Source organism: Zea mays, chromosome 5 (genome assembly GCF_902167145.1).
Source record: "Zea mays cultivar B73 chromosome 5, Zm-B73-REFERENCE-NAM-5.0, whole genome shotgun sequence".
NCBI classification, from domain to species: Eukaryota; Viridiplantae; Streptophyta; class Magnoliopsida; order Poales; family Poaceae; genus Zea; species Zea mays.
This window is the reverse complement of record NC_050100.1, coordinates 51532392-51604480: the sequence shown is the minus strand read 5'-3', so window position 1 is coordinate 51604480 and position 72089 is coordinate 51532392. Positions and strand designations below refer to the sequence as shown.

The 72089-nt window shown below is 44.2% G+C and overlaps 3 protein-coding genes across 3 annotated transcripts; 2 read left to right on the top strand and 1 right to left on the bottom strand.

Moving 5' to 3' along the window:
• Window positions 1-32052: 32052 nt before the first annotated feature.
• Window positions 32053-36459, top strand: LOC103628194 (uncharacterized). Its single transcript, XM_020538379.2, has 6 exons — window positions 32053-32542; window positions 32852-32984; window positions 33221-33324; window positions 33727-33871; window positions 33972-34112; window positions 34236-36459. Exons 1-6 carry the CDS (start codon window positions 32502-32504, stop codon window positions 36018-36020), a joined length of 2349 nt encoding a protein of 782 aa, XP_020393968.1. The 5' UTR covers window positions 32053-32501; the 3' UTR covers window positions 36021-36459.
• Window positions 36460-36554: 95 nt separating this feature from the next.
• LOC118472008 (uncharacterized) lies at window positions 36555-37270 on the bottom strand. The gene is made up of 2 exons (XM_035959033.1): window positions 36989-37270; window positions 36555-36896 (listed from the first exon to the last, which is right to left on the bottom strand). Exons 1-2 carry the CDS (start codon window positions 36989-36991, stop codon window positions 36681-36683), a joined length of 219 nt encoding a protein of 72 aa, XP_035814926.1. The 5' UTR covers window positions 36992-37270; the 3' UTR covers window positions 36555-36680.
• Window positions 37271-37968: 698 nt separating this feature from the next.
• On the top strand, window positions 37969-39991 carry LOC100303964 (uncharacterized). The gene is made up of 4 exons (NM_001364704.1): window positions 37969-38185; window positions 38309-38364; window positions 39565-39606; window positions 39703-39991. The coding sequence occupies exons 1-4, from the start codon at window positions 38173-38175 to the stop codon at window positions 39778-39780; spliced, it is 189 nt and encodes a 62-aa protein (NP_001351633.1). The 5' UTR covers window positions 37969-38172; the 3' UTR covers window positions 39781-39991.
• The last annotated feature ends 32098 nt before the right edge of the window (window positions 39992-72089 follow it).

The window sequence follows — 72089 nt, the reverse complement described above, 5'->3', positions numbered from 1 at the left end:
TATAATTCACCGGACTGTCCGGTGTACACCGGACAGTGTCCGGTGCGCCAAGGAGGAGCAGCCTCAGGAACTCGCCAGCTTCGGGGATCTCCGACGGCTAGTCCGCTATAATTCATCGGACATGTCCGGTGTGCACCGGACTGTCCGGTGCAACTCCGGAGCAACGGCTATTCGGCGCCAACGGCTACCTGCAACGCAATTAATGCGCGCGCAGCGCGCGCAGAAGTCAGGCGCGCCCATACTGGCGCACCGGACAAGGAACAGTAAGTGTCCGGTGTGCACCGGACACCCAGGCGGGCCCACAAGTCAGAAGCTCCAACGGTCAGAATCCAACGGCAGTGATGACGTGGCGGGGGCACCGGACATGTCCGGTGTGCACCGGACTGTCCGGTGCGCCATCGAACAGACAGCCTCCCAACGGCCACTTTTGGTGGTTGGGGCTATAAATACCCCAACCACCCCACCATTCATTGCATCCAAGTTTTCCACTTCCCAACTACTACAAGAGCTCTAGCATTCAATTCTTGACACACCAAAGAGATCAAATCCTCTCCAAATTCCACACAACGCCATAGTGACTAGAGAGAGTGATTTGCTTGTGTTCTTTCGAGCTCTTGTGCTTGGATTGCTTTCTTCCTTTTTGATTCTTTCATTGCGATCAAACTCACTTGTAATTGAGGCAAGAGACACCAAACTTGTGGTGGTCCTTGTGGGAACTTTGTGTTCCAAGTGATTGAAAAGAGAAAGCTCACTCGGTCTGTGGGATCGTTTGAGAGAGGGAAGGGTTGAAAGAGACCCGGCCTTTGTTGGCCTCCTCAATGGGGAGTAGGTTTGCAAGAACCGAACCTCGGTAAAACAAATCCGCGTGTCACACTCTTTATTTGCTTGCGATTTGTTTTGCACCCTTTCTCGCGGACTCGTTTATATTTCTAACGCTAACCCGGCTTGTAGTTGTGTTTATATTTGTAAATTTCAGTTTCGCCCTATTCACCCCCCCCCCCTCTAGGCGACTATCAATTGGTATCAGAGCCCGGTGCTTCATTAGAGCCTAACCGCTCGAAGTGATGTCGGGAGATCACGCCAAGAAGGAGATGGAGACCGGCGAAAAGCCCACTACAAGCCACGGGAGCACTTCATCGGAAGAGTCTCGCACCAAGAGGAGGGAGAAGAAGAAGAGCTCCTCCAACAAAGGGAAGGAGAAGAAATCTTCTTCTCACCACAAAGAGAAGAAAGAAAAATCTTCTTCCCACAAGCCGCATCGGAGTGGGGACAAGCAAAAGAGGATGAGGAAAGTGGTCTACTACGAGACCGACAGTTCATCGACCTCCAGCTCCGATGCGCCCTCCGTAACTTCTAAACGCCAAGAGCGTAAGAAGTTTAGTAAGATTCCCCTACACTATTCTCGCATTTCTAAACATGCACCTCTACTTTCCGTCCCATTAGGCAAACCACCAACTTTTGATGGTGAAGATTATGCTAGGTGGAGTGATTTAATGCGATTTCATCTAACCTCACTCCACAAAAGTATATGGGATGTTGTTGAGTTTGGTGCACAGGTACCGTCCGTAGGGGATAAAGACTATGATGAGGATGAGGTGGCCCAAATCGAGCACTTCAACTCTCAAGCAACAACGATACTCCTCGCCTCTTTAAGTAGAGAGGAGTATAACAAAGTGCAAGGGTTGAAGAGCGCCAAGGAGGTTTGGGATGTGCTCAAAACCGCGCACGAGGGAGATGAGCTTACAAAGATCACCAAGCGGGAAACGATCGAGGGGGAGCTCGGTCGCTTCCGGCTTCGCAAAGGAGAAGAGCCACAACACATGTACAACCGGCTCAAGACCTTGGTGAACCAAGTGCGCAACCTCGGGAGCAAGAAGTGGGACGACCACGAAATGGTTAAGGTTATTCTAAGATCTCTCATTTTCCTTAACCCCACTCAAGTTCAATTAATTCGCGGTAATCCTAGATATACTAAAATGACCCCCGAGGAAGTTATCGGGAATTTTGTGAGTTTTGAGTGCATGATCGAAGGCTCGAGGAAGATCAACGAGCTTGATGATCCCTCCACATCCGAAGCTCAACCCGTTGCATTCAAGGCAACGGAGGAAAAGAAGGAGGAGTCTACACCAAGTCGACAACCAATAGACGCCTCCAAGCTCGACAATGAGGAAATGGCGCTCGTCATCAAGAGCTTCCGCCAAATCCTCAAGCAAAGGAGAGGGAAAGACTACAAGTCCCGCTCCAAGAAGGTTTGCTACAAGTGTGGTAAGCCCGGTCATTTTATAGCTAAATGTCCATTATCAAGTGACAGTGACAGGGGCGACGACAAGAAGGGAAGAAGAAAGGAGAAGAAGAGGTACTACAAGAAGAAGGGCGGCGATGCCCATGTTTGTCGGGAGTGGGACTCCGACGAAAGCTCAAGCGACTCCTCCGACGACGAGGACGCCGCCAACATCGCCGTCGCCAAAGGGCTTCTCTTCCCCAACGTCGGCCACAAGTGCCTCATGGCAAAGGACGGCAAAAAGAAGGTTAAATCTAAATCCTCCACTAAATATGAATCCTTTAGTGATGATAATGCTAGTGATGAGGAAGATAATTTGCGTACTCTTTTTGCCAACCTCAACATGCAACAAAAAGAAAAACTTAATGAATTGATTAGTGCCATCCATGAAAAGGATGATCTCTTGGACACCCAAGAGGACTTCCTTATTAAAGAAAATAAGAAGCATGTTAAGGTTAAAAATGCTTATGCTCTAGAAGTAGAAAAATGTGAAAAATTGTCTAGTGAGCTAAGCACTTGCCATGAGACTATAGACAACCTTAGAAATGAAAATGCTAATTTACTAGCTAAGGTTGATTCTATTTCTTGTAATGTTTCAATTCCCAATCTTAGAAATGATAATGATGATTTACTTGCTAAGATTGAAGAATTAAATTTATCTCTTGCTAGCCTTAGAAATGAAAATGAAAAATTGCTTGCTAAGGCTAAAGATTTTGATGTTTGCAATGCTACTATTTCCGACCTTAGAAGTAAAAATGAAATATTGCATGCTAAGGTTGTAGAACTAAAATCTTGCAAACCCTCTACATCTACCGTTGAGCACACTTCTATTTGTACTAGATGTAGAGATGTTAACATTGATGCTATACATGATCACATGGCTTTAATTAAACAACAAAATGATCATATAGCTAAATTAGATGCTAAAATTGCCGAGCATAACTTAGAAAATGAAAAATTTAAATTTGCTAGAAGTATGCTCTATAATGGGAGACGCCCGGGCATCAAGGATGGCATTGGCTTCCAAAGGAGAGACAATGTCAAACTTAGTGCCCCTCCTAAAAGATTGTCTAATTTTGTAAAGGGCAAGGCTCCCATGCCTCAGGATAACGAGGGTTACATTTTATACCCTGCCGGTTATCCTGAGAGCAAAATTAGGAAAATTCATTCTAGGAAGTCTCACTCTGGTTCTAACCATGCTTTTATGTATAAGAGTGAGACATCTAGCTCTAGGCAACCAACCCGTGCTAAGTTGCCTAAGAAGAAAATTCCTAGTGCATCAAATGAGCATGACATTTCATTTAAGACCTTTGATGCATCTTATGTGTTGACTAACAAATCTGGCAAAGTAGTTGTCAAATATGTTGGGGGCAAGCACAAGGAGTCAAAGACTTGTGTTTGGGTACCCAAAGTTCTTGTGTCTAATGCCAAAGGACCCAAAACCATTTGGGTACCTAAAGTCAAGAACTAAACTTGTTTTGTAGGTTTATGCATCCGGGGGCTCAAGTTGGATACTCGACAGCGGGTGCACAAACCATATGACAGGGGAGAAAAGGATGTTCTCCTCCTATGAGAAAAACAAAGATCCCCAACGAGCTATCACATTTGGGGATGGAAATCAAGGTTTGGTCAAAGGTCTGGGTAAAATTGCTATATCACCTGACCATACTATTTCCAATGTTTTTCTTGTAGATTCATTAGATTACAATTTGCTTTCCGTATCTCAATTATGTCAAATGGGCTACAACTGTCTATTCACTGATGTAGGTGTCACTGTCTTTAGAAGAAGTGATGATTCAATAGCATTTAAGGGAGTGTTAGAGGGTCAGCTATACTTGGTAGATTTTGATAGAGCTGAACTCGACACTTGCTTAATTGCTAAGACTAACATGGGTTGGCTCTGGCATCGCCGACTAGCCCATGTTGGGATGAAGAATCTTCATAAGCTTCTAAAGGGAGAACACATTTTAGGATTAACAAATGTTCATTTTGAGAAAGACAGGATTTGTAGCGCATGCCAGGCAGGAAAGCAAGTTGGAGCCTATCATCCACACAAGAACATCATGACGACCGACAGGCCACTAGAGCTCCTACACATGGACCTATTCGGCCTGATTGCTTACATAAGCATCGGCGGGAGTAAGTACTGTCTAGTTATTGTGGATGATTATTCTCGCTTCACTTGGGTATTCTTTTTACAGGAAAAATCTCAAACCCAAGAGACCTTAAAGAGATTCTTGAGACAGGCTCAAAATGAGTTCAGCTTAAGGATCAAGAAAATAAGAAGCGACAATGGAACGGAGTTCAAGAACTCACAAATTGAAGGTTTTCTTGAGGAGGAGGGCATCAAGCATGAGTTCTCTTCTCCCTACACGCCACAACAAAATGGTGTAGTGGAGAGGAAGAATCGAACTCTATTGGACATGGCAAGAACCATGCTTGATGAGTACAAGACTTCGGATCGGTTTTGGGCCGAGGCAGTCAACACCGCCTGCTACGCCATCAACCGGTTATATCTACACCGAATCCTCAAGAAGACATCATACGAACTCCTAACCGGTAAAAAGCCCAACATTTCATATTTTAGAGTCTTTGGTAGCAAATGCTTTATTCTTGTTAAAAAGGTAGAAAATCTAAATTTGCTCCTAAGACTGTAGAAGGCTTTTTACTAGGATATGATTCAAACACAAGGGCATACAGAGTCTTTAACAAGTCCACTGGACAAGTTGAAGTTTCTTGTGACGTTGTGTTTGATGAGACTAACGGCTCTCAAGTAGAGCAAGTTGATCTTGATGAGATAGGTATTGAAGAGGCCCCATGCGTCGCGCTAAGGAACATGTCCATTGGGGATGTGTGTCCTAAGGAATCCAAAGAGCCTCCAAATGCACAAGATCAACCATCCTCCTCCATGCAAGTATCTCCACCGACTCAAAATGAGGATGAAGCTCAAATTGATGAAGTAGAAGATCAAGCAAATGAGCCACCTCAAGATGACGGCAATGATCAAGGGGGAGATGCAAATGATCAAGACAAGGAGGATGAAGAACCAAGGCCGCCACACCCAAGAGTCCACCAAGCAATCCAACGAGATCACCCCGTTGACACCATCCTCGGCGACATTCATAAGGGGGTAACTACTCGATCTCGTGTTGCACATTTTTGTGAACATTACTCTTTTGTTTCCTCTATTGAGCCACACAGGGTAGAGGAAGCACTCCAAGATTCGGATTGGGTGGTAGCGATGCAAGAGGAGCTCAACAACTTCACTAGGAATGAGGTATGGCATTTAGTTCCACGTCCTAACCAAAATGTTGTAGGAACCAAATGGGTCTTCCGTAACAAGCAAGATGAGCATGGTGTGGTGACAAGGAACAAAGCTCGACTTGTGGCCAAGGGATATTCCCAAGTCGAAGGTTTGGATTTCGGTGAAACCTATGCACCCGTAGCTAGGCTTGAGTCAATTCGTATATTATTAGCATATGCTACTTACCATGGCTTTAAGCTTTATCAAATGGACGTGAAAAGTGCCTTCCTCAATGGACCAATCAAGGAAGAGGTCTATGTTGAGCAACCTCCCGGCTTTGAAGACAGTGAGTACCCTAACCATGTCTATAAGCTCTCTAAGGCGCTTTATGGGCTCAAGTAAGCCCCAAGAGCATGGTATGAATGCCTTAGAGATTTCCTTGTTGCTAATGGCTTCAAAGTCGGAAAGGCCGATCCTACACTCTTTACTAAAACTCTTGAAAATGACTTGTTTGTATGCCAAATTTATGTTGATGATATTATATTTGGGTCTACTAACGAGTCTACATGTGAAGAGTTTAGTAGGATTATGACACAGAAATTCGAGATGTCTATGATGGGGGAGTTGAAGTATTTCTTAGGATTTCAAGTGAAGCAACTCCAAGAAGGCACCTTCATTAGCCAAACGAAGTACACTCAAGACATTCTAAACAAGTTTGGGATGAAGGATGCCAAGCCCATCAAGACACCCATGGGAACAAATGGGCATCTCGACCTCGACACGGGAGGTAAGTCCGTGGATCAAAAGGTATACCGGTCGATGATAGGTTCTTTACTCTATTTATGTGCATCTCGACCGGATATTATGCTTTCCGTATGCATGTGTGCAAGATTCCAAGCCGACCCTAAGGAAGCTCACCTTACGGCCGTGAAACGAATCTTGAGATATTTGGCTTATACTCCTAAGTTTGGGCTTTGGTATCCTAGGGGATCCACATTTGATTTGGTTGGTTATTCGGATGCCGATTGGGCGGGGTGCAAAATCAATAGGAAGAGCACATCGGGGACTTGCCAGTTCTTGGGAAGATCCTTGGTGTCTTGGGCTTCAAAGAAGCAAAATTTGGTCGCTCTTTCCACCGCCGAAGCCGAGTACATTGCCGCAGGCCATTGTTGCGCGCAATTGCTTTGGATGAGGCAAACCCTGCGGGACTACGGTTACAAATTGACCAAAGTTCCTTTGCTATGTGATAATGAGAGTGCAATCAAAATGGCCGACAATCCTGTCGAGCATAGCCGCACTAAACACATAGCCATCCGGTATCATTTCTTAGGGATCACCAACAAAAGGGAGATATCAAGATTTCTTACATTAATACTAAAGATCAATTAGCCGATATCTTTACCAAGCCTCTTGATGAACAATCTTTTAACAAACTTAGGCATGAGCTCAATATTCTTGATTCGCGCAATTTCTTTTGCTAGATTGCACATATAGCTCATTTATATACCTTTGATCATATCTCTTTTATATGCTATGACTAATGTGTTTTCAAGTCCATTTCAAACCAAGTCATAGGTGTATTGAAAGGGAATTGGAGTCTTCGGCGAAGACAAAGGCTTCCACTCCGTAACTAATCCTTCGCCGTCACTCCAAGCAACTCTCCATTCGTGGGGGAGAAAAGCATGAGCATCAAGGAAAAGGACTTCGTCTTTGGTATAATCTTTACTCATTTGTTTTGACCAAAGAAGGAGAATGTAACTTCGAGGGCTTTAATGATTCCGTTTTTGGCGATTCATGCCAAAGGGGGAGAGAGTATGAGCCCAAAGCAAAAGGACCGCACCACCAATTTCAAAAACTGTGTGTTTTCCAAAAATATTATTATCAAATTGGTATCCTATTGTGTTCAAAAGGGGGAGAAAATAGTATTTCAAAAGGTTATTTCAAAAACCCTCTTGAACACTAAGAGGTGGATCTCATTTAGGGGGAGTTTTGTTTAGTCAAAGGAAAAGCTTTTGAAACAAGGGGAGAAAATTTCAAATCTTGAAAATGCTTTGCAAATCTTATTCATTTACCTTTGACTATTTGCAAAAGAACTTTGAAAAGGATTTACAAAAGAGTTTGCAAAAACAAAACAGGTGGTGCAAGCGTGGTCCAAAATGTTAAATAAGAAAGAAACGATCCATGCATATCTTATAAGTATTTATATTGGCTAAATTCCAAGCAACCTTTACACTTATATTATGCAAACTAGTTCAATTATGCACTTCTATATTTGCTTTGGTTTGTGTTGGCATCAATCACCAAAAAGGGGGAGATTGAAAGGGAATTAGGCTTATGTCTAGTCCCTAATTAATTTTGGTGGTTGAATTGCCCAACACAAATTATTGGACTAACTAGTTTGCCCAAGTGTATAGATTATACAGGTGTAAAAGGTTCACACTCAGCCAATAAAAAGATCAAGTTTTGGGATTCAGCAAAGGAGCAAAGAGGCAACCGAAGGCACCTCTGGTCTGGAGGCACCGGACTGTCCGGTGTACACCAGACAGTGTCCGGTGCACCAGAGGACTCCAACTCGAACTCGCCACCTTCGGAAATTTCCAGAGGCACTCGCGCTATAATTCACCGGACTGTCCGGTGTACACCGGACAGTGTCCGGTGCGCCAAGGAGGAGCAGCCTCAGGAACTCGCCAGCTTCGGGGATCTCCGACGGCTAGTCCGCTATAATTCACCGGACATGTCCGGTGTGCACCGGACTGTCCGGTGCAACTCCGGAGCAACGGCTATTCGGCGCCAACGGCAACCTGCGACGCAATTAATGCGCGCGCAGCGCGCGCAGAAGTCAGGCGCGCCCATACTGGCGCACCGGACAAGGAACAGTAAGTGTCCGGTGTGCACCGGACACCCAGGCGGGCCCACAAGTCAGAAGCTCCAACGGTCAGAATCCAACGGCAGTGATGACGTGGCGGGGGCACCGGACATGTCTGGTGTGCACCGGTCTGTCCGGTGCGCCATCGAACAGACAGCCTCCCAACGGCCACTTTTGGTGGTTGGGGCTATAAATACCCCAACCACCCCACCATTCATTGCATCCAAGTTTTCCACTTCCCAACTACTACAAGAGCTCTAGCATTCAATTCTTGACACACCAAAGAGATCAAATCCTCTCCAAATTCCACACAACGCCATAGTGACTAGAGAGAGTGATTTGCTTGTGTTCTTTCGAGCTCTTGTGCTTGGATTGCTTTCTTCCTTTTTGATTCTTTCATTGCGATCAAACTCACTTGTAATTGAGGCAAGAGACACCAAACTTGTGGTGGTCCTTGTGGGAACTTTGTGTTCCAAGTGATTGAAAAGAGAAAGCTCACTCGGTCTGTGGGATCGTTTGAGAGAGGGAAGGGTTGAAAGAGACCCGGCCTTTGTTGGCCTCCTCAACGGGGAGTAGGTTTGCAAGAACCGAACCTCGGTAAAACAAATCCGCGTGTCACACTCTTTATTTGCTTGCGATTTGTTTTGCACCCTTTCTCGCGGACTCGTTTATATTTCTAACGCTAACCCGGCTTGTAGTTGTGTTTATATTTGTAAATTTCAGTTTCGCCCTATTCACCCCCCCTCTAGGCGACTATCACAAATTCCTGAGGCTGGCGAGTTCCAGAGCCGCTCTTCCTTGGAGCACCGGACACTGTCCGGTGTACACCGGACAGTCCGGTGAATTATAGCGGAGCGCCTCTGGATTTTCCCGAAGGTGATGAGTTTGACTTGGAGTCCTCTGGTGCACCGGACACTGTCTGGTGGTGCACCGGACACTGTCCGGTGGCACACCGGACAGTCCGGTGCGCCAGGCCAGAGGTGTCTTCGGTTATCCCTTGCTCCCTTGTTTGAACCCAATTCTTGGTCTTTTTATTGGCTAAGTGTGAACCTTTGGCACCTGTATAACTTATACACTAGAGCAAACTAGTTAGTCCAATTATTTGTGTTGGGCAATTCAACCACCAAAATCATTTAGGAACTAGGTGTAAGCCTAATTCCCTTTCAGGTGTGCCGGTGGAAGGGAGGGGGAAGGCCGGCGGCCACCAGCAGCCGCTGGGGGTCACGATGGGCTGCCTTTTTGGCGGTGGCACGGATCCTGAGCAGGGATGGGCTTTCCTGTCGATGACTAGGCCGGATCCGGCCGGATCCGCACATCTCATGGAGAGACAAGGAATAGCGGGGGGGGCTCGTGGCCGGAGGAGGGGCCACCGCGCGGGGTTGAGGAAGGGCCTCCAACCACCATGGGCGTTGGGCGCTAGACGCAGGGAGGGCAAAGGGGAGCGGTGGAGGTGTGCAAACTGGTGAATATGCAAAGTGTTAATTAAATTGTGCTGAATACCATTTGTTATGTGAATCCTTTGTAGTAGTCCCACTGAGTTTGTTAAATTAATTATTGGACCTTTACAGTTGGGAGTTCGCCTATTATCATTGTTTAAAAGTTTATATGTTGCACATTCATCAAGTGTTGAATCACTTTCAACTTATTTTCTTTACCTTGAGGTCGTTTTTTGGGAACATTGTGAAAACTGAAAAGGATGATTATATAGCACAATCAGTAATTGTTAGTGGTCGAGCGTTGCATGCTATGCTGAATGTTTCCATATCCCCACCCTTACTATGGAGAAAGTATTAACTATGATTGTCCAATTTCTTTGTAGGTTTGGGCTTCAAGATTGATGAAATTGTTCAAGCCTGGAATGAAATGTATGACATTAAACGGTGGCTACGTGGTGTTCCATCGTTTCGCCTTGAGCCATTATTTAGGCGAAGAGTTCCACAATTGCATACTGCACTTGAACATATATAGTACTCATGAAGTTGTTCTACGTCATATTGATTTCATTGTTTTTTTATCAGTGACACTTTTCTCTTTTTTGGTGAGTACAATAACTGTATTTTTTTTATCTTGTAATAGATTAGTTTTATTCATTCGACAAGCACTATGCGCTGTGATATTTGTTGATTTTTCCTTTACCTGCCCCCTTGCACTTTCTAATTAAATGTTTGTGACTATGGAATGGATCTTTTCCATTCCATGTGGTTTGGGGGACAATTGATGTGCTTTGCTTTGAAGACAGTTGTAGTGGTCATCTGATTGTGAATTTGTGGTGCACAAGTTGGCTGTGTGTTTTTTCCAAGAAATATATTTTCGTAACATAGTCCAGCACTAGGATTCTCGAGTCCCCGATCCCCAGCACAAACTTGCTCCTGTTTCCACTTTTATCGTCAATAGTTGTTAGTACTTACTGATTTAATACACATAACTAATTTAGAAAGCACTTAAATAAACTGCATGTTTCTCTTTGTTAGTTGGAACTCTTACTTTTGTATATTTTATTAAATCACATCTTTCTTCCAAGCTTCAGCACTTTCATTGAGATCACAACCCTAGAAGAATTTGTGTTAGACCAAGTAAAGGTTGAGTTGGTCTATAAGACAATATATTAATATAGGAATTTGAGATGAAATTATATTTCTAGAATTACCTCTCAATTTATTGTAAACTATATAGTTCTTCGTTTTTAGAAAGACTCCTATTAAGACAAAATTAAAGATTTTGCAATGCATTGTTTTCCCTTGCTATTCTACTATTATGATATTGATGAAGAAACCAAAATTAAAGTTTGCTTTCACTCAATAATTGCTTCTACACTTCTAATTCGACCCTGCTATGTTCTGTATTCTATTATTCTGTATGCTGCTTAGAAACCCTCTGGTCGGGGGTTAGGTAATAGGTGACACTCCGACTCTCACGAATAATTTTTTTCAATACTCGGTCTGTAATAGTATTTATTTTTGAATTCACAATTCTGGTTTGATCATTCTTTCAAGTAGCACATGCTCTGTTCAAGTTTGGGGTTTAAATCTGCTTTAATTCCAACAGTATAATTCCCTGTTAAAAAATTTCAAATAGATGAGTATAATTCCCTTTAGCTAGGTTTTCTGCTTTCTAACTATATTTCAGCATCCACCATAGCTGCATACTTATACACACAGTACCTTCTCCAACATGGGAATTGAATTTCCATGTCCCATCTTCTTCGTGTACTTGATCAGTAGTAGCCTCAGCATACTGAGAACGAAAGGTTTGTGGGTGGCATTTAGAGATAAGTTGCTTCACATGAACTTTTCTTTATGGGATTTTATTATGTCATTCTTGTTTTTTGTAATGACTACTTGAAATTGGTTTCTTTTAGGGTCGTATACTTATTTCTGTAATTTCCAAAACATCAGATGCTGATGAGATGTGAATGGCTGACCTCTGCTTCAGGAGGTGCAGAACTGGCGCTCCAATGTAGAGACGCAGGTCAAGACATGCCAGAATGTGAGTTCTCTGCTCTGCCCTTTTTCACTCACCTTGGAAATTCAAGGCTGTGCTTGTAGTAATGAACACCCCATACCACCGGTGAATTGAATTGTGTTGCTTACAGGAACTCCAGGGTCTCAAGAAAGGACTTGACTCTAAAGTGGAACAGCTGAAATCGGTGTGCCCTTCCATTCTGTCGACTTCTATTCCTTTTTACCTTTGATCTGGTCTCTAGCAGGAGCAGCACACCATCCTGTCATTTTGCTCGTAGGAAAATGAAGGCAATTAGGTCTACGGTACAGGAAGAGAAGGGCAATCTACCTGCACAAAATACGACTTTAGGGCTTGTTTGGGACAAAGGGTAAGGGAGGGGATTGAGGGGGCTATAATCCTTCACTATTCAAAATTAAGTAGTGAGGGATTCTAGCCCCCTCAATCTACTCCATTACCTTTAATCCCAAACAAGCCCTTAGAGACAGTTAGTTTTGTGTGAAAAAAAGATCTATGTGATTACGCTCTACTGAGCCATGCTGTCGTGCAAGAAGCTGTAACGATTTTCTTGTTTTGTAGAACAATAACAATACAGAACAAGCTTGACATACACCGGGCCAAGCACTGAAGGTTGCAAGTGCATAAGTCCCTATTTCACACACACTCTCTCACCGCTTCTTTTCATACTTCTCCTTTGGATGTACCACTGTATGCTTTTCGTATGATGCAAGTGCATAGGTCCCTATTTCACACACACTCTCTCTCACCGCTTCTTTTCATACTTCTCCTTTGGATGTACCATTGTAATATTTAGTGTTACAGTGATATTATGCTACACGGATTTTGCGTAACATAGTGATGTTTATCGTCCCGTATCTATGTTTTACACTAATATTTTACTTCCGTGGCAACGCACGGGCACACACCTATTAGCAATTAAAGCACAATTGAAACAAAACCAGAGATCCAGCATGATGCAAAGTATTGATTATTTTATTCATTTATTTGGGCAATTTGTGTTAAATATGTAATGCACAAACATTATTTATTTCAAAATACTATTTTGAATGTGGAGTCAACCTAACAATAAAATAAATGAATGTTCATTATTTCTTATTTTAGAAGTAACATATAACCTTTACCATGGGTTATTTAAATATTTTTAAAGAGTGTTTAAATTATATAGTTATAAAGGGAATGATAAATGGATTGAAATCCTTGCTTTTAATTATTGTTACAACTTTTTAGTTTTATGTTTTGGATCTAGGTTTTGAATACCAATTCTTAATATTATTTTAGAGATATATATACTTTATAAAGAAAGAAATCTAGTAAAATACATTTTATCACAAATATTTTGGAGCAACTTTTACAAACACCAAAATAGTATTTTGGGTGTTACACTGTAGTAAACAAAATAAATGGTTTGTCTCTATCATTCAAAATACTTAGTCATCTCCTCAAATGCAGATCAGTATGGCATCTTATCTTCTACTGCTGTCAATGATGATGTAACTGGTGACTTCAACTCAAGAACCAACTCAAAATCTCTCTTGTGTGCTAGTGATGGGCCTTTGTAATGACGAACCAGCAGCTGCAACACTTTCTTTCTAATTTAAAACTGTTTTTTTTTTGTTGATCTCCTTTGAGTATTTCCGTCTAAGCACTGTAATTTTATGAAGGTTGTATTTGAATTAGGATGGTAGTCATGTTTTTTTCATTTATGAAAATGTGAGAGATCTGTTCATTGAAACATGTATGCAAATAGCCTGTTTTTGTTGCATTTGGCCGTCGATTTGGGCTCACCAATTTCCATCCATCCTTAAATCTCTACTACTTATTAAGACGGTAAGGGGTAGGCTGTCATTCCGTGTTCTGCCATTCTCATCCCCCCTTCCCGCAAAGCTCATTCCCATTTCCGGTGTTGTGCCAGTGTTCTGTCATTCCTATTCCCCCTCCCCGCAAAGCTCATTCCCATTTCCGACTGTCACTGTCTTTCTCATTCTCCCCTCCCCGCAAATCCCATTCACATTCCCACATGCATCCCACGCCTAGCTAAAATTAAATTAAAAAAACACAAATGTGGCCTCAATGGGATTCGAACCTACGACCTCTCAAGCAAATGTGCTTGTAGCTACCACTACACCACATGTGTGTTTATGTCAATATCTGTTACAGTAAAAATATCTACTACATCTCTCCCAAAGCCTACCTGCTACTTTTGCACAATGTGTAGTAGTAGATAATTATCAACGAGATTCCTGAATTATATTTTTGGATGGAGGGAGTAGTATTTAAAGAAGAGCCTTGCAGGCAATTTCTTTTTGTTTGAATAATGTTTTCAACTTAAATTCTTTTTTATATGCGTGACATTTATTCTCTGTAATATTTTTCCATGAATTTGACTTGTGAGTCATTTTCATAAACGTAACATTTATTCTCCGTTGGGGCGCCAGCGCCGTCGACTTGCTCGACAGCCGACGAGGTGTCGCCTCCTGCTTGGCCTTGGTTGCCCCGCCTCCTCCTCCGTCGGCGGGGGAGGCGACGGGACAAACCCGAATGTTGTTCTTCTGCCACGTGGTGAAGACGTCATCGATTCCGCCGCCGGCGGGCGGGTTGTCGGCCGCCATTGTCGCCGTCGCACGGCGGGGGAAGGAGTATCATGTCGTAGCCGCCGTCGAGGGACATGAACTCAAGACTCCCAAAACGGAGCACCGTCCCGGGCTGGAAAGGTTGCTGAAGACTACCCATCTGGAGCTTGACGGGAAGTTGTTCGTCAACACGCAACAGGCCCCTACCTGGCGCGCCAACTGTCGGCGTTTCGACCCCGGGGGGTCCCTGGACCGACGAGTAAATTGTCGCCGCGTGCCCCAGCCCAGATGGGTCGGCGCGAGACGGAGCGCGAAAGGGGGAAGACCAGAGGGAGACAGGCGTAAAGGGGTGTAATACCTGATTTTGGTTATATGAGAGAGAAATGAAATTATGTGTAATGTCCTCTTATTCATAAGGAGCATTAGGAAACATGTTTTAAATAAGTTACACCTCAACAAATCGTGCATCATGCTGGACTTTATTGCGTGTGCATTTTTTTGACAGTATAAAAATAATATATTAAAGTCCAAAGTGGCATTTAAAAACTAAATGGAATTCTAGGATTTAAGAAAAGGAGAGCACTAGTTATCATGAAATAATTATTAAAAATAGATAAATTCATCCATACCATGTCTAAGATGAATAATTAATGAGAAAACAAACTTACCAGGAAGTTTGAATTGGAATGGAATTTAAACTTTATGAATGTGAAAATCTAAAAAAAAGAGAAAGGAAACTAAAAAGAAGAGGAAAAGAAAATAGAAAACATCACTCGGGCCCAAACCTCTTGGAGCGGCCCATTCCCTTTTCCACTCCCTTCCTCCACCTCGGCCCAGATCCACACTCGCGTGCTTGCTGGCTGGCAAGCCGGGCCCACCGACCAGTCACGCTACCAAGCGCTGCAATTAGTGTGGCGGGCGTTGTCACGCTAGCACGTGGGACCGCCGCGGTAGATCAACTCATCCCTATCCGCGCGCTCGGGCGAAACAGAAATCGCCGTCTTCCTCGCGGATGCGGGCTCCTGGTGCCAGCTTGCGTGACCACTTCCCCGTCAGCCTCCGCGTGGTGGCCGCCAGGTGGGACCCGTAGGTCGGATTCGTCCCAATCTAGCGCACAGACTCCGTCAGCTCTATCCTTCCTCCCCTCAACCACTTCTACGGCGCGCTCGGCTGGAAATCCGCCGGTGATTTTGGCATGGCGACCGCGCACGTTCCACGTGACCGCACCTCTCCGGTCGTATAAACCTTCTTCACAACTATTTCGCCCCCACCTCTTCCTTCCTGCGCTCGCGTCTTACTCCCGTGCTCGCATCCTCTTTCCTGTCGCATCACGCCTCCGCCGTGGATTGCCGCCAGTAGGGCAATTCGGGCCCTAATCTGGTCACCCGAGGCTTTGGGAATTCACGAAGAAGCTGTGTGTGGAGGCAATTGGAAATTGGTGGGCGGGAGTCTTGGGAATTCCTCGCCGGGATTCGTCGTCCGCCGCACCGTGTGGTCGATCGATTCTGGCGCCCGAATAATTGGTAAGTAACCTCGCGCTATGTTCGTTACCTGTTTCTAGCTCCATAGTATCTATTGCGGTGAGGAAACGTGCACCGGGGGCGCAAATCGAGTGTTCGCCGGCGATGGCGCGGCGCGGGATGGGGCGGCGCCGCCGTCGCCCGTGAGCTGAGAGAGATGATGTGCCGTGGGCCGTTGATCGCATGGTGAGCGACTGTGATCTGATCGCAGTGTACCGAGTCGACAGGATGATCTGAAGCGTTCGTTTTGGATCAAACGCGCACGCTTCGATCTAGGTTCATAAAACCAGGGCCGTTGATCTTTGATCTAGTGGTCTCAATGTCATACCGGTTCACGGGGGTTGTAGTTGAATCTGGGCGCTCGGCTTATAATCCAACGGCCTACATACGGAGATACCCCTTCGCTATTCCACTTTGCAGAAAACCCCTTATAAGTTTAGAGAATCAACCCGCGGTCCACCCTGTACAGCACACTGTGTCTAGGAAACGCTTGTAGAATGACCCCTGGATTTTCCTGTAATTGAGGCCCAGTCCAGATGATTAATAAAACTAGGAAAATAGTTTAGAAAATAGTTTTTAGTACATATTTAAATGCAGAAACTTGTTTAATTTGTAGAAAATGCATATGAACTCCAAATTGGACCATTTCAGTTCCTATAATTTTGTAATATTATTCTCTATCAAATAATACCACTGTTTTCACATGAAATACACATTAAAATTTATTTCTCACTTAGCCCTATATTAAATGCATAAAATCTTTGGAAATTCATAACTTAAAATATATAACTCCAAATTTAATAATTCCAGTTCCTGTGATCATATTTTAATGTCTAGTTTATTACTGTATATTCCATTTGCATGTTTGATGTGATGTTAATTTATGCTATGCTATGTATGTATTGTGTTGATACGAGTAGACGAGCAAGCCACTGTGGAATCTGGGGTTCAGCTGGTAGAGACTGCTGAGCAGGAGCTCGTGGAAGGCAAGTTGTGCCCTTGATCACTTCTTTTATCCATTCATGTTCTTATTAATCATAATGATCTGCATAGGTTAATTTTGCTGGGACCCAATAGGTTACCCTAGATTTGACTATCTTTATACCTTGTTTCACCACTAGTTTTACTACTAAATTTTTGGGTAGTACATGCTATTGCTTTATGTGGATTTGGGTATAAAGATATTTATGACTCATGATTACACTTTCTATTATCTGTTCATTATTTTATGTTCATGATAAGATCATTATGTTAATGGGAACATGGAGAACCACCCGGGAAAACAGTGCTACCACAAGGGTTTATGGACGCCCTTGGCTGATTAATTAGGAAAGCTAGTGGAGGACTACCTTACCCGAAAGGGGCAAGGGCAGTAGGGGAGTGGTCAGTGTAGGGAGGTCCTTGGTTGATTTTGCTGCGATGGCGGTCAGGCAAGAACCCTGCACTGGAGCTGCCTATAAACTGTAGCGGGTTTTCTGAAGCTAGTGGAACTTTGTAAAGGCCTCGTAGTGGTACCCTGCCTCGCTGAAAGTCGCCTAGAGGGGGGGGTGGATAGGCGAAACCTGAAAATTAAAACTTTATCCCCCAACTAGATCCTTTGATTAGTGGTTAGAACAAGATGAACAATTATCGGAGTATAAAAATTAAGTTCTTGCTTAGTAAAGAGTATAGCGTTCAAATAATGCGGAAGTGATAAATCAATACAACTAATAATTTATGATAACAAAGCAAGAAAGCTTAGATGAAAAAGAGCGCTAACTCAAGTTCTTTTCTTGCGGAGTGTTGCTTCACTTAAATGAGATTTTAACTTGAAGCAACACCAAATGATATGAGCAAAGAATAGTGCAAGAGAACTTAGAGTAAGGGAAAGCAAACAAATCACAAGCAAAAGCACAATGAACACGGGTGATTTGTTTTACCGAGGTTCGGCCCTCGAAGGCCTAGTCCCCGTTGAGGAGTCCACTCAAGGACGGGTCTTTTTCAACCCTTTCCCTCTCTCCCGATCACACAAGGATCGGCGAGCTCTTCTTCTTCTCAAGGATCACTCTCGATCCCACAAGGACCACCACAATCTTTGGTGTCTCTTGCTAGCTCTTACAAGCCTCCAACACTTTGGAGGAAGTTTGAATGGGAGTCAAAACTCCACGCGCAAATGAACACAAAGATGAAGCACACACTATCTCTTAATGAATCTCACAAGGCACTAGGGCTAAACTCAATTGAGTAGCTCTCAATTGCTCGCTCTCTCTTTTGTGGCACTTGTGTTGGTTGTAGTGGGCTAGATCTTGTGTATAGGATGTATCAATGAATATATGTGGTTGGGAGGGCTTGAGTATGTCAACTAGATGACTTGGAATGTTGCTTGGACTCCCACACCTTGAAGTGGCCGGTTGGGGTGGTATTTATAGCCACCATCCAAAAACTAGCCGTTGATGAAGTCTGCTGGCGATGGGCGCACCGGACAGTCCGGTGCACACCGGACATGTCCGGTGCCCCAGCCACGTCATCCTATCCGTTGTAGTTGGAGCTGGTCGACCGTTGGAGGCTTTTGTCCTCATGTGGCACCGGACAGTCCGGTGCACACCGGACAGTCCGGTGCCTCTCTGATCCTCTGCTCTGACTTCTGCCGCGTGTACTGTTCTGCACTGTATACCGTCAGAGTCGACCGTTGGCGCGAAGATGACCGTTGCTCCGCTGGCACACCGGACAGTCCGGTGCACACCGGACAGTCCGGTGAATTTTAGCGGAGCGGCTGCCGCGTGAACCCGAGGCTGGCGAGTTCTGGAGACCGCGCTTCCTTGGAGCACCGGACATGTCCGGTGCACACCGGACAGTCCGGTGAATTATAGCGCGCCGGCTTCCGAGAATTCCCGAGGGTGAAGAGTTTGAGTCTGAGTCCCCTGGTGCACCGGACAGGTACTGTTCACTGTCCGGTGGCATACCGGACAGTCCGGTGCGCCAGACCAGGGGTGCCCTCGGTTGCCCCTTTGCTCCTTTATTGAATCCAACACTTGATCTTTTTATTGGCTAGATGTGAACCTTTTGCACCTGTATAACTTATACACTAGAGCAAACTAGTCAGTCCAATATTTGTGTTGGGCAATTCAACCACCAAAATTATTTAGGAACTAGGTGTAAGCCTAATTCCCTTTCAATCTCCCCCTTTTTGGTGATTGATGCCAACACAAACCAAAGCAAATATAGAAGTGCATCATTGAACTAGTTTGCATAATGTAAGTGAAAAGGTTACTTGGAATTGAGCCAATATAACTACTTACAAGATATGCAAAGAATGTTTCTTTCTTATATAACATTTTGGACCACGTTTGCACCACATGTTTTGTTTTTGCAAATTCTTTTTGTAAATCCATTTCAAAGATCTTTTGCAAATAGTCAAAGGTACTTGAATAAGAGTTTGCAAAGCATTTTCAAGCCCCTATTTCAAATGCTTTTCCTTTGACTAAACAAAACTCCCCCTAAAAGAGATCCACCTCTTAGTGTTCAAGAGGGTTTTGATATGCCGTTTTTGAAATGCTACTTTCTCCCCCTTTTGAACATAATAGGATACCAAATGATAAAGACTTTTGGAAAGCACTAAGTTTTTGAATTTGGTGGAGGTGGTGCGGTCCTTTTGCTTTGGGCTCATTTCTCCCCCTTTTTGGCATGAATCGCCAAAAACGGAATCATTAGAGCCTTTGAAGTGCTATCTTCCCCTTTGGGCATAAATAAATGAGTTAAGATTATACCAAAGGCGAAGTCCGGTCTTTTAGCTTTGGGCTCTTACTTTCTCCAAAGACGAAGCCCTTTTCTTTGATGCTCATTTCTCCCCCAAAGAATAGAGAGTTGCTTGGAGTGATGGCGAAGTATGATATACGGAGTGGAAGCCTTTGTTTTCGCCGAAGACTCCATTTCCCTTTCAATCTACGACTTAGCATAGTAATATACTTGGAAACATATTAGTCGTAGTCATGGTACGGGAATAATAGGATATATGCATTTGTACCAAAATGAAAGAGATATGATCAAGAGATATGTCAATTAAGCATGATCATATTTCTATACAACATAGATTGCTCCCCCTAAATATGTGCATGGAGAGAACACATAGTTTGGCCTAAAATGCCAATTGCACATAATTAGGTTAATGAGAACATATCTAAATCATATAGAATGTGAAGTGCATTGTGTCATAGGATAAGTGTGATGCTCATGACAGTTTATGCACTTATGAAAGCATGTTGCAAACATTTTAAGCATTTTCCTTGAAGGATTTCAAAAAGACTTAAGGACCATCCACCTTTGGAACAAAGGTAGCTTATCCTCGTTATAAGGTTAAGCTTTAAGCTCTTTGACAATTAAATCACTTCATCTAGTTTTAACAAAGATGCATTAAAGCATGAGTGAAATTTTAAGAGGTTAAACTAGGTATGAAGCAGGGATAAATGCAAAGGACATGCTTTCTCTTCCTTATGTATAAGATATGCAAAGAATGCTTATAAGAGGAAGATTTAGGTACAAGTTTGAATGAAAGGAAGTGGTTTTACCCTTTTGTACCTTCACATAGAGACGCTCTCTTTATTGTGCTTTGTCTTTAGTCTTGGTTGCTTAAGACCTATACCCAATGACAATATATGGAAATACTTTGCACAAGAGAGAGTTCTACAACTAGCGATCTTTTTCAAGTTATTGTTAGCATATATCAAATGGATCACAAGTTGCATAAATGAATCATGAAATCTCCTTTTTCCTTAGTGCATATCAAGATAGATGTCAATTAAAATTATCAATTGAGATCAGATTGAAATTACATGAGGCACTAAGAAACATAAGTGATACTCGAAGTTGTTTAATGATCAACCAATATGCGATCAAGAGAGCAACAAGGACATTAAACTTTCAATCAAGCTTAAAAGTAGGAGAATCCAATAAGCATGCTACTTTAGAAATGAAAGCAACAATCTTTGATAAAAGCGACATTATTTTAACAAGTTGGATTGATGTGAAGTAGCATACTATATGAGAAACATTATTCTCATGCAAGAGACTATATGAAATTATTAAGATAAAGCAATAGTCTCAACATAATCAAAATATAAGAATGGACTCCCCCTAAAGATATGCATTAGGTAGTTGAAGGAATTGATTTTGATGCATTCACTTTTAAGGACATAAAGGGGGAAGCATTATACATTTTGATCAAGGATCATAAATTTTGCAACAAATAACTTAAGCCTGGTAACATCATAATAAAAAAGGATTTAGAATGCTTACAACCACACCATTGATTGTTGTGAAAACCTTGTTGTCCAAGTAGGTGTTGTTGTCCTTGATGTTCTTTTTTTTTTATTTGAGTGTCCTCCCTTTGTAGTTGTCTCTTTTTCCTTCCAAACTTATTGAAAATACTTAAGAGAGATGTCAATAGCGCAAGGGAGTATATGATGAATGATGATTACTTTAGAAAATAAATATGAACAATTTATCATCCATAAGTCACACAGACATGAAGTAAAATCCTTAACATTAGTGCATTTCATTTGAGAAAAATGAGTGAGCACCTTTTAAGCATTTTAATAATCATTGGAGATTTTACTTTATCATATTGAAGTTAGCTAATCATTACTTGAAGGCAATCCAATATGATAACATATATATAAATATCGCAAAGGCATTAAATAGATTCTAATGGACATGAGCTTTTAGAAGAAAGAGATTGAATGCACATTTAGTTGAAATGAGTCCAATAAAGAATCTATTTCTCACATGGGTAGAATATGATAATTTGGATTAAATACCCATTGAGATGGAAACTAAACTTAATTAAGAAGATGAGTTCCCATACCTTTCCTTTTACCTTTCTTCTTTTGGGTGAAGATCAACCCATGAGGCTTGTGTACTTTTCCTTCTATGCATAAGTAAGCTCAAGAGATACGTTAGCAACACAAGCACTAGTTTCCATTTAGTAATTATTTTGATAGGGAATGAAAAGGTGAATTACTAAAGCATGGAAACTTTATAATATGAACTAGATCATTCCAAGAAGTAGGCCTTGTTTTAAACTCATAAAACAAGCATGGTTAAACTCTTGAGACTTAAGGGAATAAATCTAATTCATAACATGGAGAGCGATAAATGTAGAAGAATCATATCCAATTTAAGCAATAAAACATACAACCTAAATTATTGGATTGATTTTCCTTGTCATGATGGATTACGCATTTCCATAGAGAAATTTATCTCTACAAGTGAGACTACTTAAATTACTTTAGATAAAAATATTAGTCTCACTTTTCTAGCTATAGAGAGAATTTTTCCTTTTATAAGTGTCCTAAGTATTTGAAATTCTTACATGACACCTTATTCTTTTAAGAACATGAAATATCTCTCTATATCTAGAACATGGCAATAATAGAATAATTAATGTAAAGACATGCCATGAGAACTTGCAATAATTCAAAGCATGTAGATTGTCATAATATAGAATTTGATAAATACACAATCTACCATATGAGAGGAATTTCTTCAAAGAATGATGACATAATTTTAAAACATCCTTAAGTGCTTTCTATTTCTATGTGACTACACAAGACACATGACAAATTAAGATAATTGCACTTAAGAATATAAATGTTACCATCCCTTGACTTTCCTCCATGTTGTAGGCTTTGATATTCCGCACATGATAATTCTTTAATTCCTACAACATCAATATCTTCCCCGAGATGATATGGGTTTTGAATAACATGTTGAAATAACCTTGGGTCAATCTTGAATATGTAGATTATTTGAAGATTGATAGCTTGAGTTGATAAGAATTGAATTAACTCCCTCAAGCACCCCAAAGGTTCATATCATCTCCTTCTCCTACAAATCTTGTCAAGCACATTTTGGTACCCATCGCTTGATGGGTCCGTTAAGGTTAGTAAACAAAGATCTAGGAACCCAAGTGTCCTTTGTACTAGCGCTTGGTAAACTTGTTACCTTTCTAGCACAAGTTGCAATTTTGGGTTGCCTAGTTATATGAAAATTAATTGACAAGCTAGGAGTGGAGTTGTTACCAATGGGACAATCCTTGCATTGATGTCCCTTTCTTCGGCATGTGTAGCATAGGCGTTTTTCAAGTTTTGAAGTTTTCTTCTTTCCTTGCTTGCTGCCTGCTACATGGTTAGTAAAAACTTTCTTTTCTAACCCTATGCCTTTTTGTTTTAAATGGGGACAAGATCTAAGTAAGTGTCCCTTCTTGGAGCATTTAAAACAAAGTCTATCATCCTTGTTAATAATCAAGCCATTAATATAGGGACATGACCTAATCAAGTGCCCCACTTCAAAGCATTCACTACACCTCTTAATGTGAAGTGTGGCTTGATCATTACCTTGGATGTTACCTTTTGTGGAGGCGTGGTTGAGGCTTTTGGAGGAGGTGTTGAAATTCATCTTTTGTTTCCTCCTCATGGCAATCCTCAAATTCTTGACATTTTCTTCAAGGGATGTAGTGCATGCCGCGGTTTTTCCCGTCTCAAGCTTCTTCACCATGTGATCACGGTTATCTTGAGAAGGTTGGGCAATGCATTTCCCTTTTAGTTGTGTCAAGCTCTTCCTTAGCCTCTCATTTTCTTCTTTGAGCTTTTGATATGAATCATCATTTGTTCCTGCAAATTCTAGCTCAAAGGAAGATTTGCTTGTTGACAAACAACAAGCATTAGCACATGGTAATATAGTATCAATTTGAATACATGTGCATGAGTGAGGTTGTTGGGATTTTAAATTTTCTATCACAACCTCATGAGCAATGTTTAATATGATATGATCATCTCTAAGATTTTCATGAGAGCATAGGAGCATATCATATTTTTCTTGAAAAGCTAGATTTTCAATTTTTAGCTTTTCCACTTGGTCCTTAAGCAAGGTATTCCTATTTGCTAATTGAGCGATACAATGTGAAGCGTTATCTTGCTCAATTGAAATAGTTTCATACCTTTGGACCAAATCAACATGAGAGCACTTTAGCTCCTCATGTTCTTTAGTCAACTCGTCAAAGTGTTGCATCTTTATGGAGAGAATATCTTCTAGCCTTTGACGAGCTTCGCTTTGCTCTCTCGCTCTTTCTAGAAGTTTGAGCATGACCGCCTTATCTTCTTGGCTTAGGCGAGCGTAGAGATGCACAAAGCTTCTTTCTTCCTCCTCATCCTCATTTGTGCTTCCGCTATCATTTTCATTAGCCACACAACACATGTGGGAATCGAAATGGGAAGACAAACCTTTTGGAGAGGTGGATTCATCGTTTGGTCTCCATCGTTCATTTTCTCCTTCTTCCTTGCAAGGGTTAGTATCACAAAAACTAAAGGAAGTAGAGGCATCAAATGAACTATTATGTTTGGACTCATCAAACTTGATTTTAATTCTAGTCCAAATATCATGCGCATCGGGAATGGATTCGTCATAGTTTGATATGAAGGCACGATAATCTTCTTTGCTAAGAGAATTGTTTAAGATGTCAAAAGCTAGGTAGTTTAAGCGATAACATCTTTGATCCTCCTCGGAATTAATTTTTCCATTAAAACTAGAGGGAAAAATACTCTTGTCAATAATTTGTTCTAATTGAGGATGTATGGTTCTAAAGGCATTTATCACACTAGTAGACCATGAATCATAATTAGAACAATCATCACATAATATCTCAAGAGTTACCTCCTTTTGAGTTGCGTTCGTTGGAGGAGTCTTCTTGTTCTTTTGGGATCTTCTACGAGCCATCACTTCGAGTTGTTAGACTCAAGATGAAGTGCCTAGCTCCGATACCAATTGAAAGTCGCCTAGAGGGGGGGGTGGATAGGCGAAACCTGAAAATTAAAACTTTATCCCCCAACTAGATCCTTTGATTAGTGGTTAGAACAAGATGAACAATTATCGGAGTATAAAAATTAAGTTCTTGCTTAGTAAAGAGTATAGCGTTCAAATAATGCGGAAGTGATAAATCAATACAACTAATAATTTATGATAACAAAGCAAGAAAGCTTAGATGAAAAAGAGCGCTAACTCAAGTTCTTTTCTTGCGGAGTGTTGCTTCACTTAAATGAGATTTTAACTTGAAGCAACACCAAATGATATGAGCAAAGAATAGTGCAAGAGAACTTAGAGTAAGGGAAAGCAAACAAATCACAAGCAAAAGCACAATGAACATGGGTGATTTGTTTTACCGAGGTTCGGCCCTCGAAGGCCTAGTCCCCGTTGAGGAGTCCACTCAAGGACGGGTCTTTTTCAACCCTTTCCCTCTCTCCCGATCACACAAGGATCGGCGAGCTCTTCTTCTTCTCAAGGATCACTCTCGATCCCACAAGGACCACCACAATCTTTGGTGTCTCTTGCTAGCTCTTACAAGCCTCCAACACTTTGGAGGAAGTTTGAATGGGAGTCAAAACTCCACGCGCAAATGAACACAAAGATGAAGCACACACTATCTCTTAATGAATCTCACAAGGCACTAGGGCTAAACTCAATTGAGTAGCTCTCAATTGCTCGCTCTCTCTTTTGTGGCACTTGTGTTGGTTGTAGTGGGCTAGATCTTGTGTATAGGATGTATCAATGAATATATGTGGTTGGGAGGGCTTGAGTATGTCAACTAGATGACTTGGAATGTTGCTTGGACTCCCACACCTTGAAGTGGCCGGTTGGGGTGGTATTTATAGCCACCATCCAAAAACTAGCCGTTGATGAAGTCTGCTGGCGATGGGCGCACCGGACAGTCCGGTGCACACCGGACATGTCCGGTGCCCCAGCCACGTCATCCTATCCGTTGTAGTTGGAGCTGGTCGACCGTTGGAGGCTTTTGTCCTCATGTGGCACCGGACAGTCCGGTGCACACCGGACAGTCCGGTGCCTCTCTGATCCTCTGCTCTGACTTCTGCCGCGTGTACTGTTCTGCACTGTATACCGTCAGAGTCGACCGTTGGCGCGAAGATGACCGTTGCTCCGCTGGCACACCGGACAGTCCGGTGCACACCGGACAGTCCGGTGAATTTTAGCGGAGCGGCTGCCGCGTGAACCCGAGGCTGGCGAGTTCTGGAGACCGCGCTTCCTTGGAGCACCGGACATGTCCGGTGCACACCGGACAGTCCGGTGAATTATAGCGCGCCGGCTTCCGAGAATTCCCGAGGGTGAAGAGTTTGAGTCTGAGTCCCCTGGTGCACCGGACAGGTACTGTTCACTGTCCGGTGGCATACCGGACAGTCCGGTGCGCCAGACCAGGGGTGCCCTCGGTTGCCCCTTTGCTCCTTTATTGAATCCAACACTTGATCTTTTTATTGGCTAGATGTGAACCTTTTGCACCTGTATAACTTATACACTAGAGCAAACTAGTCAGTCCAATATTTGTGTTGGGCAATTCAACCACCAAAATTATTTAGGAACTAGGTGTAAGCCTAATTCCCTTTCACTCGCTTCCTTGGTAGAGGTGTATGGAGTCTGATCAACTCTGTGGCAAATGGGTAACACGACTTGTGGGTAAAGATGCGCAACCTCTGCAGAGTGTAAAACTGGTATACTAGCCGTGCTCACGGTCATGAGCAGCTCGGACACTCACATGATTAAATTATGGAACCTAAACTCAATTTGTCATATGCATTGCATCGCAGGTGAGGTTGTTACTTTTGTTCTACTACTTAATTGGGCTGGTATTTACCTATACTTAGTAATTGCTAATAAAATTTTGACCAACTTTAAAAGCATTGCTCAGCTCCAACCATCCTCTTTGGTAAGCCTTACACTTCACGTGAGCTCCCACCTTTGGCGAGTTCATGCACATTATTCCCCACAACTTGTTGAGCGATGAACGTATGTGAGCTCACTCTTGCTGTCTCACACCCCCCCCCACAGGTCAAGAACAGGTACCGCAGGATGAGGCGCATGGAGGATGCTGTTCGTGAGTGGTCTAGGTCGTCGTCTCCCAGTCAACTTTGGGTGCTGGATCGTTGTCTCCTTATAATGTAATTATTTATTTTGTACAAAACTCCTATTATATAGTAAAGATGTGACATTCGATCCTGTGCCATGATTCATCATATGTGTGAGACTTGGTCCCAGCACACCTGGTGATTATGTTCGCGCCCGGGTCTTGGTGCCCCGAAACCCGGGTGTGACAAGGGGAAACCCGCGGCCTTCGTGTTTGTCCCGCGCCCAGGTCGGGTGCGCTTGCAGTAGGGGGTTACAAGCGTCCGCGTGGGAGAGAGCGAGAGGCTTATGCGTGCCGTCCCGTTCCCCCGCGCGGCCAACCTTCTCGTACGAGTGCCCTGGGCCTTCCTTTTATAGGCATAAGGAGAGGGCCCAGGTGTACAATAGGAGATGTAGCAGTGTGCTAACGTGTCTAGCAGAGAGGAACTAGCGCCCTAAGTACATGCCGTCGTGGCAGCCGGAGAGGTTTTGGCACCCTGTTCATGAGATGTCGTGGCCGTCGGAGGAGCGCTGGAGCCTGGCGGAAGGACATCTGTCGGGGCTGTCGAGTCCTTGCTGACGTCTCCTTGCTTCCGTAAGGGGTCGAGAGCCGTCGTCGTCATGGAGCACGCAGGGCGCCATCATTACTTGTTTACCGGGGCGAGCCAGATGGGACGCCGGTCTTGTTCCCCGTAGCCTGAGCTAGCTAGGGGTAGGGTAATGATGGCCCCCCCCTGTGACGTGGTCGGTCCGAGCCCTGGGTCGGGCGAGGCGGAGGCTCCTCCGAGGTCGAGGTCGAGTCTGTCTTCCGTGGTCGAGGTTGAGTCCGAGCCCCGGGTCGGGCGAGGCGGAGACCGTCATCTTCTGGGGCCGAGGGCGAGTCCGAGCCCTGGGGTCGGGCGAGGCGGAGTCCATCGTCTTCCGGGGCTGAGGGCGAGTCCGAGCCCTGGGGTCGGGCGAGGCGGAGTTCGTCGTCTTCCGGGGCCGAGCCCGAGTCCGAGCCCTAGGGTCGGGCGAGGCGGAGTTCGTCGTCTTCCGGGGCCGAGCCCGAGTCTGAGCCCTAGGGTTGGGCGAGGCGGAGTTCGTCGTCTTCCGGGGCCGAGCCCGAGTCCGAGCCCTAGGGTCGGGCGAGGCGGAGCTTCCTATGGCGCCCGAGGCCAGACTTGGCCGATGTCAGCCTCACTCTGCCGAGTGGCACAGCAGTCGGAGCGACGCGGGCGGCGCTGTCTTCTTGTCAGGCTGGTCAGTGGAGCGGCGAAGTGACTGCGGTCACTTCGGCTCAGTCGACTGAAGGGTGTGCGTCAGGATAAGGTGTCAGGCCACCTTTGCATTAATTGCTCCTGCGATACGGTCGGTTGGCGTGGCGATCTGGTCAAGGTTGCTTCTCGGCGAAGACTGGGCCTCGGGCGAGCCGAAGGTATGTCCGTTGCTTGAGGGGGCCCTCGGGCGAGACATGAATCCTCCGGGGTTGGCTTCCCCTGCCCGAGGCTGGGCTCGGGCGAGGCGAGATCGTGTCCCTTGAGTGGACCGAGCCTTGACTTAATCGCACCCATCAGGCCTTTGCAGCTTTGTGCTGATGGGGGTTACCAGCTAAGATTAGGAGTCTTGGGGGTACCCCTAATTATGGTCCCCGACAGCTGGGACGACGGTCGTTGCTGACATTGTGTGAGTGTCCTCGAACAAGATGTATGTAGAGGAGTAGCACATCCGGTGGTGCAACGGCTAGGTGTATTACCTCGCTGATGAGCCCGGGGTGCACTTCGTTTGGCAGCCCAACAAAGAGTCATCGGTACTCGCCATGTCGTGCGCGTTCGACAACTACTATATCAAGGAATATGGCGTCATCTTGGCGCCAGAGGTGACGCAGAGGAGGACCGACAGCAATGATCACTCGTCATCGTTGGGGTAGCTTTTGTGCCGGCCTGCCTTTAATTCTCTTCACAAACACATACACTTGCTTTTTTTGTTTAAGAAAGCGTGTATGGTGGTGCCTACTTGATGACTAATAATGTACGAGGGAACTTCTACCGGCAGGTGTGACACGTGCTTTTCAATGATGAGACCATGCAAATCGTGGCATATATCGAAGTCTGCAAATAGTATGTTTTTGTTGCATTTGGCCGTCGATTTGGGCTCACCAATTTCCTACTTATTAAGACGGTAAGGGGTAGGCTGCCATTCCGTGTTCTGCCATTCCCATTCCCCCTCCCCGCAAAGCCCATTCCCAGTGTTGTGCCGGTGTTCTGTCATTCCCATTCCCCCCTCCCCGCAAAGCTCATTCCCATTTCCGGTTGTCACTGTCTTTCTCATTCCCCCTCCCCGCTCCCGCAAATCCCATTCCCATTCCCACGTGCATCCCACGCCTAGCTAAAATTAAATTAAAAAACACAAATGTGGCCTCAATGGGATTCGAACCTACGACCTCTCAAGCAAATGTGCTTGTAGCTACCACTACACCACATGTGTGTTTATGTCAATATCTGTTACAGTAAAAATATCTACTACATCTCTCCCAAAGCCTACCTGCTACTTTTGCACAATGTGTAGTAGTAGATAACTATCAACGAGATTCCTGAATTATATTTTTGGATGGAGGGAGTAGTATTTAAAGAAGAGCCTTGCAGGCAATTTCTTTTTGTTTGAATAATGTTTTCAACTTAAATTCTTTTTTATATGCGTGACATTTATTCTCCGTAATATTTTTCCATGGATTTGACTTGTGAGTCATTTTCATAAACCAACGCTAAAGATGAATCCATGTTTCTTACTTGGAAACCCCGAACAAACACCACTGGCAGGAGGCGCTCGCGTTGGCATCGCTCATCGACGACGAGAAGAAGCTTGGCGACTGCCACTTCGACCTCTGGAAGCAGTACAACGTGGCCACATGCGTCGCTGTGTTCGGCAAGCTCCGCCGCAGCCGCCGCTTGGACGCGGTCCAGAGCGGTTGCACCACGTTGTCCATCTCAAACAGGGGGACCTCATGGTCGTCACCAATGCTGGCGACTCTTGGGTTGTTCTGGGCACCGCATCCGACAACGGTGCCGTCACACCGTCCAGCTCATCATCACCTGAAGCTCAACCTGCCACGTAAGTCACTACTGACCGGCCATGAATTCTTGTGCACTGGGACGACGGCCGTTGCTGACATTGTGTGAGTGTCCTCGAACAAGATGTATGTAGAGGAGTAGCACATCCGGTGGTGCAACGGCTAGGTGTATTACCTCGCTGATGAGCCCGGGGTGCACTTCGTTTGGCAGCCCAACAAAGAGTCATCGGTACTCGCCATGTCGTGCGCGTACGACGACTACTATATCAAGGAATATGGCGTCATCTTGGCGCTAGAGGTGACGCAGAGGAGGACCGACAGCAATGACCACTCGTCATCGTTGGGGTAGCTTTTGTGCCGGCCTGCCTTTAATTCTCTTCGCAAACACATACACTTGGTTGTTTTGTTAAGCAAGCGTGTATGGTGGTGCCTACCTGATGACTGATAATGTACGAGAGAACTTCTACCGGCAGGTGTGACACGTGCTCTTCAATGATGAGATCATGCAAATCGTGGCATATATCGAAGTCTGCATGATACTGATGGTTGTAATGTAGTAGTGAAACAGCTAAATTAAAATAACAAATTTTATGTATGGCTAGGATTACAAATTTATTATAAAACATTTTCTTATAACAATATAAGACACATTTTGTATATAAGTTATTATATTATTATATGTCCCTGTTGCAACGCACGGGTACTCACCTAGTTGCGGTTGAAGGTTGTTAGGGCTGGATTAGCCGAAAACAAACACAATTCTGGCCTCAGCATGACCCAGCCCGACCAGGCGTGGCTGGTCCTACCTTGCCTTGGTCCGGTTCTTAGAGTTGCTCTTATAGATTACAAGGTGTCAGTTTAATTAGTGGAATTTGTCAACGATCGTGAACAAGCAAACATCTGGCCTCTGTGGTCTGTGAACTTTTTATACTCCGCATGTATTCCGTTGAAGGTCCAGAATGGCAAAGAAAGTGTAGATAATTTTAAATAAATAGTTCTGTATACGACTGTACAAACTAGCAAATGCAATGTGTCCATGCATACATTCCAAATGGCATTCTTGGGGATTCCACTTCGCCGGCACAAGCATCTGGTTTCTGAATTAATCATCTGCCATTGTTAATCCGGTTCTGTCGGTAATACTAATACCCGGCAACGTCTCGTATGTTCAGAGACTTGGGAAGAGAACCGATCAGTCTTCGCCACGCCCCCATCATGACAGACATGACCTGACTTGTGCAAACATAAAGGTTTGTCCCAAGTCAAAGTTTTGAAACTTTGATCAATAATATCTATAAAAGTAATTATTTTTAAATTAAAGAAATTATATACTATGCTAGATGTTTTAATAATAAATATAATAGTTTATTTTTATTTAGTCAATGTTTATAAATATTTTGTTATTAATGGTCAAAGTAAATTTTGATCTAAAACAAACCTTTGTGGCCTTGAGATAAGGAACGGTGGGGAGTATAACAAAGAAAAATAAGGTTTGGCTGGTGACAGTTTAGAAGATTAGCTCAGCCCATCATGTATTCATGTGCATGTCCATGCCCAAACCAAAGCGACCAACTGATTTGCTGCTGAATCTGATGCCACAAATCATAAATGTCTCTGGATGGATCAGGTAGCCAAACGTTGTTCCCGCCTACTGTTCTTATGGAATGGAAGCTTTTTTTTTCCTCCGGCTCTGCACTGCACGTCTGCACGCCCCTTGCCTGTCCAACGGGAGAAAAAAAGGCGGGCATGATGAGGGTGAGGCCAGTGGCCACTGAGAAGGGGCACGTGAAAACCATTTGTGGTAATCACTTCTGTCATCCCATGCGGGACGTCAAAATCATTGCTGTTCCCTGTGGTAATCACTTTCGTTATACATTATCCGCTTGAAACAGAGATTCTACGAAGCAGCAGCGTGTGTGTTGAACCAAACAGCACCACGGTGTCTACTAATAGGACACGCGTGTGTTTGTCTTTAATAATGCGATACTATAAATTGGAAAATGAAAAAATATAGTTATATTTAAATAAATATCTATTTAATCAATGTCTATTTATACGATATACACACACAAAAAATGGTAGCAATTTAAAAAGCCAGCTGGTGCTCCGTGCTCGCAAGGATTCCGCAACGGGCCACTGCTAGGATTTAGGGAAGGGCAGATACGAATTTCGAGAGGCGGTTGCTTTGTTCCGCTTCTGCCGTCGCCGTCCCGATTCCCGTTCGTCGACCTCCAATCGGACGGACGGCAACTGCCCGAACCCCTCTCGCCTCCACCTGGCCTCGCGTCGCCGCGCCGCCGCGACGACCAGCTCGCTCGCACGTCCGTTCTGTTTCTTTCCTCCTGGCAGAGTAGAGTCTGCCCACCACCATCTCCATTCTCCACTACGTGGTCCGTGCCTCCCCCAACCGCCCACTCCCCTCCTTCCCCTCCTCGTCCTTCCCGCTCCTCATGCCCTGGCGACGCCATTGGTAGCTTCGCTTCGTCTGTTGGTCGGAGCGCAGGGGAAGCGAGAGGGGGGAGGGCGAGGGCGCTAGGAGGGGAGGGAGGAGTCCGACGGAGCAGTGGCAAGATGTTCGACAGCTTGCTCAACTCCAAGTTCTACAACAAATGGTACCCAAAGATTGCCTCCTCTTCCTCAGGTTTCTTGGTGCTCCGCTCGCTCTGTTCACGGTCCCAGTTGGATTCGTTCCTTCTCGCGCCTGCTGTTCCTCGGCTCTTGGGTAGTTTCTTCGCTGGGTTTGGATTCCTTTTTCTTTTCGCTGTCAGTTCTTCTCTCTTGTTTCTTTCTCTGGGACGATGGGATGGTATGCTGAATGCGGTTTTCCCTTCCCCACGTCCGCGACGATTTGTTTAACCTGAACGGGAAAAGCGGCTTGGGCTAACTAATCTTTTGTTTTGTCTGTTCCACGACGGATGCAGTAAGCACGCCTTCAAATGCATCCGGACGCGGATGGCTCTGATAAGGCGGAAGAAGCACGCCATGATCCGGTTCCTGAAGAAGGACGTCGCCGACCTCCTCGCCAATGGCCTCGACACCCACGCCTTCCGAAGGGTATGTTTCTCCACCCGGGCTCTCTGTTGTTCAACGTTGCGTATGCATAGCACTAGAGTCGCGAATGTTTATTGTTCTGGGCACAAAGCGAGTAGGAGAGTCTTTGTCTAGGGGTTTAATTCATGGATGCTGCTATATTTTACAATCGCCTTTGCACCTTTTTGGCTCAAGATCTTTGCTGGTTGCTGATCTTCGGGTGTTCTGTTTCCTGGCATTAATTGCAATTTGGAATGCAGATAGATGGCCTCTTAGTTGAGCTGAACCATGCTTCTTGCTATGATATGATCGAAGGATTCTGTCATTACATTGGGAAGCAACTGGGAAGCCTTCAGAAGCAGAGGTAAATAAATCCAATCGGCTCAACTAAAATTCGGTTTTGTTTCCTCGCTTCTGTTTTCGACGACGGTAGCACTATGAAATTAATCCACAAAACACATTGTTAATGGGCATGAGTGTTGGTTACATAGTTATGAGCCTTATGGCATATCACCCCATGTCCGCCGGGGCCGACGGCTGCGATGCATTTTGTCAAGTAATCAAGACAGTAGTTCAATAGTGCTAGCATTCATAATGGTTCTGCTTGTATGTTTGGTGTTAGTAAAAATACTCTCATAGTTCAGTTAGTGAATTCCAAGCTTCCAACTACCCTTTAGTAGTGTGCGAAGAGTGCAAACAGAAAAGCGTTATCCTGATGCTCAAACAATGAACCCATTTTGTTTTGTGTTTTTTTCTTTCCAAACAGGGATTGCCCCCCAGAATTCAGGGAAGCTGTCTCAACCCTGATATTTGCTGCTGCTCGCTATCCTGATTTACCTGAACTTTGTGACCTAAGGCACATATTCACAGAAAGATATGGAAATTTTGTTGAGCATTTTGTTAGCCAGGAGGTACGCAATATGATGCTAATATGTTGTTATTGAATTGTCTTATGCTTTTGTGGTCCTTTGCTTTACACACAATATTATAATTTGATCCTTCTGTCTGCAGTTCATTCGGAAACTTGACAGTACAGAGTTCACTAATGAGGAAAGGTTCCAAGTCATGCAAAGTGTTGCTGAAGAATTATCCGTCAGTTTTGATGCCAAGGAATTGGAACTCAAGTTATGGGCCTCACTACAAACAGAACATGTAAGTCCTCCACAAATTTATTACCTATTTTTCCAAAACAAATTTATTACATGAACTGTGATGTAGGCACACTAAAATGTCCTTAACTTGAAATCATTTAATGTGTTTTACACTTTCCCTTAGGATATGCTTGAGAAGGGTTCAAGGAAGCCAGCAGAACTAGCAATGCCTTCATCGAGCAAGCAGATATGTGTCGAGAATGCTTCATGTGAAGAACAAGAGGATATCCTTGAGAAGAGTTTGACAAGGCCAACAGAACCAGCAATGTCTTTATTTGACAAGACAAAGTACAATGGGGATGCTCCATGTGAAAGAAAAAATAAGGATATGCTTGAGAATTACTCAACCAAGCCCATAGAACTAGCAACTGCTTCATCCAACAAGCAGAAGGTTACTGAGAATGTTCCAGGTAAAAGAAACTATGATGCTGAACCTGCACACCATACCGAGAAAGTGGAGATACAGTTGGTCCAAAAAGATATTCAGTCTGTTGCTGATGCACATCATACAATTGATGAGAATTCGAGGAAGCAGCAACCTTATGTGTCTGATGAGAAGGAACATTTGCAGAAACCAGTGTCTCCTGTGGACACTAACAGGACCCAAAAAGATGTTCAGAAGCTTAACAGAAGAGCTGTCCGCCATTTGGAAAAGGAGCTGATGGAGGCAGTGGAACTTGATCTCAACGGCCTACCAAAATTTGGATTTGGCGCAGTCAGATTTCCCGAAGCAGAAGGCAACAAAACAGTTCAACTAAATGTCAAGCCAAATGAGGCCGTGAGAGATTTCCATATTGAAAAAGAGAATGATGAAGTCCTTCATTGTTCACGTTTGCCTGGTGGTTCTGAACACAATGGGGGACATGCAGATTCAGGGCTAAGAGCTCAGGGCCTAGAGAATCAAGGACATCCAGTGAGTCCTCTTAGTGGTAACACTAGAAAAAAGGCTCCTTACACTAAGCTGAATGCTGTAAACATAAAGAATCCTACTGAGAAACAAGCAAACAATGGTTTCTTGCATGATAAACCGCAACATTTAGCTGATCTGGGATACCCGGTGCAGAAAGGACAAGGAGACCCAGAGAGGGCACTTACTATGCTGCCTCCTTATGTTGAACCAAAGTCTAACATGCAACCTGTGAATGATGATCCTGAAAAGCAAACTCCAAGTGGTTACAGAAAGCCCAACATCCCTGGACAAACTGATCACTTGGAAAACAAAAATGTGCTTCGACCTGTTTCTGTCAGAAGGAGAACTGCAAAGCTGCCAGCACCTGTTGATGCTTATGTTGAGGTGCCTAACAATGCGAAGGTCACAAGCCAAACACCCAAAAGTCACAGAAGCCACTCAAGCAGGAGGAATGGTGCTAAAGATGACCAGAACCGGAAATGTAATGGGACTGATGATGTTGGTAGCGAGACGAATGCTCAGATAACTCCAAGTAGCCAATCAAAGCACGTAGGCAGGAGGAATGGAGCTTTAAACCACAAGAACAACTCTGGCAGGTTGATGCAGCGTATGCAACCTGAAGCAGCTGAGACTGCTATTGATTGTGGTAATCTCTTGCCTCGAAATGCAAATGGACAGATGCGACACAACAGCGGGCGCGGTGGAGACATGGATGAGGAGGAAAGGATGATGGACAAGCTTTTGATGCACTATAGCAAGAAAGGTTCGGATCTGACCAACAATGAAACACATACAGATGCTGCGCAGAAGGTTTCCTTGCATCCCACGGGTAGAGCTATCTCGCTACCACCTGAATCTGTTGGCCCGAGCAAAGATGCGAAGGTTCCTGCTCGATGCACATCACTTCAGCCGGAAGGTCCTAGGAGTGCGCATGTTCACCCAAAAATGCCAGACTTCGATGAATTGGCTGCTCGGGTCAAGGCTCTGAGGAAGGCTTGAGGTGGCATAACATGATCTCTGGCTTGTGTACACGTTCTTTCAGCTGAAGAGTTGATCCTTGGTTGACAGTTCCCTGCAAGACACAACCACACAGAGTCGTGCTTTGATGTGCAGTTCCTATTAGAGATTAAACAGATTTGTGTATGAGTTTACTCTTTTTTTTGTCTGTTAGACGTTTTTTACAGTGCTCTTGTTATAGGTTTTACTTCAAACCAGGTGTTTGTCTAGGGTGTTTGTCTAGAATAGGAGCACTGGTTTCAGTTAACACGATATATATAATAGGATTGATAGGGATCCCATTGCTTTTTCTTTATTTGATTGGTAGGGATTTGATTGGATATAATGTACCTGGAAATCGCATTGGCTAAAATGTGTAAATGATGATAAATTTGCAGGGATGCTTTCTCTTCAACTGCTTATATAGATCTGTACGTTTGTTTGCTGGAGGTACACTTTTCCCGTAACGCTGAATAATTTTGTCTGCGAAATTTTGTCGGATTGTTAAAACTTGTCGTTTAGCTGTAATGCCTTGACTTGAGAGGTGAGGTAAAGGGTCAGCATTGCAATTCAAGTTTCCTGCTACAAATTTCAAGGTGAATTTTCTCCGAACAATGGAGTCCACTTCCCCTCTCTCTAGCTCTAGCTAGGCAACCGAATCTACTAGCAGAGGCAGCGCATGACGCCGACGACGAAGCTGGCGATGCAGTCCTGTCCGCGGCCGTGGAGCGCGTCGTCTCGGACGAGGCGCTCCAGGCCCCGGTTCCTGGGCAGTGCGCCGGCGCGGTGCAGGATCGTTGCCACCGCGACCGCCGGCCCACCTTCCACCACGCGCGCCGCGAACCGAACCACCGGCCTGAGGAACAGCGGGAGCAGGGCCTGCACGAGCACGAGTGTCGTCAGACAACATAAGGCCTCGCGTCGCGTCTTCAGCAGCACAGCCAAGAAGACACATGTATACAGACGCTCACCATGAGTTAGCGGTGTCTACTGGCAATGTCGCAGCTGGATGGAGGCGTCAGGCTTCGCCAATTGGCAACGAAGATGGCGACACCTCTAGAGCGGCGGGCGGGCGGCCGGCCGAAATGCAGGCTACTTGAAGGCGACGGCTCTTGGCCAGAGCTTCACGGGGGTGTGTGTAAATATAAATATACACGGGAACGGGATCAAAAGCCTGAGCCGGCGAACGCATGCAAGGCGTGGCCGCGTGGGCCGTGGCCGTCAGAAGTGAGATGCATGCGCGCGTATCCCCATGGCGACGCAAACCGGGTGGCGGTGGCTGTGGCACTGGTTCGGTTCGTACTGGTCCGGGGGGCGCCCACCGTGCCGGCCGCGCCGTACTACGGACAAGGAACGGGCGGCCTGGGCTGCTGCGGAACTACTACGCTACGCCATGCCTTTGAGAATCTCGCGGGGGGCATTGCGCATCTGCCTCTCTGCGTGCCGTGCAGCCCGCCCATGCCGGCCGTCACACACCCGTCGCGTCTCCTTTTCGGCGTCCGTGTTCCTCGTAGCCACCCTGCGACCTGCGTACAGCAGCAGGCAGCGGGGTTGGTTTTCCGTCCACATTTTTCATTCATTCCTTGGAGGTTTCGTACAAAATCATGGATGTGTGTACTAGGACTTTCGATGGATATACATGTACGCCGTACCGTCCACGTACGGTGACTGACTTGTCTGGGACGTCCAAAATGGAAGTCTGGAAAAACTTTGGATAAGTATACAGTAGTCACATGAACAATGCTGAACGAAGATTTTAACAGGAAGCAGTTTCTGGCCTGCACTGCGCACACCACAGTCCACACGCGCGCGGCACCAAAAAAGAAAAGATAAATTACAGCACATTCTGGGCCGAAAGAGCCCATGCGACGACCAAAAAGGTCATTGTTCATGGCCCATCAGCCGCGTACCAGAAAAGGCCTGGCCCATGTTTCCCTGACCAAAAGATTCCCACTTGGACGGGCTCGCGTCTCGCGCACGCAGCTTTCTACTGCCATCCTCCGTGTATGTATATATCGTCACGCGCGAGCCTTGTCACCCGTCTTCTCTCCGCCTCGCGCACCCGGTTCCGCGTGCCTTTCCCCACCTACTCTCGCGGCTCTCGCCAGCCAGTCTAGGGTTTCGGTCCCGGCGTGCTTATCCGCCCCCGCCGGCCATGTCGAAGCAAGGTGCGTTCCTATCCTTGTTGGATCCGGTCATTGTTTGGTGCCGATTGGTTGGGTTTTTTTTTGCCTATCGAGGGGGTCTGACGAGACGGCCGGGTCCGGGCCGGGGTGGGTTTTGCTTTGCAGGAGGGAAGGCCAAGCCGCTGAAGGCGCCCAAGGCCGACAAGAAGGAGTACGACGAGGTATGCTGGACTTTGCTTTCGTTTCATTACGCTGTCCTCGATTAGCGATCTGCGCCTATGACATGCCTAACCGTAGGCGTAGAGTATGGGTAGGGTTTGACCGTGTCAGGTCTTTGTTCGTTTACACCAATCCAGCTCTGTATTAGCATGGATTGGAATTAAATCCATGTCACAATCCATGCCCTAAAATAATCTAAGCCTACTCAATTTTTTTATTCGGTTAAACCCATCATGGATTATAACCAAAAGGTTTGGAAATTTTTTAAACTATAGGAGGCATGTATTCTATCCATAGCTCATTAGGTATGAAACAAATCCATGAAGATATTGCACAAGTTTATATTAGAATCTATGGATCAAAAGAATACTAGCTTTGAGAGATACATGGATTAAAGGATGGATTTAATCCCACCATTGGGATTGGGTGTGAGGTATGGATTCACCTAATTCAGACCTAGATTAAATCCATGGTGGGATTTTATCCCTTGTAACTGAACAAAGACTTAGTGTTTTTATAAAGGGATGGCTTCATGTTTCGTGCTTAGTTTGTATTTAAAATCCTGGAGAGGGTGAAGGGAACTTTGCGATGTCGAATGATAGGTGTCAGGACTTTGTGATTAGGTTGCCATGTTAGATGTTCTCCTGACATGTTTTTTAACAGATATATGCAAGTCAGTGGATTGATCATGTATAGAGCAGCTAGGACAGTTTCAAAAACATGCATCTATTAATCTCTTTTTTCCTTTCTGCGGTACTGCAACATTGGCTTCCTGTATTCCAAAAGCTGGTGGGAACTTCATCTGAAACATTAATTGTTTTTTTACTGTCCTTGTACCTATTGTTTGCTTCAATGACACTGCCCAATGCTGTGGCGTCTCGAATTTCAGAGTAAATGTCATGGTACAGCAGGGTAGATATGCTAGCGATTGTTGTACAAGTTTGTATGGTTGTCAAGTTCAACACTGCTGAATCCCATGATCATTTTAAATGTTGTCTAACACATATTAAAAAAAGGTGAGGACCGAATGGGAGATCTGACTTAGAAAATGGCCTTGTCGTCAAAATTATAAGCAATCCTTTTCCTTTCTTACGTGGAGTAGTTAGCGAACAATTAGTAGTGGGTGCCATTTGAGCAGCTTCGATGATCAGTCCACAATCGATCTCTCTACTTGACATTATTTCGGTATGCTTCCTGTGCAGACGGATCTTGCATATCTGCAGAAGAAGAAAGATGAGGAAAAAGTGAGAATTTAGTGGCCAATTTTATTATTTGGTATCTTGTTCCATTCTGCTTGGGTGGAGTATCCTTATTTGCTGCAATGGTTTTTTGACCAACAGGCACTGAAGGAGCTTAAGGCCAAGGCACAGAAGGGCGCGATTGGGGGCTCGGGTCTGAAGAAAAGTGGAAAGAAATGAGACTGGTCACCCGTCTCCAATACCTAGAGGATGATAAGGCAGCTGTCTATCTGTGTTGCGCTTCACTAAGTGTGATTGTAACAGTGGTACCTCTTGTGTTCTGTGTTCCGCGATGTTGCAGTTGGTTGCTTGATCGAAAGATGTTTCAACCTCCCATCTGCTAGCTATGATACAGATGGTCCCCTGATAATAATGATGACATATTCTGTGATGGATGCCACAGCATTTTTTGTTTTTGTTTTTGCATTCAGATATTTCAGCTTCCTTATAGTTTTACATGTCCCAACTAGGAATGAGAAGTCATTCTGTTGGTCCAATCTAAATTTTATGTGTGTTAGTGGAGTGCCAAAGAGAGTGGATATGTAGAACAATGGTTTGCATCTAGATCTTTTTGCCTAGAACAAATGTTCGCATCTAGATCTGACCTAATCTTCAGGGCTAGTGTGCACGGAAGACAGGAGGAGGCACAGCCAGCCTGGTTGATTTCAGTATCTATCACCTCTACGGACTGTAGCTCTACGTGTCCCGACACTTCTCATTCCTAAACTGGCAAAACCCAACAGTGCCGCTTTTTACCTAGATAAGACTATTTCATCCTCTAAAGAAATATTCTCTGTCCTTTACAGTATACTCTAAAAGATTTGATCCTCTATATTTTCTTCCCAGCAGCATCCTCTAAATTTCATTCTCTATATCTGATTTTCCATAAAACCGTGAAAGTCAACGAAACACAACTATGGGCTCGGTCCATTGGGACTCTCGTCGCCTCCTCCTATTGGCTCTTGGTCTCACGGGTGCATGTTGGCGCTCCTCCATGTAGTATTAACAGTGCATCATAATACCCATGCTGGCCAACAGCACTACTATAGCGGTCGCACAGTAGAACGCTAGACATAGCGTGTGCAATCAATGTCCGCTACTTTAGCGGTTCATTTACCGTTTGTTGTTGGAGCACATACCGGACACTAGAACCGCTAAATTTAGAGTTCAGGAGCGTTTAGAGATCCTTGTTGGCGCAGCTAAGCTCGTACTCCTCCTGGCCTACCTGCTTTTCACATAGATAAGCTCGTACTCCTCCTGGCCTACCTGCTCTTCACCTGTGAGTGGTTTATATATCGTAAGAGTGAGCTCACAAAAGTTCATCGCTCAACAAGTGTGGGGAATAATATGAATTGCTCAACAAGTGTGGCTGTGTGGGGAATAATGTGAATAAGCTCACCAACAGTGGGGACTCATGTGAAGTGTAAGGCTGGTCAACAAATAATAATTAAAGCTGAGCATTGCTTTTAATAAGTTGGTTAAGTTTTATTAACAGTTATTAAATGTAAGTAGATACCAAACCAGAGTAATAAGAGATCAAAATTAATAATAAACCACAATGTGATGCACATGACAAATTGAGTTTAATTCCATCTTCTTTCCTTTCTTGTCGTCGTCCCTGTCACTGTCATTTGTATATGGACATTTAGCAATAAAGTGACCAGACTTACCACACCTGTAGCAAACCCTCTTGGAGCGGGGTTTATAGTCCTTCCTCTTCCTTTACTTGAGGATTTGTCGGAAGCTCTTGATGATAAGAGCCATCTCCTCATTATCGAGCTTGTAGGCGTCGATTGGAAGTCTACTTGGTGTAGATTCTTCCTTCTTTTCTTCCGTTGCTTTGAATGCAACGGGTTGCACCTCGGGTGTGGAGATGGCGCCTTGCTCCAAATTGACAATGCGTTTGGAGTCTTTGATCATGAGTTCAAAGCTCACAAACTTGCCAATTACCTCCTCGGGAGACATCTGTTTATATCTAGGATCTCCACGAATTAATTGAACTTGAGTAGGATTACGAAAAATGAGATATATTAGAATAACCTTGACCATTTTCATGGTCATCCTACTCCGTGCTCCCGAGGTTGCGCACTTGGTTGACCATTGTTTTGAGTCGGTTGTATATTTCTTGTGGCTAGTGGAAGAGGACGAAAAAAGTTTTAGGTATGGCTCTATGCAACTAGTCCGCATAATATTTAGTACACAACCGATCAAATTATAGAACAAGAACTCGCGATATATATAAAGAAGTAGAATCTTATCTAAAATGAGAGTTTACGATATTATCACTTTTGTTTTTGCATCATTATCACCTAGGAGTTTGCAACAAAAATCATTAGATCAACAGTCAAAGTAATTAATATGGTAAAAGGGGTGTGCCACATGGAATGAAGCAGTTGCTAACGGGTGAAGGATATGCTCAAACGCCAAGCACGAAGAATGTTTGATAGTCTGACAGAGTTCTCATGGATACAGGGAGCCCTCTCGGCTCTCTGTGGCGAGTGGCGACATCTTCCCCATTTTTTCTCCTTCCCAGTCTGTGGTGGAGGCAGAGGATGGTGAGTGTAGGGGCGTAGTCCGGCGGGCGGAGGCGGGGCTACCGAGCTGCGGCTATACGGGCGGCCAGGCAGCTGGCGTAGGCGAAGGTTGGGGCGTCGTGTGTATGGCTATACGGGGGATGACGGTGGGCGGAGGGGCGGAGCCACTGGGGTCTGCAGGAGCATAGGCGAGGTCTTTTGGTGGCGACGAGTGAGAGCTGCCTGGGCAGAGTGTGGAGAAAAGGTGTGGGCGTGAGGCGCTTGGGCCGGATCCATTAAAAAAGTTTTCAAACTTGGTATGGCTTAGGCCATAATGGGCCCTCCGCCTCTGCTTGTGGCTCTTCACCTTTGTTGAGAACGAATCGACCGAGTTCTCCCTCGATCGTTTTGCACTTGGTGATCTTGGTCACCTCGTCCCCTCCATGCGTCGTCTTGAGGACGTCCCAAATTTCTTTGGCACTTTTCAACCCTTGCACCTTGTTATACTCCTCTAGACACAAGGAGGCGAGTAGTATAGAGGCGGCTTGGGAGTTGAAGTGCCTTATTTGGGCGGCCTCATCGGAGTCGTAGTCCTCATCGCCCACCTGTGGTGCCTGCGCTCCAAACTCAACAATATCTCATATGCTTTCGTGGAGTGAGGTTAGATGGTGCCTTATTTTATCACTCCACATCCAATAATCTTCACCATCAAAATATGATGGTTTGCCTAGGGGTACGGAAAGTATAGGAGCGCGTTTAGGAATGCGAGGATAGCAAAGAGGCATCTTACTATACTTCTTGTGCTCTTGGCGCTTCGAGGATGTAGACTCGACGCCGGATGTGGAAGATGATGAAGAGTCGGTCTCGTAGTAGACCACCTTCTTCGTTTTCTTTTTCTTCTTGTCACCCTTCCTATGTGACTTGATGGAGCCAGCGGATTCTTCCTTGTGATTGTCGTCGGCCTCCTTTGACGGAGCTCGTTCATCGTTCTTTCTTCCCGAGGCTTCGGGCTTTTCACCGGTGACCATCTCCTTCTTGGCGTGTTCTCGCGACATCACTTTGAGTTGTTAGACTCTAATGAAGCACCGGGCTCTGATACAAATTGAAAGTCGCCTAGAGGGGGGTGAATAGGCGAAACCTGAAAATCATAAACTTTGAACATGCACTATACCCGAGATTAGTGTTAGAAATAATTCGGAGTGCGGAAGATAGTTTCTCTTGCTATGAGTTGCTCAATCAATACAGATAACTTTGGGAGCAAACTTAAAAACGATGTGAGCAATAGAACTTTAGAGAGAGAGGAGAGGGAGGAAACAAATCGAGTGAAGATCAACACGAGTGTACATGATGATTTGTTTCCCGAGGTTCGATTCCAAAGAACCTAGTACCCGTTGTGGAGGCCATAAAGGCCGGGTCTATTCCAACCCTTTCCCTCTCTCAATCGGTCACTTAGATCGGTCGAGTGCTTCTCCTTAATCACACGGGTCACTAAGACCCCGTAAGGATCACAACACACTTAGGTGTCTCTTGCTAGCTTTACAAAGCACTTAAGAAGTTTAGAGTGAGAAGAAGAGAGCAATCCAAGCAACAAGAGCAACAAAAAAACACAAATGATCCTCTCACAAGTCACTAAGCACTTGAGTTGATTTTGGAACTTGGAGAGGATTTGATCCTTTGATTGTGTCTTGGAGTGTATGTATTTGCTCTAGTATTGAATGTGAAAGTCTGAAAACTTGGATGGCTTGAATGGTGGTGGTTGGGGGTAATTATAGCCCCAACCACTATTCCAGCCGTTGCTATCGATGGGTACACCGAATAGTTCGGTGGTGCACCGGACATAACACTGTTCACTGTCCGATGCGTGCCACGTCAGCCGATCGTTGGGGTTTGGAGCGGTTGACTGTTGAAGTCCTTTGTCGTCTTGCGGCACCGAACAGTCCGGTGGCACATCGGACAGTCCGGTGTGTTCTGGCTTTAAAGTTCTGACTTCTGACTTCTACACTGTTCACTGTTCCTCCGTCAGCGCAGTTGATTATTGGCGAAGTTGACCGTTGCTCCGTTGGCTCACCGGACAGTCCGATGATTTTTAGTGGAGTGGCTCTGAGAAAACCCGAGAGCGCCCAGTTCACGAGGTGCCTTGGCCTAGGCACCGAACAGTGTCCGGTGCGCCACTGGCAACACCAATACTTGTTTTTGCTCCAAACTTTGTAGAGTTCCCCAAATCATTTTCTTTGTTGGTTTATGTTGAACTTTATGCACCTGAGATAAATGACAACTAGACAAACTAGTTAGTCCACATGGTTTGTGATGGACGTCAAACACCAAAATCGATTATAGGAAATGTTTAAGCCCATTTCCCTTTTCAGCCCCTAAAAGTCGCCTAGAGAGGGGGGTGAATAGGGCGAATCTGAAATTTACAAACTTTAAGCACAACTACAAGCCAGGGTTAGTGTTAGAATTAAATTCGAGTCCAAAAGAGAGGGCGAAAAATAAATCACAAGCAAATAAGGCGAATGACACGGTGATTTGTTTTACCGAGGTTCAGTTCTTGCAAACCTACTCCTGTTGAGGTGGTCACAAAGACCGGGTCTCTTTCAACCCTTTCCCTCTCTCAAACGGTCACTTATACCGAGTGAGCTTCTCTTCTCAATCAAACGGGACACTAAGTCCCCACAAGGACCACCACACAATTGGTGTCTCTTGTCTTGGTTACAATTGAGTTGAACACAAGAAAGAATGAAGAAGAAAAGCAATCCAAGCGCAAGAGCTCAAATGAACACAAGTCTCTCTCTCACTAGCCTATATTTGATTGGAATGATCTTTGGACTTGGGAGAGGATTTGATCTCTTTGGTTGTGTCTTGTATTGAATGCTATAGCTCTTGTAAGGGGTGTGAAGGATGAAAACTTGGATACATTGAAGTGTGGTGGTTGGGGGGTATTTATAGCCCCAACCACAAAAAGAACCGTTGGTGAGGGCTTCTGTCGCATGGCGCACCGAACAGTCCGGTGCGCCACCGGACACTGTCCGGTGCGCTAGCCACGTCACCCGGCCGTTGGATTCTGACCGTTGGAGCTTCTGACATCTGGGTCACCGGACAGTCCGGTGGTGCACCGGACAACCACTGTTCACAGTCCGGTGCGCCTTCTGGCTCTGCTCTGACTTCTGCGTGCACTGTAGCGCATTAACTGCCGTGGCAGACGACCGTTGGCGTTGTAGTAGCCGTTACTCCGCTGGCACACCGGACAGTCCGGTGCTGCACCGGATAGTCCGGTGAATTATAGCGGAGTGACTCCCAGAATTCCCGAAGGTGGCAAGTTTGAAGTCGGGTTCCCTGGTGCACCGGACACTGTCCGGTGGCACACTGGACAGTCCGGTGCGCCAGACCAAGGCACACTTTGGTTGTCTTTTGGTCTCTTTATTTGAATCCTTTCTTGGTCTTTTTATTGGTTTGTTTTGAACCTTTGACACCTGTAAAACTTATAATCTAGAGCAAACTAGTTAGTCCAATTATTTGTGTTGGGCAATTCAACTACCAAAATCAATTGGGAAAAGGTGTAAGCCTATTTCCCTTTCAGCCCCCATGTGAGCCGACCCAAAAATCGAGCCGACCCAACCCGAGAAACAATCACATACCGAGCTTGAATAACTAAACTCTTAAATAACTTAATGTTGTTTGGATGCCAGAATGACTTAATATTGCTTGAAAATGACCTACCAATAACTAAGAAATATCTAAGAACATGTAGAATGACTGAAACAAATAGAATGACTTAATGTTTCCTAAAATGACTGACCAATAACAAAGGAATATCTAAGAACATAAAGAATGACTGAAAACAAATAGAATGACTTAATGTTTCCTAAAATGACTTAATATTTACTGGAATAACTTAATGTTGCATGAATGCCCGAATGACTTTGTCTGGATTTTAGAATGACTTAATGTCTCCTGGAATGACTTTATATTGTCTAGACGCTAGAATGACTTAATATTGCATGAAATGACTGAACCATAAATGTCTTAGTTTGTTAGGATAACCACGAACGGGATAAGACTCCAACCTGAATTAATCTGATCACGGACAGTTCGAGCCACAAGACCAGACTGTCGTGTCGTCTAGGCACCATCTTTGATGGTCAACATTATCAAAGCTTCATTAACATTAGAGAGATTCATGCTCAATTGATGATCACAACATTCATCTTAGCACCTTAGCACACATATTTCTTTAGCATGGCCGCGTTACAGAAAGTTGTGATAAGGTAGAGTTAGAGCATCTTCAATAAGTTATAAAAATATATCTCTGAATAAACAAGTATTAGAATGTTGTTAAAAGCATCGACTCCCTTAAAAAGTGTACTCCAATAACTCCCTTCAATTTTCCTAAAAACCTATTGGACGATTGTGTTGAAGTTGAATTTTGGTGATCTGTTGATGCAGGACTGGCGAAGGGTACATGAAGTCATCTACAGAAGAAAAAACGAAGAAATCATTAGCAAAACATGTATGTATAGGAGGAGCACGACGGGATCAACAACTTAACAAAACAAGATGCATGCTGGGTCGTGACACAAAAACATGAGAATGGAAATATGTTAAGATATCTCCTATTATTCAGTTTAAGTTAGTTCCTATTGTTTAGGCTAATGTAGCTCCTATTATTCAGGCTAAAACAACTCCTATTGTTTAGATTGATCGTGTACTCAGAGAAGGGCTATATAAGCACTTCGAGTGCTACAATAGCATAGAGGAAAAAAAGTAAAAAGAAATCTTCATTACTTTTCTAGTTTACTCGTCATTATTTCTTTCTCTGTTTTCCTTTGGTGTTTTGCCGAGAAAAACACCCGAAATCATCTCCGCGAAAGTGAGATCCATCTAATCCAATTATCGTTGTTGTTTGCTTTGAAATATCGATTCATAGCAACAGATTTGGCGACTCCGCTGGGGAGCGATTTGCAATCATTGCACAGAGACAAACTGCTGGTGATTGGCGTCCTTATCGCCAATCATAGTCAGGGCTATGGAGGAAAAGACAGCGAAGAAGGCGGCGCCGGACAAATCTAAAGTTCATCCCTTGAACGTGATCAAGGTCACGATGGAGGACCTTACAGAGGCGGACCAGAAGGAGATTGAAGAAGAAATCGCACGAGAGATGGAGGAGAAACGGAACGAGAGATTGTCTTGCTTTCGAAAAACCAAGAATGGTGTGATCAAACAGATTGGTGGGGCAAGCACGTCCAACAAGAAGGTAAGTTCATCTGTCACTTGTGAAGAACTAGCTCACATGATTGATACCGCTGTAGCTAGCAAATATGGGACTGATGTCACAGAAATAACACACATGATTTCTGAGGGAGTGCGCAATTCTTTTGACACATTTAGATCCGAGTTTAAGCAAGATATGAATAATAATATGCCTAGACAAATCCGATCTATAGTTCAACAGGTTCAAGGAGTATTGCAGGGTAAGCATGTAGAAAATCTTTCATATGCGCCTAGTTATAACGGAGCAGCTGCGCATAATGATGTAAACCAAACTGTTAATGAGAGGAGTGGGGATTCAGTAATGAACTTTAACCTACAGCAGCCATATTATCAGAGTATGGCATACGGGCCATCTATTCCACCTATAGGGAACAAGATCCCACAAGGATTTGTTCCAAATGATTACAGGATTGGGGAGCAGAGAGCGCTGTTATCAGCATCGAGAGTCACACATACAGCAGCTGAGGGTGAGAGATCTGAGGGTGTTATAGAACAAGTGGCAAGGACTCTCAAGGAATTTGGTTTTGAGCCCAAAGGGCATACTAGGTCATATAGGAAGCCCTATCCTGAATTTTTTGACACTGTGCCATATCCTCGAGGTTTAGAATACCGGACTTCGTGAAATTTTCTGGGGATGATTCAAAAACTACCTACGAGCATGCAGGACAATACCTAGCGCAGGTAAGTGAAATTGGTATAACAGATGCCCACAAGGTGAAATTGTTTCCTTTATCATTATCTAGTACCGCTTTCAATTGGTTTACATCTTTAGCACCAAATTCAGCTACTACGTGGGCATGTTTAGAGCAGAAATTTCATGATTATTTTTATTGTGGTGATACTAAACTCAGGCTATCACATCTTACCATGGCTAGGCAGAAATATAATGAAACTATTTCTGAATACATTAGAAGGTTTAGAGAAACAAGAAACAAATGTTATAGCTTAACTTTAGGGGAAAAGGATCTGGCCGATTTAGCTTTCGCAGGGTTATCATCCTATCCGATGGAGAAACTAGAGGAGCAAGATTTTACTGACATAAACCAAGTCATGCAGCGTGCTATCACCCATGAAAGTCGTGCTAGGGACAATAAACAGCATAGCCGATTTAGAGATACGAATGGCAGGGAGAAAGAGAAACAGGGGGTTAACATGTTAGAGCCCAATAATGGCAGCGATGAAGAGACAAATGTATGTGTGGCTGAATGGGTAGATGCGCCAAAGGGTAGGCCCATGACGTGTGCTTTTTTAAAGCCAAGTCCAGGGAAAAGGGAAGAGATGAAATATACATTTGATGTGTCCAAGTGTGATAAATTGTTTGACATCTTATTACAGAATAACGTCATTAGATTAAGGGAGGGGCATGTGATTCCACCCCCTGAGCAATTGGCTAAGAAAGATTATTGTAAATGGCATAATTCATTTTCTCATTCTACTAATGAGTGTAATTATTTTCGTCGTCAGATACAATCGGCCCTAGCTGATGGATGATTGACATTTGGAGAAGCTAGCAAAATGAAGCTTGATAAAGATCCATTCCCTATCAATGTAATTGATTTCGAGGGCAAAAGAGTGTTAGTTCGGACAGATCAGACCGAAACTACTAAAGGCAAGAATGCGGTTATCTCTAATGATCTCAAACTCAAGATGATAAAACCGAAGAGTCCGGAAGTCGGTGTGTGGAAAATAAACGAGAGAAAAAGGGTTCAGTCTCTCTTTAAACCGACTTCTGAATTTTTGATCAATAAATATACTTCACAATGGAAAAGAAATGAGTTCCAACATCCTAGAGGTTTCAAGAGACCCAGGACTCCAGAATGGGCACAAGGCGGTTTATTTGGACAGAGGGGAGGGCCGTTGAACTGGAGAAGCAGGGAAGACTGTGCTCATGCAGAAAGCCAATATTTGTTCTCACAACGTGAATTCCCGAAGCGGCCATATTTGGAGACAGAGCGAAGGCATGGAGGTGGAGTGTGGAGCAGGCTAGGGAGAAGTATGGGGAGTCGACCCAGGGTTGTTGCCATATAAAAAGGCCTCGAGGAGTTGACCTCGCAGATTCAAAAGAAATGGGCTTCTCACAACCCAGCAGATGCCAGAGGGCTACATATGGGCAAAAACAGAAGAAGGTGGTGTTATTGTTGATGGGCGAGATGAGCCACTGAGCAAAAGATGCTCGAAAGTCATAGTGGGAACAGTGGAGTGCGACATATTAAATGATACAGAAGGTTCCCAGGCAGAGGTGGCAAAGCAGAATGGTCAGGTGGTTGTCACTAAGAATTACACAAAGGAGGGTGAGGAAGTGGCAGCTAAGCCAAGCATAGGGCATGGACGCGTAGCTGCTGCTAGGACAAACAAATCACAAGGGAGCATGCTGCAAAGTGGTGGTGATCAAGGGGTGAGCAGCAAGCGCATGAGGCTTGATGTAGGGGCTGCACGAGAAATGAATAACTTTGCTAGCTGGGAGGGTGAACGCAGGGCTAAAATGATTGCAAATCAACGCATAGTTGGTCCCGGTGTTGTGATGGATGGCCACTATAGGGGGGAGCATCACACATTGGCCGAACAATCAGGTTGCAGTAATAAGCAAAGAGCAATACCACTAAGAGTGCCGGTTAGAGAACAAGTTGATACAGACGGAAAAAATATGTTGATTGATGTCACCCAGAATGTAGGTCCTGCTGGTCGAGCTTCAGCTGGCAGTATACTGGACGTGGGGGGCAAGAAAAATCATGGTTCAGTTGCTTTACTTAGAGAGTTTAATAGCCGGTCAGAGGCAAAAGGTATGTGCTTTACTTAGAGAGTTTAGAGATTGTTTTGCATGGGATTATACTGAGATGCCAAGGCTGAGTAGGGATTTGGTTGAGCATAGGCTACCAATTAAGCATGGGTTTAGGCCACATAAGCAGCCACCTAGACGATTTAACCACGACATCCATGATAGAGTTAAGGGAGAAGTTGATCGATTGTTAAAAGCAATTTTTATAAGACCATGCAGGTATGCGGAGTGGATCTCCAATATAGTGCCGGTTGAGAAGAAGAATACAAGGAAGATCAGGATTTGTGTGGATTTTAGGGATCTAAACAGGGCCACCCCGAAAGATGAATACCCAATGCCTATAGTCGATGAACTTGTTAATCAGGCTTCGGGGAATAAAATCATTAGTTTTTTGGACGGTAATGCAGGGTATAACCAGATTTTTAGGGCCGAAGAGGATGTATCTAAGACATCCTTTCGTTGCCCTGGTTTTGTGGGGTTGTTTGAATGGGTTGTGATGACATTTGGATTAAAGAATGCTGGTGCAACATATCAACGGGCCATGAACCTTATTTTTCATGATCTTTTGGGCATTGTATTAGAAATCTACATTGATGATGTTGTGGTGAAATCGGCTGCTTTCAATGACCATTTAGCCGATTTACGGTTGGCGTTAGAGAGGATGCGAAAGTATGGTTTAAAGATGAATCCCCTCAAGTGCGCGTTCGGAGTGTCGGCTGGTAAGTTTTTAGGCTTTATGGTGCATGAGCACAGGATTGAGATTGATCCAAAAAAGGTGGAAGCAATTGATAAATTGGGAGAGCCGACATGTAAAAGGGACGTTCAAAGGTTATTAGGAAAGATTAATTACTTGAGGCGATTTATATCCAATTTGGCCGGCAAAATTGAGTCATTCGTACCTCTTATTCGGCTTAAACACGAATCTGACTTTAAGTGGGGAGCTGAACAGAGGGAGGCATTTGCTATTATTAAGGGATATTTGGCAAAGCCGCCAGTGCTTAAAGCATCCAAGGGGGAGTGCCTTTCAAACTGTATATTGCAGCACAAGAGAAGGTAATCGACTGTTTGAAAGTCGCCTAGAGGGGGGGGGTGAATAGGGCGAATCTAAAATTTACAAACTTTAAGCACAACTACAAGACGGGGTTAGCGTTAGAAATATAAACGAGTCCGAAAGAGAGGGTGAAAACAAATCACAAGCAAATAAGGCGGATGACACGGTGATTTGTTTTACCGAGGTTCAGTTCTTGCAAACCTACTCCCCGTTGAGGTGGTCACAAAGACCAGGTCTCTTTCAACCCTTTCCCTCTCTCAAACGGTCACTTAGACCGAGTGAGCTTCTCTTCTCAATCAAACGGGACACTAAGTCCCCACAAGGACCACCACACAATTGGTGTCTCTTGCCTTGGTTACAATTGAGTTGAACACAAGAAAGAATGAAGAAGAAAAGCAATCCAAGCGCAAGAGCTTAAATGAACACAAGTATCTCTCTCTCACTAGTCACTATTTGATTGGAATTGTCTTTGGACTTGGGAGAGTATGAGAGCACCTAGAGGGGGGGGGTGAATAGGTGATCCTGTAAAAACTTAAAACTTATAGCGACAAAACTTGGTTAAGTGTTAGCACAGTGAAATCAAGTGGCTAGAGACCGAGCTCTTGTGAAACACAATAGTCACAGTGAGAACAAGCACAAGAGACACGATGATTTATCCCGTGGTTCGGCCAAGTACAACACTTGCCTACTCCACGTTGTGGCGTCCCAATGGACGAGGGTTGCACTCAACCCCTTTCAAGTGATCCAAGGATCCACTTGAATACCATGGTGTTTCTTTCTTTCACTATATCCTGTTTGCAAGGAATCTCCACAACTTGGAGCCTCTCGCCCTTACAAATGATGATCACAAAGAAGCACGGATGTAAGGGAGGGAAAAGCAACACACACAAGTCTCAAAAGCAACAGCTCAAACACGCACACTAGTCACAACTTGAGCTCTAAGTTCACACACGGAGTTATCAACTCAAGAGGAGCTCAAATTGCTATCACAAAGAATCAAACGCGCTAGAATGAAGTCTTGGTTCTTAGAGATGATCAAAGAATGCTTGGTGTACTCCTCCATGCGCCTAGGGGTCCCTTTTATAGCCCCAAGGCAGCTAGGAGCCGTTGGAAACAATCTGGGAAGGCAATCCTTGCCTTCTGTCGTGTGGTGCACCGGACAGTCCGGTGCACCACCGGACAGGCACTGTTCACTGTCCGGTGCAGATCACCTTCCTAAACAGGCGTAGCCGACCGTTGAAGATTTGGAGCCGTTGGCGCACCGGACACTGTCCGGTACACACTGGACAGTCCGGTGCCCCCATCAGACCGTTGGCTCAGCCACGCGCCACGCGCGGATTGCGCGGTCGACCGTTGGCGCGGCCGACTGTTGGCTCACCGGACAGTCCGGTGATTATTAGCCGTACGCCGCCGACGAAATCCCGAGAGCGGCCAGTTTGACCAAAGCCAGCCTGGCACACCGGACACTATCCGGTGCACCACCGGACACTGTCCGGTGCACCCAGACTGCGCAGAGTCTTGGCTGCACAGCCAAGTCCTTTTTCCTTTTGTCTTTTCTCTGATTCTAGCACTTAGACAAATATGTTAGTACACAAAGAATAATGTACTAAGTCTAGAATCATACCTTTGTGTTGATTTGCACTTCATTCACCATTTGGCACAGTTTAACACTTAGACCCTTTGTGTTGGCACTTAATCACCAAAATACTTAGAAATGGCCCAAGGGCACATTTCCCTTTCAATCTCCCCCTTTTTGGTGATTTATGCCAACACAACAAAAAGCAACACATATAAGTGCAACATCAATGCAAATGAGAACAAGAATTGTTTTTGACTCAAATTTGGCATATTTGGATCATCCTTTGCCACCACTTGGTTTTGTTTTTGCAAATCAACTTCAATTTCCTATCTCTAAGTCAAACACACTTGTTGAGGCATAAAGAGAGGTATTCCAAGAGACATTGATCAAAGATTCAAAAACTCCCCCTTTTTCCCATAATCAAACATTCTCCCCACAAGAGACCAACTTTTGACAAAAAGAGACACTTAGACTATTTTGACAAAACAAAAGTTCTAACTCTACTATTTTTAAAATTATCAAGTGGTAGCTGATCCATTTGCTTTAGCCTTAATTTCTCCCCCTTTGGCATCAAGCACCAAAACAGGATCATTTTTGGCCCTTTAACCCCATTGCCTCACCAAAATCTTCAATTAGGAGTAAAAAGGCAATAAAAGTATGGAGATGAACTTGGAGTAAGTTACCCTCTCATCGGAGTGCAGTGGAAGTCTTTCATGGTTCAAGTCCACCTTTCCCTTTCAATCTACTTTTGAGACTCAACAAGTAAACTCAAACACAAGGTTAGTCTCAAAGTGTCAAGTTGTAGCATGTCTCCCCCTAAATAAATGCATCACTTGCAAATGGACTTGTGAGGTCTGGGGATCATGTGTACAACTTGAGCACCATAATTAGGCAACAATATGCATAAAAGAACATGATCAAAGGCATAAAACACATGTATGCTATAGATCAATCCAAGTTACGTGAATCTAAGATATTTAGCTCACTACGTAGCCTGCAAAAGGTTGACTCATCTAGAGGCTTAGTAAAGATATCAGCTAGCTGGTTCTCGGTGCTAACATAAAACACTTCGATATCTCCCTTTTGCTGGTGGTCTCTCAAAAAGTGATGCCGGATGTCTATGTGCTTAGTGCGGCTGTGTTCAACAGGATTATCCGCCATGCGGATTGCACTCTCATTGTCACATAGGAGTGGGACTTTGCTCAGATTGTAGCCAAAGTCCCTAAGGGTTTGCCTCATCCAAAGTAGTTGCGCGCAACACTGTCCTGCGGCAACATACTCGGCCTCAGCGGTGGATAGGGCAACAGAAGTTTGTTTCTTAGAATTCCAAGACACCAGGGACCTTCCTAAGAATTGGCACGTCCCTGATGTACTCTTCCTATCAACCTTGCATCCAGAATAATCGGAGTCTGAGTATCCAATCAAGTCAAAGGTTGACCCCTTTGGATACCAGATCCCGAAGCAAGGCGTAGCAACTAAATATCTAAGAATTCGCTTAACGGCCACAAGGTGACACTCCCTTGGATCAGATTGAAATCTAGCACACATGCATACGCTTAGCATAATATCTGGTCTACTAGCACATAAATAAAGTAAAGACTCTATCATAGACCGGTATGCCTTTTGATCAACGGACTTACCTCCTTTGTTGAGGTCGACATGTCCGTCGGTTCCTATTGGAGTCTTTGCGGGCTTGGCGTCCTTCATCCCAAACCGCTTGATCAAATCTTGCGTGTACTTTGTTTGGGAGATGAAAGTGCCGTCCTTGAGTTGCTTCACTTGGAACCCAAGGAAGTAGTTCAACTCGCCCATCATCGACATCTCAAATTTTTGAGTCATCACCCTGCTAAACTCTTCACAAGACTTTTGGTTAGTGGAACCAAATATTATATCATCGACATAAATTTGGCACACAAATAAGTCACCATCACAAGTCTTAGTAAATAAAGATGGATCAACTTTCCCAACCTTGAAAGCATTAGCAATTAAAAAGTCTCTAAGGCATTCATACCATGCTCTTGGGGCTTGCTTAAGTCCATAGAGCGCCTTAGAGAGCTTACACACGTGGTCGGGGTACCGTTCATCCTCAAAGCCAGGGGGTTGCTCTACGTACACCTCCTCCTTGATTGGCCCATTGAGGAAAGCGCTCTTCACATCCATTTGGAACAACCTGAAAGAATGGTGAGCGGCATAGGCTAACAATATGCGAATAGACTCTAGCCTAGCCACAGGAGCAAAAGTCTCCTCAAAGTCCAAACCTGCGACTTGGGCATAACCTTTTGCCACAAGTCTAGCCTTGTTCCTTGTCACCACTCCGTGCTTGTCTTGTTTGTTGCGGAACACCCACTTGGTCCCCACAATGTTTTGCTTTGGACGTGGCACCAGGGTCCAAACTTCATTTCGCTTGAAGTTATTGAGCTCTTCCTGCATGGCCAACACCCAGTCCGGATCTAGCAAGGCCTCTTCTACCCTGAAAGGCTCAATAGAAGAGACAAAAGAGTAATGCTCACAAAAATTAACTAATCTAGAGCGAGTAGTTACTCCCTTGCTTATATCACTCAATATCTGGTCGACGGGATGATTCCTTTGAATTGTCGCTCGGACTTGAGTTGGAGGGGCTTGAGGTGGTTCTTCCTCCATAACATGATCATCTTGTGCTTCCCCTTGATCGCACGCCTCTTGATGAACCTGTTCATCAGTTTGAGTTGGGGGATGCACCATTGTTGAGGAAGAAGGTTGATCTTGCCCCTTTTGTTCCTGTGGTCGCACATCTCCAATCGCCATGGTGTGTATTGCGGCCGTTGGAACATCTTCATCTACATCATCAAGATCAACTTGCTCTCTTGGAGAGCCATTAGTCTCATCAAATACAACGTCGCTAGAGACTTCAACTAAACCCGATGATTTGTTGAAGACTCTATACGCCTTTGTATTTGAATCATAACCTAACAAAACCCTTCTACAGCTTTGGGAGCAAATTTAGAATTTCTATCTTTCTTCACTAGAATATATCATTTACTCCCAAATACACGAAAGTATGACACGTTGGGTTTGTTACCGGTTAGAAGCTCATACGAAGTCTTCTTGAGGAGGCGATGAAGGTAGACCCGGTTTATGGCGTGGCAAGTCGTCTTCACGGCTTCCGACCAAAACTGCTCGGGCGTCTTGAACTCTCCAAGCATCGTCCTCGCCATGTCTATGAGCGTCCTGTTCTTCCTCTCTACCACACCGTTTTGCTGTGGTGTGTAGGGAGCGGAGAACTCGTGCTTGATTCCTTCCTCCTCAAGGTACTCCTCCACTTGAAGGTTCTTGAACTCGGACCCGTTGTCGCTCCTTATCTTCTTCACCTTGAGCTCAAATTCATTTTGAGCTCTCCTTAGGAAGCGTTTAAGGGTCCCTTGGGTTTCTGTTTTATCCTGCAAGAAGAATACCCAAGTGCAGCGGGAAAAATCATTAACTATAACAAGACCATACTTACTTCCCCCGATGCTGAGGTAGGCTACGGGTCCGAAGAGGTCCATATGCAGCAACTCCAGGGGTCTTGATGTGGTCATCACGTTCTTGCTGTGATGAGCATTTCCCACTTGTTTACCTGCTTGACAAGCTGCACAAGGTCTATCTTTTTTCAAAAGTTACATTTGTTAGACCTAACACATGTTCTCTCTTTAGAAGTTTGTGAAGGTTCTTCATCCCCACATGTGCTAGACGGCGATGCCACAGCCAGCCCATGCTAGTCTTAGCAATTAAGCATGCATCTAGACTGGCCTCTTCCTTTGCAAAATCAACTAAATAGAGTGTGCCGTCTAGTACACCCTTAAAAGCTAATGAACCATCACTCCTTCTAAAGACAGACACATCTACATTAGTAAATAAGCAATTATAACCCATATTACAAAGTTGACTAACGGACAACAAGTTATACCCGAGCGATTCAACTAAAAACACATTAGAGATGGAATGCTCGGATGAAATAGCTATTTTTCCTAGTCCTTTAACCTTGCCTTGATTCCCTTCACCGAATATGATTGAATCTTGGGAATATTTGTTCTTGACGTAGGAGGTGAACATTTCCTTCTCCCCCGTCATATGGTTTGTGCATCCGCTGTCGATAATCCAGCTTGAGCCCCCGGATGCATAAACCTGCAAGGCAATTTAGGCTTGGGTTTTAGGTACCCAACTCTTGTTGGGTCCTTCAAGGTTAGTAACAATAGCCTTAGGGACCCAAATGCAAGTTTTATCTCCTTTGCATTTTGCCCCTGATTTCCTAGCAATCACTTTCTTATTCTTCCTATAAATTGTGAAAGAAGCATTGCAAGCATGGTAAATTGTAGAAGGTTCATTACTTGCTTTCCTAGGTACATGAACAACATTTCTTTTAGGCATATCTCTACCATGCACAAAGGAAGAACTTGAAGCAAACATGGCATTTGAAGCATAAGCATTACAACTCCTATCATGATGAACATTTCTAGAAAATTTCCTATCATAAATAAATGCATGATTCTTTTGAGCACTATTAGCCATAGGGGCCTTCCCTTTCTCCTTTGTGAAAATGGGAGCCCTTTGGCTTGTTAAGTTCTTGGCTTCACTCTTAAAGCCAAGCCCATCCTTAATTGAGTGGTGTCTACTAATAGTGTAGGCATCCCTTGCAAATTTTAGTTTGTCAAATTCATTCTTGCTAGTCTTAAGTTGGGCATTAAGACTAGCCACTTCATCATTTAATTTGGAAATGGAAATTAAGTGTTCACTACAAGCATCAACATTAAAATCCTTACACCTATTGCAAATCACAACATGTTCTACACAAGAGCTTGATTTATTAGCTATTTTTAACTTAGTATTTAAATCATCATTAATACTCTTTAAGCTAGAAATAGATTCACGGCATTTAGATAATTCACATGAAAGCATTTCATTTCTTTTAACTTCTAAAGCAAGAGAATTTTGCGCACTAACAAATTTATCATGCTCTTCATATAAAAGATCCTCTTGCTTCTCTAACAATCTATTTTTCTCATTCAAAGCATCAATTAATTCATTGATCTTATCAATTTTAGTTCTATCTAAACCTTTGAATAAGCTTGCGTAGTCTACTTCATCATCACTAGACTCATCATCACTTGAAGAAGCATACGTAATAGGACTTCGAGTACTTACCTTCTTCTCCTTTGCCATGAGGCAGGTGTGATGCTCGTTGGGGAAGAGAGACGATTTGTTGAATGCTGTGGCGGCGAGTCCTTCGTCGTCGGAGTCGGACGAAGAACAATCCGAGTCCAATTCTTTTCCAAGGTGTGCCTCGCCCTTAGCCTTCTTGTAAACCTTCTTGTTCTCTCTCTTCCCATTCTTTCCTTGTTCCTGGTCACTATCATTGTCGGGACAGTTAGCAATAAAGTGACCAATCTTACCACACTTGAAGCAGGAGCGCTTTCCCTTCGTCTTGCTCTTGTTGGGATGCTCCTTGCGACCTTTGAGCGCTGTCTTGAAGCGCTTGATTATGAGGGCCATTTCATTCTCATTTAGCCCGGCCGCCTCAACTTGCGCCACCTTGCTAGGTAGCGTCTCCCTGCTACTTGTTGCTTTGAGAGCAACGGTTTGAGGCTCATGGATCGGCATTGGGCCATTCAGCGCCTCATCAACATATCTTGCCTCCTTGATCATCATTCGCCCGCTTACGAACTTTCCGAGTATTTCCTCGGGCGTCATCTTGATGTACCTAGGATTCTCACGAATAGAGTTTACAAGATGAGGATCAAGGATAGTGAAGGACCTTAGCATAAGTCGGACGACGTCGTGGTCCGTCCATCTCGTGCTCCCATAGATCCTTATCTTGTTGACCAGGGTCTTGAGCCTATTGTACGTTTGAGTTGGCTCCTCTCCCCTGATCGTCGCGAACCTTCCTAGTTCGCATTCCACCAACTCCATCTTGGTGAGCATGGTGGCGTCGTTCCCCTCATGCGAGATCTTGAGGGTGTCCCAGATATGCTTGGCGTTATCCAAGCCGCTCACCTTATTATACTCTTCCCTGCACAAGGATGCTAAAAGAACAGTAGTAGCTTGTGCATTTTTATGGATTTGTTCATTGATAAACATGGAGTTATCCGAACTATCAAATTGCATTCCATTTTCTACTATCTCCCATATACTTGAATGAAGAGAGAACAAGTGGCTACGCATTTTGTGACTCCAAAATCCGTAGTCCTCTCCATCAAAGTGTGGAGGTTTACCAAGTGGAATGGAAAGAAAATGAGAATTGGAATTATGCGGAATACGAGAATAATCGAAAGAAAAGTTTGAGTTAACCGTTTTCTTTTTCTCCTCGTATTCGTCGTCCTTTTGAGAAGAGGAAGATTTGTCGCTGTCGTAGTAGACAATCTTCTTGATGCGCCTCTTCTTCTTTCCATCCTTCTTCTTTTGACTCGAGCCAGAGTCATTGGCTTTGTCATCCCTCGGCTCGTTGAAGATGGACTCCTTCTCATTGTCGTTGACCACCATCCCCTTTCCTTTAGGATCCATCCCTTCGGGCGATTAGTCCCTTTCTTGAAGAGAACGGCTCTGATACCAATTGAGAGCACCTAGAGGGGGGTGAATAGATGATCCTATAAAAACTTAAAACTTATAGCCACAAAACTTGGTTAAGTGTTAGCACAGTGAAATCAAGTGGCTAGAGACCAAGCTCTTGTGAAACACAATAGTCACAGTGAGAACAAGCACAAGAGACACGATGATTTATCCCGTGGTTCGGCCAAGTACAATACTTGCCTACTCCACGTTGTGGCATCCCAATGGACGAGGGTTGCACTCAACCCCTTTCAAGTGATCCAAGGATCCACTTGAATACCATGGTGTTTCTTTCTTTCACTATATCCCGTTTGCGAGGAATCTCCACAACTTGGAGCCTCTCGCCCTTACAAATGATGATCACAAAGAAGCACGGATGTAAGGGAGGGAAAATCAACACACACAAGTCTCAAAAGCAACAGCTCAAACACGCACACTAGTCACAACTTGAGCTCTAAGTTCACACACGGAGTTCTCAACTCAAGAGGAGCTCAAATTGCTATCACAAAGAATCAAACGCGCTAGAATGAAGTCTTGGTGCTTAGAGATGATCAAAGAATTCTTGGTGTACTCCTCCATGCGCCTAGGGGTCCCTTTTATAGCCCCAAGGCAGCTAGGAGTCGTTGGAAACAATCTGGGAAGGCAATCCTTGCCTTCTGTCGTGTGGTGCACCGGACAGTCCGGTGCAGATCACCTTCCTAAACAGGCGCAGCCGACCGTTGAAGATTTGGAGCCATTGGCGCACCGGACACTGTCCGGTGCACACCGGACAGTCCGGTGCCCCCATCAGACTGTTGGCTCGGCCACGCGTCACGCGCGGATTGCGCAGTCGACCGTTGGCGCGGCCGACTGTTGGCTCACCGGACAGTCCGGTGCACCACTGGACAGTCCGGTGATTTTTAGCCATATGCCGCCGACGAAATCCCGAGAGCGGCCAGTTTGACCAAAGCCAGCCTGGCGCACCAGACACTGTCCGGTGCACCACCGGACAGTCCGGTGCACCCAGACTGCGCAGAGTCTTGGCTGCACAGCCAAGTCCTTTTTCCTTTTGTCTTTTCTCTGATTCTAGCACTTAGACAAATATGTTAGTACACAAAGAACAATGTACTAAGTCTAGAATCATACCTTTGTGTTGATTTGCACTTCATTCACCATTTGGCACAGTTTAACACTTAGACCCTTTGTGTTGGCACTTAATCACCAAAATACTTAGAAATGGCCCAAGGGCACATTTCCCTTTCAGAGGATTTGATCTCTTTGGTTGTGTCTTGTATTGAATGCTATAGCTCTTGTATGAGGTGTGAAGGCTGAAAACTTGGATGCCATGAATGGTGGGTGGTTGGGGGTATTTATAGCCCCAACCACCAAAGGAGCCGTTGGTGGAGGCTGCTGTCGCATGGCGCACCGGACAGTCCGGTGCGCCAGCCACGTCACCCAGCCGTTGGGTTCTGACCGTTGGAGCTTCTGACAGCTGAGCCATCGGACAGTCCGGTGGTGCACCGGACAGTCACTGTTCACTGTCCGGTGCGCCTTCTGGCGCCTGTCCTGACTTCTGCGCGCACAGGCGCGCACTGTAGCGCATTTATTGTTCTTGCAAACGACCGTTGGCGCTGTGTAGTCGTTACTCCTCTTGCGCACCGGACAGTCTGGTGAATTATAGTGGAGCGGCTCCCAGAATTCTCGAAGGTGGCAAGTTCAGACTGGAATTCCCTGGTGCACCGGACAGTCCGGTGTGCCAGACCAGGGCACACTTCGGTTGTCTTTTGCTCTTTTTATTTGAACCCTTTCTTGGTCTTTTTATTGGTTTGTTGTGAACCTTTAACACCTGTAGAACTCATAATCTAGATCAAACTAGTTAGTCCAATTATTTGTGTTGGGCAATTCAACCACCAAAATCAATTAGGAAAAGGTGTAAGCCTATTTCCCTTTCAATCTCCCCCTTTTTGGTGATTGATGCCAACACAAACCAAAGCAAATATAAAGGTGCAGAATTGAACTAGTTTGAATAATGGAAGTGCAAAGGTTGCTTGGAATGAAACCAATAATCATTTCTACTAGATATGCATGGATGGCTTTCTTCTAATTTAAAATTTTGGAGCACGCTTGCACCACTTGTTTTGTTTTGCAAAGTTTTGGAAATTCTTTTCAAAGTCTTTTCGCAAATAATCAAAGGTATATGAATAGGATTTTGAGAAGCATTTTCAAGATATGAAATTTTCTCCCCCTATTTCAAATGCTTTTCCTTTGACTAAACAAAACTCCTCCTCAATAAAATCCTCCTCTTAGTGTTCAAGAGGGTTTTAGATATTAATTTTGAAAAGGGGTCATACCAATTTTGAAATTGTATCAAAATAAGATACCAATTTGAAAACACTTCTCTTAACACAAACTTGAAAGACTAAATTTTTGAAATTGGTGGTGGTGCGGTCCTTTTGCTTTGGGCTAATACTTTCTCCCCCTTTGGCATGAATCGCCAAAAATGGATACTTGTGAGTGAAATATAAGCCCTTTACTTTCTCTCCCTTGGGCAAATAATATATGAGTGAAGATTATACCAAATTGGAGAGCGGTGTGGAGCGACGTCGAAGGATGAATAATTCGATGGAGTGGAGTGGAAGCCTTGTCTTCGCCGAAGACTCCAATTCCCTTTCAATCTATGACTTAGCATGAAATGCACTTGAAACCACATTAGTCATAGTACATGAAAGAGACATGATCAAAGGTATATAAATGAGCTATTTGTGCAAAATATCAATCAAAATTCCTAGAATCAAGAATATTTAGCTCATGCCTAAGTTTGGTAAATGTTTGCTCATCCAATGGCTTGGTAAAGATATCGGCTAATTGTTCTTTGGTGTTAATATATGCAATCTCGATATCCCCCTTTTGTTGGTGATCCCTCAAAAAATGATACCGAATGGCTATGTGTTTACTGCGGCTATGTTCAACGGGATTATCCGTCATGCGGATTGCACTCTCATTGTCACATAGAAGACGAACTTTGGTTAATATGTAACCATAGTCCCTAAGGGTTTGCCTCATCCAAAGCAATTGCACGCAACAATGGCCTGCGGCAATATACTCGGCTTCGGCGGTAGAAAGAGCCACAGAATTTTGCTTCTTTGAAGCCCAAGACACCAGAGATCTTCCCAAGACCTGGCAAGTCCCTGATGTGCTCTTTCTATTAATTTTACACCCTGCCCAATCAGCATCGGAATAACCAATTAAATCAAATGTGGATCCCCTGGGGTACCAAAGACCTAACTTAGGAGTATAAACTAAATATCTCAAGATTCGTTTTACGGCCCTAAGGTGAACTTCCTTAGGATCGACTTGGAATATTGCACACATGCATACGGAAAGCATAATATCCGGTCGAGATGCACATAAGTAGAGTAAAGAACCTACATCGACCGGTATACTTTTTGATCTACGGATTTACCTCCCGTGTCGAGGTCGAGATGCCCATTGGTTCCCATGGGTGTCTTGATGGGCTTGGCATCCTTCATCCCAAACTTTGTGAGTATGTCTTGAATGTACTTCATTTGGCTAATGAAGGTGCTCTCTTGGAGTTGCTTCACTTGAAATCCTAAGAAATACTTCAACTCCACCATCATAGACATCTCGAATTTTTGAGTCATGATCCTACTAAACTCTTCACATGTAGATTCGTTAGTAGACCCAAATATGATATCATCAACATAAATTTGGCATACAAACAAATCATTTACAAGTGTTTTAGTAAAGAGAGTAGGATCGGCTTTTCCGACTTTGAAGCCATTAGCGATAAGGAAATCTCTTAGGCATTCATACCATGCTCTTGGGGCTTGTTTGAGCCCATAAAGCGCCTTAGAGAGTTTATAGACATGGTTAGGGTACTCACTATCTTCAAAGCCGGGAGGTTGCTCAACATAGACCTCTTACTTGATTGGTCCATTAAGGAAGGCACTTTTCACGTCCATTTGGTAAAGCTTAAAGCCATGGTAAGTAGCATAGGCAAGTAAAATACGAATTGACTCAAGCCTAGCTACGGGTGCATAGGTTTCACCGAAATCCAAACCTTCGACTTGTGAATATCCCTTGGCCACAAGTCGGGCTTTGTTCCTTGTCACCACACCATGCTCATCTTGTTTGTTGCGGAAGACCCACTTGGTTCCTACAACATTTTGGTTAGGACGTGGAACTAAATGCCATACCTCGTTCCTCGTGAAGTTGTTGAGCTCCTCTTGCATTGCCAGCACCCAATCCGAATCTTGAAGTGCTTCCTCTACCTTGTGTGGCTCAATAGAGGAAACAAAAGAGTAATGTTCACAAAAATAAGCAACACGAGATCGAGTAGTTACCCCCTTATGAATATCGCCAAGGATGGAGTTCACGGGGTGATCTCGTTGGATTGCTTGGTGAACTCTTGGGTGAGGCGGTCTTGGACCCTCATCATCTTCCTTGTCTTGATCATTAGCATCTCTCCCTTGATCATTGTCCTCCTCTTGAGGTGGCTCCTCTTGATCTTCATCATCATCATCTTGAGCTTGATCCTCATCTTGAGTTGGTGGAGATGCTTGCATGGAGGAAGATGTTTGTTCTTATGTTTGTGGAGGCTCTTCAGATTCTTTAGGACACACATCCCCAATGGACATGTTCCTTAGCGCGACGCACGGAGCCTCTTCATCATCTAGTTCATCAAGATCAACTTGCTCTACTTGAGAGCCGTTAGTCTCATCAAACACAATGTCACAAGAAACTTCAACTAGTCCTGTGGACTTGTTAGACTATATGCCCTTGTGTTTGAATCATAACCAAGTAAAAAGCCTTCTACAGCCTTAGGAGCAAATTTAGATTTTCTACCTCTTTTGACAAGAATAAAACATTTGCTACCAAAGACTCTAAAATATGAAAAATTGGGCTTTTTACCGGTGAGGAGTTCATACGATGTCTTCCTGAGGATTCGGTGAAGATATAACCGGTTGATGGCGTAGCAAGCGGTGTTGACCGCCTCAGCCCAAAACCGATCCGAAGTCTTGTACTCATCAAGCATGGTCCTTGCCATGTCCAATAGAGTTCTATTCTTCCTCTCCACTACACCATTTTGTTGTGGCGTGTAGGGAGAAGAGAACTCATGCTTGATGCCCTCCTCCTTAAGAAAGCTTTCGATTTGAGAGTTCTTGAACTCCGCCCCGTTGTCGCTTCTAATCTTTTTGATCCTTAAGCCAAACTCATTTTGAGCCCGTCTCAAGAATCCTTTTAAAGTCTCTTGGGTTTGTGATTTTTCCTGCAAAAAGAACACCTAAGTGAAGCGAGAATAATCATCCACAATTACCAGACAATACTTACTCCCGCCGATGCTTATGTAAGCTATCGGGTCGAATAGGTCCATGTGGAGTAGTTCGAGCGGCCTGTCGGTCGTCATGATATTTTTGTGTGGATGATGGGCACCAACTTGCTTTCCTGCTTGACACGCACTACAAACCCTGTCTTTCTCAAAATGAACATTGGTTAGTCCCAAAATGTGCTCTCCCTTTAGAAGCTTATGAAGATTCTTCATCCCAACGTGGGCTAGTCGGCGATGCCAGAGCCAACCCATGTTAGTCTTAGCAATTAAGCAAGTATCGAGTTCAGCTCTATTAAAATCAACTAAGTATAGCTGACCCTCTAATACTCCTTTAAAGCTACTGAATCATCACTTCTTCTAAAGACAGTAACACCTACATCTGTAAAAAGACAGTTGTAACCCATTTTGCATAATTGAGAAACAGAAAGCAAGTTATAATCTAATGAATCTACAAGAAAAACATTGGAAATAGAATGGTCAGGTGATATAGCAATTTTATCCAATCCTTTGACCAAACCTTGATTCCCATCCCTGAATGTGATAGCTCGTTGGGGATCTTGGTTTTTCTCGTAGGAGGAGAACATCCTTTTCTCCCCTGTCATGTGGTTTGTGCACCCGCTATCGATGATCCAACTTGAGCCCCCGGATGCATAAACCTACAAAACAATTTTAGGCCTTGTTCTTAGGTACCCAAATGGTCTTGGGTCCTTTCACATTAGAAACAAGCACCTTGGGTACCCAAACACAAGTCTTTGACCCCTTGTGTTTGCCCCCAACATATTTGGCAACTACTTTGCCTGATTTGTTAGTTAAAACATAGGAAGCATCAAAAGTCTTAAATGAAATGTTAGGCTCATTTGATGCAATAGGAGTTTTCTTCCTAGGCAATTTAGCATGGGTTGATTGCCTAGAACTAGATGCCTCACTCTTATACATAAAAGCATCATTATAGCCAGAGTGAGACTTCCTAGAGTGAATTCTCCTAATTTTGTGCTCGGGATAACCGGCAGGGTATAAAATGTAACCCTCGTTAACCTGAGGCATGGGAGCTTTGCCCTTTGAAAGTCGCCTAGAGGGGGGTGAATAGGGCAAATTTGAAATTTACAAACTTAGTCACAACTACAAGCCGGGTTAGCGTTAGAAATATAAGCGAGTCCGAGAGAGAGGGCGCAAAACAAATCGTGAGCGAATAAAGAAGTGAGACACAAGGATTTGTTTTACCGAGGTTCGGTTCTCGCAAACCTACTCCCCATTGAGGTGGTCACAAAGACCGGGTCTCTTTCAACCCTTTCCCTCTCTCAAACGGTCCCACGGACCGAGTGAGCTTCTCTTCTCAATCAAACGTAACCAAACTTACCCGCAAGGACCACCACACAATTGGTGTCTCTTGCCTCGGTTACAATTGAGTTTTGATCACAAGAAAGAATGAGAAAGAAAAGAAGCAATCCAAGCGCAAGAGCTCAAATGAACACAAGTGTCGCTCTCTCTAGTCACTATTTGATTTGGAGTAATTTCGGACTTGAGAGAGGATTGATCTCTTTGGTTGTGTCTAGAATTGAATGCTAGAGCTCTTGTAAGTAGTTGGAAGATGGAAAAACTTGGATGACTTGAATGTGGGGGTGGTTGGGGGTATTTATAGCCCCAACCACCAAACTTGACCGTTGGTGGAGGCTGCTGTCGACGGGCGCACTGGACAGTCCGGTGCGCCAACCACGTCAGCAGACCGTTGGGGTTCGACCGTTGGAGCTCTGACTTGTGGGGCCTCTGGGATGTTCGGTGGTGCACCGGACAGGTCCTGTAGACTGTCCGGTGCGCCAACTGCGCGTGCTCTGACTCTGGCGCGCACTGTAGCGCATTGAATGCGGTTGCAGACGATCGTTGCGCGCGAAGTAGCCGTTGCTTCGCTGTCACACCAGACAGTCCGGTGAATTATAGCGGAGCGCCCTCTGTCTTTTCCCGAAGGTGAAGAGTTCGGCCTCGAGTCCCCTGGTGCACCGGACAGTCCGGTGCGCCAGACCAGGGTGCCTTCCGGGTTGTCTTTTGCTCTCTTGTTTGAACCCTTTTCTTGGTCTTTTTATTGGCTTATTGTGAACCTTTGGCACCTGTAGAACTTATAGACTAGAGCAAACTAGTTAGTCCAATTATTTGTGTTGGGCAATTCAACCACCAAAATCAATTAGGAAATAGGTGTAAGCCTAATTCCCTTTCAATCTCCCCCTTTTTGGTGATTGATGCCAACACAAACCAAAGCAAGTATAGAAGTGCATAATTGCACTAGTTTGCATAATGTAAGTGCAAAGGTTACTTAGAATTGAACCAATAAATATTTTCATAAGATATGCATGGATTGTTTCTTTTATTTTAAAATTTTGGACCACGCTTGCACCACATGTTTTGTTTTTGCAAATTCTTTTCAAAGTTCTTTTGCAAATAGTCAAAGGTAAATGAATAAGATTTTGAGAAGCATTTACAAGATTTGACATTTTCTTCCCCTGTTTCAAATGCTTTTCCTTTGACTAAACAAAACTCCCCCTTGATGAAATCCTCCTCTTAGTGTTCAAGAGGGTTTTAAGATACTGATTTAGAAAATACTACTTTCTCCCCCTTTTGAACATAATAAGATACCAATTTGAAAACATCATTTTTTGTAAAATTAGGTGGTGGTGCGGTCCTTTTGCTTTGGGCTAATACTTTCTCCCCCTTTGGCATGAATCGCCAAAAACAGATACTTTGAGGGAAATATAATCCCTTGGAACTACTTTCTCCCCTTTGGCAAATAGAACATGAGTGAAGATTATACCAAAGATGGAGATGGAGCAACGACGAAGGATGAGTTGATGGAGTGGAGTGGAAGCCTGTATCTTCGCCAAAGACTCCAAATCCCTTTCAATCTATGACTTGGTTTAAAATACACTTGAAATCACATTAGTCATAGCATATAAAAGAGACATGATCAAAGGTATAGTAATGAGCTATGTATGCAAGACATCAAAAGAAATTTCGAGAATCAAGAATATTTAGCTCATGCCTAAGTTTGTTAAAAGTTTGTTCATCTAGTGGCTTGGTAAAGATATCGGTCAATTGTTCCTTAGTATTAATATATGCAATCTCGATATCTCCCTTTTGTTGGTGATCCCTTAAGAAATGATACCGAATGGCTATGTGTTTAGTGCGACTATGCTCAACGGGATTGTCCGCCATGCGGATTGCACTCTCATTATCACATAGAAGAGGAACTTTGGTTAATTTATAACCATAGTCCCTAAGGGTTTGCCTCATCCAAAGTAGTTGCGCGCAACAATGGCCTGCGGCAATATACTCGGCTTCGGCGGTAGAAAGAGCGACAGAATTTTGCTTCTTTGAAGCCCAAGACACCAAGGATCTTCCCAAGAACTAGCAAGTCCCTGATGTGCTCTTTCTATTAATTTTACACCTTGCCCAATCGGCATCCGAATAACCAATTAAATCAAATGTGGATCCCCGAGGGTACCAAAGCCCAAACTTAGGAGTATAAACTAAATATCTCAAGATTCGTTTTACGGCAGTAAGGTGAGCTTCCTTAGGGTCGGCTTGGAATCTTGCACACATGCATACGGAAAGCATAATGTCCAGTCGAGATGCACATAAGTAGAGTAAAGAACCTATCATCGACCGGTATACCTTTTGATCGACGGATTTACCTCTCGTGTCGAGGTCGAGATGCCCATTGGTTCCCATGGGTGTCTTGATGGGCTTGGCATCCTTCATTCCAAACTTGTTTAGAATGTCTTGAATGTACTTTGTTTGGCTAATGAAGGTGCCCTCTTGGAGTTGCTTTACTTGAAATCCTAAGAAGTACTTCAACTCCCCCATCATTGACATCTCGGAATTCTGTGTCATGATCCTACTAAATTCCTCACATGTAGATTCGTTAGTAGACCCAAATATAATATCATCAACATAAATTTGGCATACAAACAAATCATTGTCAAGAGTTTTAGTAAATAAAGTAGGATCGACCTTTCCGACTTTGAAGCCATTAGTGATAAGAAAATCTCTTAGGCATTCATACCATGCTCTTGGGGCTTGCTTGAGCCCATAAAGCGCCTTAGAGAGTTTATACACATGATTAGGATACTCACTATCTTCAAAGCCGGGAGGTTGCTCAACATAGACCTCTTCTTTGATTGGTCCATTGAGGAAAGCACTTTTCACGTCCATTTGATAAAGCTTGAAGCCATGGTAAGTAGCATAGGCAAGTAATATGCGAATTGATTCAAGCCTAGCTATGGGTGCATAGGTTTCACCGAAATCCAAACCTTCGACTTGTGAGTAACCCTTGGCCATAAATTAGGCTTTGTTCCTTGTCACCACACCATGCTCATCTTGCTTGTTGCGGAAGACCCACTTGGTTCCTACAACATTTTGATTAGGACGTGGAACTAAATGCCATACCTCGTTCCTCGTGAAATTGTTGAGCTCCTCTTGCATCGCCACCACCCAATCCGAATCTTGTAGTGCTTCCTCTACCCTGTGTGGCTCAAAAGAGGAAACAAAAGAGTAGTGTAAAGCCCAAAATTGGTATAAGGAATAATAATAATAATAAAATAAATAAATAAATAATTGGGTGTTTTAGGGATTTCTTGATTTCCTTCTTTCATACTTAACTAATGGCATTGGTTTATGCAAATAGAAAATAAATAAATAAAGAAATCAAAGAAAGTGGAAAGATCTTCATATGAATAAGATTTCTTTTTACTAATATGGTTGAGGGACATTCTTAAGGAGGGTAAGTAAAATCACCTTTTAATGAAGGTTACACATTATAATTTATTTCTCCTAAAAATAATCTTTATGGCTTGTATGTTGAGAACAATTGCTAAAAGGGATAATAAATAACAAAAATTATACTTTTGAATTCATATTGGAGTTTTGTCTGTGCACATAAATTGTTGTAAGCTTGAACTCTATTTACATTTAATTCGAAACTGGAATTTAAAAACCTGATTTGAAATTAGGATTTAAATATGAAATCAAGAAAATAAAAGAAAAAGAAATGTGGTTGTACCCGTAGCTGGGCCAACATTCCCCTCTGCCGGCCCATTCCTCTCCTATTTCCCTCTTCCGTGCGGCCCACTTCCCCTCAGCCACGTGCGTTCTCTACTGCCGTTGTGTCGTGGGCCTGTGCCATCAGTGTCTGCCTCCGGCTTGCGTCGCGCGCGCTCGCAGTCTCTGGCAAATGGGGCCGCCTCGTCAGGATCATCTCCCCAACAGACTTCACCGAGCTCCCGCCCGCGAATCTCGCCTCTACCTCAACCCCTTTCCCCCGATTTCCTATCTCGGACTTCGCCGCTCGAGCATATAAATAGGAGCCGCTACCCCCCCTGCCATCTTCATCCCGGTAGAATACCCTGAACTGAGGGCTCGTGATAGTAGACGCGGCCCGATCTTCCGTGAGATACGATAATTTAATTGAGTGGAGATCTCGACGTTGATGATCCAAGGCTCCGAGCGAACGGTTCCTCGCAATCACTACACCACGGCTCCGTTGGTTATCACCTGTGACACACGAATGACCTCGCCACGAAGGCTTATCCCTGCAAGCACAATCAAGAACACAAGCAAGAACAGGAAAGAAACGCAACCAAACTTGTATTGTTTACGGGAGGGGGGTCTCACAAGCCGATGACGGCGACACTGTTCGATGACAGAATTGATCTAAGCAAAACCCCCAAACCTAAATGTGGCGGCGGCTACTGAATAAATAGAGTATTAGGGCGTGCGTAGCCCTGGACTCGCCCCTAATGGGCTCCGACGCGATACACGGCCCAACGGCCCAACAGACGGTGTCGCAGCACCAAAACAGAATCTGAACGCTGACTTGTTTCGACGATTCCCGTTGACTCCGGATGAATTTTAGGGTGGAACCAGTTGGGTTGGTTAGATAATCTCGTTATCTTTCCAACCATATCCAGTCCGTCGCAATCGGAGTTCGGATGCATCTTGGGCGTCCATTTTAGTGCAGACTGGTCCTGGAACCTGAGATAGAGTCGCAACCGACTCGGACTTGATCTCCTTCCTGTTGTGGACGCCCTTGCTGCTCCTCCTCAACACCTTGGCCTTTCCCAAGTCCTTGCTGATCCTCTCCAAGGTACCTAATCATCAAAACATCCATGGCCCCAAGCGTAAGCTCTGAAACACAATTGACTAGGGTAGAACGTACCTGGAGATTTAGCTGTCGTGCACGAGATCGTGTTATCGGTCCATTCATTGTATATATAGAAGTGATGTCCTCATCATCCTCCTCCTCTTGAATTGGAGTCGTCCTCGACTCGGCCTCATCTTCGTCACCCATATATGGCTTCAAATCTGAAATGTTAAAGGTGGAACTAACCCCAAAATCTGGCGGCAACTCAAGTGTATATGCATTATCATTAATTTTTGCAAGAACTTTATAAGGACCTGCAGCTCGTGGCATAAGTTTAGACTTTCTCAAATCAGGAAACCTATCCTTTCTCAAATGAACCCACACCAAGTCACCAGGTTCCAATTTCATTTCCTTCCTACCTTTATTAGCAGCAATACGATACTTTTCATTCATCTTTTCAATTTGCAACTTAGTTGTTTCATGTAACTTAAGAATAAATTCAGAACGTTGTGTAGCATCCAAGTTCACTATTTCAGAAGGTGGTAAAGGTAGCAAATCAATTGGGGCACGAGGATTAAAACCATATACTACCATAAATGGACTAAGCTTGGTTGTGGAATGAATCGATCTGTTATAAGCAAACTCAATATGTGGCAAACATTCCTCCCACAACCTCAAATTATCCTTCAAAATAGCCCGCAACATGGTAGATAAAGTGCGATTAACAACCTCTGTTTGCCCGTCAGTTTGGGGATGGCAAGTAGTAGAAAACAACAACTTTGTTCCCAATTTAAACCACAAAGTTCTCCAAAAATGACTTAAAAATTTAGCATCCCTATCAGAAACAATAGTATTTGGCACACCATGCAAACGCACAATCTCAGTGAAGAACAAATCAGCAATATGTGAAGCATTATCAGTTTTGTGACAGGGTATAAAATGTGCCATCTTTGAAAAACGATCGACAATGACAAAAACACTATCACTCCCCCTCTTTGTTCTAGGCAATCCCAAAACAAAATCCATAGAAATATCCTCCCAAGGTGCACGAGGAACAGGAAGAGGCAAATAAAGACCATGGGGGTTAAGTCGGGACTTAGCTTTGTTGCACGTGGTGCAACGAGAGACGTAGCGCTCAACATCACGTCGCATCCGAGGCCAATAGAAATGAGTAAACAACACATCCTCGGTCTTCTTAACACCAAAATGTCCCATCAAGCCACCTCCATGTGCTTCCTGCAAGAGTAGAAGACGAACGGAGCTAGCTGGAACACACAACTTGTTAGCA

Bases quoted from the DNA above. Each gene is read 5' to 3' on its own strand.
- LOC103628194 (XM_020538379.2), top strand. From the start codon at position 32,502: ATGTTCGACAGCTTGCTCAACTCCAAGTTCTACAACAAATG. The intron at 32,543-32,851 runs GTACCCAAAGAT...CGACGGATGCAG, and splicing joins TCCAAGTTCTACAACAAATG to TAAGCACGCCTTCAAATGCA. The intron at 32,985-33,220 runs GTATGTTTCTCC...TTTGGAATGCAG, and splicing joins ACACCCACGCCTTCCGAAGG to ATAGATGGCCTCTTAGTTGA.
- LOC100303964 (NM_001364704.1), top strand. The intron at 38,365-39,564 runs GTATGCTGGACT...CTTCCTGTGCAG, and splicing joins ACAAGAAGGAGTACGACGAG to ACGGATCTTGCATATCTGCA. The intron at 39,607-39,702 runs GTGAGAATTTAG...TTTGACCAACAG, and splicing joins AGAAGAAAGATGAGGAAAAA to GCACTGAAGGAGCTTAAGGC.